Source organism: Podarcis erhardii (genome assembly GCF_964252035.2).
Source record: "Podarcis erhardii genome assembly, chromosome: Z".
NCBI lineage: Eukaryota > Metazoa > Chordata > Lepidosauria > Squamata > Lacertidae > Podarcis > Podarcis erhardii.
The window spans coordinates 21610423-21682277 of record NC_138504.1 but is presented as its reverse complement, the minus strand read 5'-3'; the positions used below and the strand labels follow the sequence as shown (position 1 = coordinate 21682277).

The following is a 71855-nucleotide window of genomic DNA, read 5'->3' as shown; positions in this document are numbered from 1 at the left end:
ACACACTTGTTTCCCACCAAGCGTCTCTTCACAAGTCCCAGCCTTGCCTCTAAAGCGAACTTGGGCGAAAAGGTGAAATTTTCTTTATAGAGGTCGCGACCTCGCCTCGCTGCCTACCGCTCGCAGCTTCATGCTGTATTAAGCACAGTCAAAACTGCACCCTTGGAAGGGGGGGGGGAGAAATCCCCTTCCCCTCCGCCCTCAACAACATCCCGCGCCTCCGCTCTTGGAATTGAGTAGTATCTGGAAAAGTTGCAACTAAATACCACCACCAAATCTCAGCATTTGCAGGGAAGGGGTGTGGCGGGGGGGGGGAGAGACAGAGGCGGCGAGGGTCGTCTGTGCGTGTGTCCCACCTCCTTAGGAAGAGAGAGGGAGAGAGGTTCGAGGGACTCGAGAGAGATGATATCTCCCACAATTGTGTTATAATTATATTGCAATCTGTTACTCTCAGTATCTGTTTCTCTTCCGCAGGAGAGAAAAACACAGCATGAGAGAGAGCGCCTCTGGGGTCATCGATCACACAAGTTCAACGGCTGCAATCCTAAACACACCCTGGGTAAGAGTGTGTAACACAGCAGGCCTTACTCTGGAGTTAAGACGCAGAGGATTGCAGCCTTAAAACTGCGAGGAATTGTTTTTTGCATTATGAACCGCCTCTGGTGATTTGCAGTAAATATATAACTCGCAGACACCCCCCGCAGACACTCGCTCACAGTAGTAACAAGAAGGGATTTCCTATCTGATAAAAATCCGTGGTGCTGGACCGCATGCTAAACCTCCATCCCTGGATACCCATCTACAATATGATCAAGATCCCTTTAGACTGCTCCTTTCAAGTAAATGTGCATAGGATCGCGTTCTAAAAGTCATACACACCTCCAGGAGAGGTGAGGGACGGGAAAGAATGGAAACCTCAGTTTCAGCCTATTCGGATTTACTCAGAAGTACGTCTGAGAAGTAAGCATGCTCAGGACTGCAAGTTTTACGCAGCAATCCTAAAGACACTTAACCTGGGAGTGAGGCCCGCTGAATTCAGTGGAATTGCGCGATCAAGCTTCGTGACCGCCTCGCTCGCTGGCAACTTGTCTTCCAATCCGATATACTCCTTTCCCCACGCAAGAATATTACGCACCTTTAAAAAGCAAGACGGAAGTGTGTGCTTAAAGGGGGGGGGTGTCCCAGCAACAGTGCAAGCTGAGAATTTGTTTGTTTGTTTGTTTGTTTAACTTGGACTGTCAAGTGTGTGTGTGTTTGGAGCGAGCGAGAGGGAGCCAGAAGAGGACTTTATTTTACAGACACCTCTTCACTTTCAACACAAACAAACAAATAATCATATAAACAAACAGAAACCGGCTCTCTCTCTCTATCTCTCGCTGGTTCGCTCTCCTTCTATAGCAACTTCTCTTTTGCCTCCCAACAAGATGGGATATTTCTTTCTTCTTTTTTCCCTAGAGCTATTCTTACTCGGGCTTTATCCCTGCCATGAAGTGACCGAAGCGGGGTTGGGTGTGGGAGGGGGGAAGAGAGATTAGATATGAAAATAAAGTTATTTCTGGTCGGCGGTGGGCCGCGGTGCGGGGGGGGGGGTGTGAGGGAGTCCGAGAAGCCCAACGGGCTTTAAAAAGAAGAAAACGTTCGTATTAACAATTATGATGGCAATAATAATAATAATAATAATAATAATAACAACAACAACAACAACAACAACAACAACAACAACAACAACACAGATTTGATTCCTTTTCATTCCTCCTCTAAAAAAAAAGGTCTCTCTCTCTCTCTCTGGAGTCTGGGGGGGGAGGGAAAAAATAAGTGACAAATTCTTGCAACAGTTACTCTGCGTGTCCTTAAAAAGTAAAACTCTCTCATGTTCAGACGGGGTCGGGTCTATTGAATGAGGTCCTTTTATTCTGCATGGGGCGATGGATTTGCGGCTCCGCTCTCGCCTTTATGCTTCTCTCTATGGAAACCTGGATCATGGGGAGAAATATGCGGAGCTGAATAGAGCCGAGCAGCAGAAAGGAGCGCCTGAGAGCAGCATCTGTTACACTCGGGAAGTTAGACTGACAGGAAAGCGCTAAAGAAACCCTCTCAAGCAGATTAGGAGGCAAAAGCGAGAGGGGAGGGGAGGGTTGCAACTCCAAGCGGATAAAAAACACTCCAAAAAGAGAAAGTGTGGAGGCGGAGGGGGTGTGGGGAGAGAGAGAGAGAGAGAGAAACCAAAGGATATCTTCCCATTAATCTGAGGCAGAACATGATACTGTATGATGCCGGCAAATTTTGATTTTTTAACATTATTTATTATATTGGTCTAAACAAAGCCATTTTCTGAGCTTGATTGCACCAGGCCTGTTTTTTCTCTCCCCACTTTTAAACCTTGGTCAGAAAGTGCGCTCCTAGCCAAGTTCATTTGGAAGTTCTAGTGAGGAGGGAAGAAAAAGATAATCGATCCCTCCTCCTCCTCCCTGCCCCCCCCCCGGCGATCCCCAAACATGTCAAGGAGGTAAAGGCTTCTAGTGGGTTTCCTGGTTGCCTCACTTAGACCTCTCCAGCACCCCTTAAAATGAGTTGGTTTGGGAGTAAGGAGCAGGCACCCCCCTACCCCCGCGCGCCTGCTGTCAAAGGATTGACCTTCCAAGTCAATTGGTATGGGTGGTGGTGGAAGAGAAACTAGTCTACCCTAGGCGCGCTTACTCAGAAGTAAATCCCTGCGGTGTTCAATACTGCTTTTCCTCCCAAGCAAGCTTGCAGCCTAACAGAACAATCACATGTAGTCTCTCTGTCTCTGTCTCTCTATCCGTTCCCTCTATTGTGTTCGGTTACATTTACTCCCTTAGTGTTGCAGCGGACATCATCCTCAGTTTGCAACAGTGCTGCTTAACTGTGTTGGGGATCGGTGTTGGTAATAGCTAACTGCTTTACGATTCCCTCCTCTTCTTGTAAAGGCACCCTCAAACGATGAAAGTTTGATTTTAAAATCGTACAAAAGAGAGGGCGAAGATTGTTTTGTGTTTGGTTAGGTTAGGTTCCAGTTTCACTTATTTAGCTTTCTAAATAGACCATCAGAAATAGAGTGGATCCGATTTTCAATATGGTATTAGGCTGGCTGGGTTTCATTCCTGCCTTGCTAAAGATTCTCTCCCCCCCCCCGCCCCCGCGCGCGCAAAAAATCTGGCCCTTTCTGTCTTTTCAAATTATTCTCCCATCCCAGTGGGGAGAATACTCTTGCCTTTACAGCTACACACACATACACACCCCATTTCTTACATATTATTTTACGGATCCAGCAAGGACCACAGTCTACCACGCGAGGAAATAAGTGGAACCTCAATTGCCAGTAACTGTACTTTTCCCAAAAATTGCTTCCACGCTTCAAAGAAGAAGAAGAAGAAAAGACTGTCAAACGGCAGAGCCTCTTCACCACAGTACTGTCTCCCAGTACCCCCTCCCAGCAATCAGGAAAATGTTTTTTTAAAAATAAAAATAAAAATAAAAATGGAAGTTTCCCAACTTCCTCAATATATTTAAACCTATGCAACTTTTATTTCAAACTTTAACCAAAAAAAGTATAAAAGCGAACAAATCTTCCATTCAGATTTCCTATCCATTGATCTAGACTTGGAAACTGCTGAAAAATGACCAGTAGCTGTTTTATCCTGTATTTTTAAAAAGGAAAAGGAAAAGGTGCAGCTCAAATGAGAGAGAGGGAGGGAGGGAGGGAGAGAAGGATAGGATAGAGAGAGAGAGATGTGGAAGGGGAAAAAAGCTCACCTTGTTTAGGGCGATATTTTCATTTTCTTGAATTTTTCTCCAGATCTGTCTTCCTAGAGAACTTAATGCCTTAATGACTTTCGGGTAGCTGCAAGCCCTTCTTTTATTTCTGCTAAATATATGAAAATGTATGCAAATTTAAATCAAGCTTAACCTAGGAGCTCCTGCAATATATTTAATGGAATTTCAAACCAATAAGGGAACTGTGATGCAGCGTTCTGTAAGTGCAAATATAATTATGCAGCTAGGTTACCTCCGAAATTATGCACGGAAAGGTCATTAAAAAAAAACTTCGGAGATCCTTGTTCTTTTCTTTTCGAATGTATTAGGGTTTAATTTTCTCAGCTGGAGTACTGCAACAAAATCTAAACGCTCCGATTTCTGATCTCCAGCTAAAACATTTGCAGGAGGAACACACAACAGACTGTATTGTTGCTATTGTTGTTGTTATCATTGTTATTATTGACATAATAGACTGAAAAGGAACATTAAGAGGAGAAGGAGCAGCAACCTTCCATCCCCCCCCCTTTATTTCTCATTGTTTCCCCTACTTATGCTTTGACATTCCTCCTTATTACCTAAAGCCACGTTTTCAGGAATAAGCTTATAAAACAGACAGCAATACCTTACAGCTTTATGTCAAAGGTAAGGGAGGGTTAGGGTTAGCAGAAAACAATTCTAATTTATTCAAACCGTTTGCCAGATTTTGCGTGTGTGTGTGTTCTGTATTTTGGAAAGGCGTGGAGAAACGAAGCCACTATAACCTCCTGAATGTATCTAGGAAGGAGGAGAGGGGTTTTCTTGGCACCCGGGGCTGCAAGACGTGCGTCTCTCCTCCTGTCGCGCCACCACAAGTTGTGTGCTTTTCTGTCACAGGCTCCGAGAGGCTTGGAAAGTTGCAGAGCTTGTTGTTAGGGAGCGCGCGGTTTCCCAATTGCTGGGGAGGGGTGGGGGGGTGGAGAGGAGGCAGCCGAAGCGTCGGGATGACCAGGGCGACTGTGGAAGCAAACTTTGCACCACCCAACTTAAGGCGAATGGCAGGCAGGATTTGCATTTCAATCAGGCAGCGGGTTAACTGCTGATTTACCAACCAGTCAGCTCAGTGGAAAGGAAACAAATGAATCTCTGAAAACTAGCTTCTCTCTCTCTCTCTCTCTCTCTCTCTCTCACACACACACACACACACACACACACACAGAGAGAGAGAGAGAGAGAGCTGTTTCATTTCTCTTTCTCTGTGTGTATGAGTATGCAACATACCCAAAAGTATGACAACAGTGTCATGTATGCAATATGTGTCCCAGGTAAGTGTTCGTCTGATATTTCCTCTCTCACACACGAAGTTTCCTAGGCAAGGTGTAACTTTTGAGGCGCCGGGGAGATTGACTTGAGACAGTTTTGTTTATTTTGTTGTTGTCCCCGCTACCCCAACCCCTTAATCTCTCAGTTGCTTTCAGACTGACTTCAAAATGTTAAGAGAGATTTGGGGGTGGTGTGGTATTGTGGGGAGACGTCTATAGATTGTGTTAAGGAGAAGCTGTCCGTCTTGAAGATGGGTATTTAACCTCCCTTCGCCTGCCCCTTCCCAAGTTTTCCAGGAAAGGGGTCTATACCTGGAATTAATCAATACAAATTTAAACCATGCCCTCGCATTCCCTTGCCTCCTCCTTTCCCTTCCTCCCACCTCTTTCCCTTTCTTCTCCTCCTAATAAGATCTAAAAAATGAAGTAGCGGCGGCAGAGGGGCAGATGGGGTGGGTGGGTGGGCTGAAATAAATGATATTGTCCTGCAGCGGCGAAAGGGTTAACCCAGTGAATCGTGGGCAGCCCGCTCGCGGCAACCAATGGAACCTGAAGATTGATTCACTTCCTGCTTCCAGACTCCCTCGTTTTAACCCTTCTCCGCCTGCAAGCTTCTTCGTCTCCCTCTTTCTCTCTCTCTCCATCCCCCCCCCACCCTTTTGGACGGGCTCAGAGCCAGCCTCTTTGGCGAACCCTCATTGGTTGCGGCGCCCACTTCCCGGCGGGAAGAGGCTTTCGGATTGGCCGCCGGGGCTGCCCGTCAGCATGCGGTTGCTGATTTGGCTCCCTTTAGGCTGGGTAGATGTCAAAGGCTGAACGCATCTCCCTTTGCCACATTATAACTAGTAGGGGGAATCCTGAGCATCAAGCATGGCTACTGCGGCGTCGAATCCCTACAGCATCCTCACTTCCAGCTCTTTGGTCCACGCAGATTCGGCGGGGATGCAGCAAGGAAGCCCATTCCGGAACCCCCAGAAACTTCTCCAAAGTGACTACTTGCAAGGGGTCCCCAGCAATGGGCACCCTCTGGGGCACCACTGGGTGACCAGCCTGAGCGACGCAGGGCCTTGGTCGTCCACCTTGACCGCCAGCCCTCTGGACCAGCCCGACGTGAAGCCAGGGCGGGAAGACTTGCAGCTGGGGGCCATCATCCACCACCGCTCGCCTCACGTTAGCCACCACTCGCCCCACCACACCAGCCACCCCAGCGCCTGGGGGGCCAGCCCGGCTCACAATTCCTCGCTCACGTCGAGCGGGCAGCCTCCGCCTCCTCCCTTGAACGTCTACTCTCAAGCGGGCTTCACGGTCAGCGGGATGTTGGACCACGGGGGTCTGACGCCCCCTCCGGCTTCGGTCACGCCGCAGGCCATGCACCAGGTGCTGAGGGACACCCCGGACCACGGCGACCTGGGCTCGCACCACTGCCAGGACCACTCGGACGAGGAGACACCGACGTCGGACGAACTGGAGCAGTTCGCCAAGCAGTTCAAACAAAGGAGGATCAAGCTGGGCTTCACGCAAGCGGACGTGGGTTTGGCGCTGGGCACTTTGTACGGGAACGTCTTCTCTCAGACGACCATCTGCCGGTTCGAGGCTCTGCAGCTGAGCTTCAAGAACATGTGCAAGCTTAAGCCTCTCCTGAACAAGTGGCTGGAGGAGGCCGACTCCTCGACGGGGAGCCCCACCAGCATCGACAAGATCGCGGCTCAGGGCAGGAAGCGGAAGAAGCGGACCTCCATCGAGGTGAGTGTCAAAGGGGTCCTGGAAACGCATTTCTTGAAGTGCCCCAAGCCGGCGGCCCAGGAGATCTCGTCTTTGGCGGACAGCCTCCAGCTGGAGAAGGAGGTGGTGAGGGTTTGGTTTTGCAACAGACGGCAAAAGGAGAAGAGGATGACGCCGCCAGGGGACCCGCCGCAGCCGCACGAGGTTTACTCTCACAGCGTGAAAACAGACGCCTCCTGCCACGATCTTTGACTATGAAGGACCCACTCGGGAACTGGGCAGCGGCGCGGATCCTATGGGTGTGACATTCATCCCCCACTCCTCCTCGCCCTCCTTTTTCTTGCGTTCTTCTTTTTCTTCTTCTTCTCCCGACCCTGCCCAAACCAGGATTTTATTATTATTATTATTATTATTATAATTATTATTATAATTATTATTATTATTATTATCGGTAACTTTACCTTCATCAGCCCTTCAGGACAACATCAACCCGGCCACGACATTAAGAAAATGAAAAGAATAGTTTATAATACATACCTCCTCCCCACCGTGCTTACCCCCCTCCACCCCGCTGCTCATTCCTGGCAGCACATATACTTATTTATATGTCTATACTTATCTTGTTTTTCTTCTGTTTCTCTATCTATCCAACCTTCCCCACCCCCTCGCCGATTTTCTGTGGTAAACATCAAGGCTTTAAAAAAAAAAAAAAAGAAATCTCCGATACGAAGACAACAGAACAAATGCATTGTCTCTCTCTTTCCATATAGATATATACACAAAACGTGCCTATGAATAACCTTTCAGCGCCTTGGTCTGATCCGATGTATTTCAGGTTTTGGGGTATATATTTTTTTGTTTTCGCTTTAGCTTGGCTGGACTTGGCTTTGCTCGTTCCTAAACCAGACTTTCTGTATAGCGGCCTTCCGAAGGCCGGGGGTGTTACACCACAACCTGTAGGTAACATTTGTGACCTAAAATTGGAGGAACCCCATTGATCAGCTCCTCCTCCCCTTTCCCCCTGCAGGTCACTGATTTTCTGTAAGGGGGGGGGGGAGGAGGAGGCGGCAGGGGGAAATGTATTCTAATTTTCCCAGCCCCCATTAGAGGAGGGTGGAATCTGGAACCCCTCTTTTCTAAGCCCCAAAGGCAGAAACAAGAGATGACTAGTCAGAAAATCTGATTTTCTCAACCCTTCTTTGTCCCGCCCTTTCAGATATATTTAAATAACTTTCAGAATTATATAACGTCAACATGGAAATTCTCTAAAAAAAGACTCCTACTCGTCCCCTTCCATATCCCTTCCCATCCATCCCCGTGCCTGATTTTGGCTTGTCTAAACAAAGATCGAACATGGAAACATCACCAGAATAACTTATATATGTTTGAAAGGCCGGCCTTTCCCTGGTCTCTAGCTCTTCGACAATGTTTTATATATATATATATATACACACACACACACACGACTGGATCCATCCTGGTCGGCCCCTGGAGCTACGGTTTGTAGTCAAACCCGTTTCCCGTCCAACGCTTAGCTTCGGAATAAATCGGTTTGCCCGCGTTTCTTATCAAAAGTCAAAAGGAAAACAGCAAGGGTTGAAATTAATAATGGGTATGGGAGGTTGTTGGGTCGAGGTGGGGGGTAAGGCAGTAAGGAATTGGGTTGTGGTTTTTACTGATATGCTGCAGATCTGGTCAAAAGCGTTTTGTTATTAAGTTGTATTTTTTTAAAAGAGTTTCCCCAAAGCAAATAAAATGCTATTTTGCTTGTAGATTCTTCCCTCCCCTTCCATGCCTGTCATTGGATATAGCTCCCCTCCATTTGTGGACGTGTGTGTTTACAAAGGCGCACATTATAGGGGTGTGCAGGCACACACAAACACGCTGTACAAACAGACGCATTGCCCATTGTTTGTCTACGGACACCTAGGCAGGACCACAATGTGTATATTTTACACGTATACACGTCTTAAGCGAATACGCACAGAAACCTGGCACAACGAGGCACCGCAGTTGTTTGTATAGGTGCTTTACAGACATCTAAGTATATATAGATATATATAGTTATACTACTAAAAAAATCCAGAGTATTGTGCTTACCCATCCGTCACTACTCTGTCTGACACACCTATCGATATAATATGAAAGGAGCCCTAGATGCAAATTTGCAGCTCTGGAATGATGCAAAAACAACGCCAGTTTAATTATGGAAAAGGATTCCCTCCCCCCCCCATTTCCCGCCCCCGTTTTCAATCCAAATTCTTTCCAAGCATAAACAATGTTCATTTCCATATTTTCTCTCTGGCAAGCCTGAATATGCGCTTAATATCCCAACAATGAAGACCCCGCTTTCTGCCAACTTTATATTAAGGAAAAAAGAAAAAGAAAATACCTGTACAGTTTTGTATATTCTAAACGTTTTTGGGAAGTTATTAATTTAAAAGGGTGGAAAAGATCATTTAGATTATTCATTTAGTAACTGATGTATAATAAACGCTATTTTCATTAAAGGTTGCTTTTTCAACTATTTTATTCCAAATTGCCTATCGCAGTTGCCGACAATTATTTATTTTCAATAAATTCCTCATTATGTTTAAAAAAAAAAAGTCAGAAAAATAATTATATATATATATATATCTCCTCGAAGCGGCTGTCCAGGGAAGGAAGGCGTAAACATAAAACGATTCGCTTGTGATGTTTGTTTGTCAACCACTTTTAGTCAAGGGGGGGGGGTTTATATTGACGCAATATTTTATTGTTGTACAGACGCACACACACAAAAGGTCTGAATAAAACATTTTTACAGGTTAAAAGAAGTTGCGTTATTTGTGTGGTGATAAAACAAAACAAAAAAAAAGAAAAAAACCCGGGAAATTTTACAGAAAAATAAAAATAAATAAACTTTCTCGGTCCCCGCCCCCCCTTCCAATATGCTTTACGGCCTTGCTCTTTTAAAAATATTTCTTCTTGTTGTTAATTATTATTTAGGGTTAAAGGGTTAGACTTTAATAGAGAAGAGCCAGCTTTTTTGTGTTCAAATTCCCAGATTGAAATTCAATCCTATGTGAAATTTGTTGTTGTTTTGTTTAAGAAATCTGTCAATTTCCTCTCTCAGATAATATTGAGGCTAATATATAGCAAACGCTGGTATCTATACCAGTCAGCTGGCAGGCCCTTCTAAGGCTTCCATCTTTGCTGGAGAAGGGAGAGAAAGGAGAGTCTCACACCCTTTTTCGACAGGGCAATGCCTTCCTGTTAAAGAGGTTGTTGTAGATCTCGGTTTCCTTAGGGTCATCCTAGTGGAGTCTTCCTGGTTTATTTGTTTGCTTTTCTTCTTCCGCCTCCTCTTTTCCTTTCTTTTTTAAAGCATGGGATGCAAATTTCCCTTTCCCAGGCAGGGCTAGTTAAGCTAATACAGTCAATTTCACGTGAGATTGTGCAAAGCGATCCTTTTCTTTCGTTCGGTTTAAAAAATAAATAAATCTTGGGACGACATATGTTTCTTTGAGCACAATCTCTCTCTCTCTCTCTCTCTCTCTCTCTCCCCCTCCTCCCCCGTTTAAGAGGCAGCCTCAGAGATGCTGCTGGCTATGCAGCGACTTTAAGAAGGGTTCAGCTCCTCCTTGGACCAGCCGTTTATAATTGACAACTGGGAAACACACAATGTAACTTTGCCTTGAATTTGAATGCACGAATGTATTCGCTGCCTGCGAATTATAATTTAAAACAGAGAAGCACATTGCAAAAGGGGGGGGGGAAGGGGATGCTAAGTGTCTTTGTGAAGGCAGAGGCAGTGGTTTGTTGGTTTTTATTGGGGTGTGTGTTTGGTTTCGTATGTGTGTGTGTGTCAGTACCTTATGAATTTGAAGCAGGGATGATTGTAGATGCCATCCAGGAAAATGAAGCCAGTATTATTTCCCCAACCCTACTTAATTTTGTAAATTAATATTAAGTTAATATTTATCAGGCAGCCATGCAATTTTTATTATTGTATCTTTTATTCATATTGCACTTTTCAATATGGGGGAAAATCAGTCTTTATTTTGTTTATTCTCAAAGCGACCCAGTTGTGCTCAGCTATCACGATATAAAATTTGCACAGATGGGCAACTTAAAGGCTTGGCAGCTTGGACTGGGTTGCTTTGCATCAGACCCCGCTTTTACTTTAAAGTCATGCCCTATTGATATGCTTCCAAGGACATGTGTTTCAGATCTGGGTGTCTCACCTATTAAAATAAGTATGAAAATGCTGCTTTAAATTTGACCACTCAAACTCATTTGGGAGGAGAGCTGCATAGAATGCATATTGCTTTTGCCATCATGAATTTCCAGTGGGTATGTGGGTAGAGCAACAAACATTTAATTCATGAAGCTCACTGGTCAACCTTGGGCCCATCACTGTCTCTTAGCTGAACCTAACTCACAAGGTTGCTATGAAGATAAAATGAGAACCAGGAGAAACACATGTACCAAACTGAGCTCCTTGCAGGATGTTGTTGTTGTTTTGCTATATTATTATTATTATTATTATTATTATTATTATTATTATTATTTATTATAGTAGTAGTAGTAACAGCATTTTGATGACAGTATCTTCTGCACTACAATTTACATCACCTAAAACTCCATTCTGTTTAAAGTACATCATATCCTGCCAGGATGCAGAAGTGGAGGCTTCTGATGGACCAGTTCAGATGCTTGCCAGAGAAAAAGCGGTTTCTGCTTCTTTTGTTGCATGCTTAGGTCAAAGATTGTAAATCACTTTGAGATGCCTCATGGAAATATAATCTCCCATGGCCTCCAAGGTCTTGGTATCAATAAGTGTCCTTTTCCTGGCTCTAGATCCCCCAAAGCCTTTTAGATATGACCAGAGAGTGATGTTGGGGAGGCAAGGTTTTGTGCGGACTTTCTCAAGGCTGCCCGTTCTTCCTTAGTCACCTGATTTGAGCCATAAGTGTTGTGGGGGGGGAGGGGGTTGAGGCTAGAGAGCAACAAACAGAACCCTAAAACAGGCTACTAATTCATGCACTTTAAAAATTAATCCAGAAAGAACAGGCAGAGTGAATGAGCAGGGGAAACCTATAGAAAATTTCCTTTAAGAGCAGGCTTGATAAATGAGTTTTGGGATTATTGTTGTTTTTTGTATCAAGTTGCAGCATATATATATCACACACTCACACACACACAGCTTTTTTCGGGGGGAGATACGCTGGGGTACACTTATCCCTAAACATTTTGTGAATCAAAGTTTGACCTCATTGAGGGGTAGTATTTCAATATGAGTAAGAAAATGAGAGTACCCCTAAACATATTTTTAGATTTCATATATATATATATAAACATGCACACATATATGAATGACAGAGAGATTTCCATAAAAAAAAACATTCTTTTAATAGTCATTTCTTGCTATCACATAAGGCTACAAGTGAAAACAAAACAAAGCAACAATCTAGCCATTAATTGAGATTGTGAGCCACCAGGCAAGCAGGGCCAGGGGTGAACTTCGGTCTTTCAAATTTCAGCGGCGCCCCGTGCGAGCTCAACATTCGGCAACCCCCACCTATCACCTTCCATTCTGCTCAGTTCGCTATGTCCTAGTTGTGACGCCCTGTGGCGCCCTCTAGGCTTGGCACCCATTGCAGTGGAGCTGGTCACACTGCCCTAAATATTCCTCTGGAAGGGCTTTGTTGCTAATTTTGTACAGCACTTTGCTTTTCTTATTAAGCTACAATGGAGGCTGGTCTTAGGCAATGGATGAAGGCTAAATGTATATATTTTAACTATATCATTGTAAACATTCCCCTCCCATGCCATAACTTTTATTCTACCTGTTTGTAATCTCTCCAGTTAATGGACAATAGGCAGACCTGTATTCTTTATAAATGAGTTCCATGAAGGAACACGGTTGTATATGGGGTGAATGAAGAAGAGCTTCCAGTGCTGGAAGTACAAAGAATGTGCATGTGGAAGGTCCCAGGTCATCTGCCATTAAAAGGTCTCCAGCAGCAGATGATGGAAAAGACCTGGAGACCCTGGGGAGCCACTGCCAGTCAAAGTAGACAATACTGCCCTGGGTTAACTGTTTAATCTGGAACAAGACAGGGATGCAATTCTGCATGCACATAACCATATACATCTTATTTTATCTCCTTACATTTGCATCCCACCTTTCTTCCACGAGGGAACCCAAGATAGTAAACATGTGGTTCCTGCCAAAGTACAGGCTAAGTACCTCTACACGCAGTGGTGTTTAGTGCTTATTGTGACTGGTTGGGAGGAAATCAGGGAGACCAGGAGACCAGCAGTAGGTGTTGGCACTAGAGCCAATGAGAGGCAGAGCCATCCCCTGATTGGTTATAAGTAAGATAAGAAGGCAGGTAGGGAAAGGCTGGGTGAAGGCAGATTGAGGTTGCTGGGGCAGTGTCCCAGTCACTCTAATGGACTAGCGTCTGCAAGGTTTTCTCCTGGGCTCTATCCATAGCTCACAAGTCAAGGGTCCCCCACTCACCAATTTATATGCACTCTATTTCCCACCCACTTTATTCAACTCCCTCATGACCTGGGCTGGACTCACTGAAACTCTCAGGTGGGTGTCACTGACATTCTAAGAGAATGAGGGAGGTGTTCATGGTGAGTTCTGGCACCTCTTTTTCTAGGAAAGTAGCACTGGTCATGACTAAGTATTCACAGAATCGTAGTTTGGGATTTCATCACAGGTCTAATTTTAGACTTTTTGCTGAACTATCACACATATTGTTAAATCCTCCAATAGGACTTCATCCTAATGTAGGTAAGCCTTACTTTAGGGCCACCCAGTTGAATGCAGTTTGGCAGTGCGGTCATGCTTGACACCCTCTCCCTATTTTTTTTTTTTTTTTTGCAGTCCCAAATAGGCAGTAAAAACAGGTTTTGGGGGCTGCTGATGGGGGTACCATACATGACTGTATTTGGACTGGTGAGTCTCACATGGTGCAGACCTGACCCACTATGCACAGGTATTATGTATGGCAGTGGGTGGTGTATGCAGGTAATTTGAAGTATTACATACTACAAAGTAATTGAGCTTTTGCTTATGATTATCCTGCCCTTATGATTTCTGGCAGTGCTCTGTTGATAGTGTTTGATTTTCATACTTGGCAAAATATTAGAATTTGGCATTTATAAAACTGGCATTATTCTCATATATTTAAATAAAGAAACATTCCCCATGTAATTCTCTGCGGGATGTTTTTTTTTTTTAAAAAAAGTCCCCTGAATAGATATTAAATATTGGGGGGGGGGTTATTGCTTTGTTTTTGTTTTGTGTTCTCATTTTGTATTTTTATGTTGTGAACCGCCTTGTGATCTTTGGATGAAAGGCACTATACAAATCATCATCATCATCATAATCTGGTTGTGATTTTCTTTCTTTCTTTCTTTCTTTCTTTCTTTCTTTCTTTCTTTCTTTCTTTCCCCCCCCCCCTCTCTCTCTCTCTCTCTGATATGGGAAGGAGGGTCCGATTTTATAGGATCCCCTCTTTGCAGAGTACTTAGCTTGTAAGTTACCCAAACCTTATACATGTAGTTTTTCTGGCATGATTCACACAAAGAAATTCTATATTGCAGAATTAGTACTATTTTTTTTAAAGAGTACTATTCCTTCCCAAAAGAGGGGGAAAATTCAATCCCTAACCTCACATTCCTTCTTTAAGCATGAGAGAGAGAGAGTTTAAATTGCACAAAAATCTATCAGTGTAATTAAAATATTGTAACTGAACACATGGGAGGTGATATTAAAACCATCTAGATGGTGTCATTTAAGGGCATTTATTTTATATCTATGGTTTTATTATCAAATACCCATACAAAGGATTGAAATATAGATGTTTATTTGTCTTTCTTTGTTTTTGAAAGCTGAAAGTCAAGTCGTTTTCAAATAGTGATTCCTTTTAGTGTAAATTTGATATTCTGTCATTTTTGTTGCTGTGCAACTGAAGGATTTCTTCTGTTTTCACTCCCCACTCTCAAATGCTGAAAGACAAAATGTATACAATAAAAGGCAGATGTAAACAAAGAACTTTTTTTAAAAGAAGAATGAAGCTACAAGGAAATCCATTTAAAGAAATAAAAGTTATTTTGTGCCATTGCATCTCTGAGCAAAAGAAAAATCTTTCCTGCCACCTAATGTTAAGTACAGATTATTGTAATTCTCATTGGGCCAGCTGTTTGTGTGCGCAAACATGTTCATGGCACACTGATTGTAATAGCGCCAATCAATAATTTGTATTTGTAAATGTGATCATGGATGAATTAGCACAGGTGAAACATCCATATCACCTGATGTGAACTATATCTAATTTTGAAATGGAAGTGGTTCACATATTCATTTGAAAACAATCAAATGTTGAAGAACCACGTGATGAATGGTCAACAACTGGTCCGCATGTAAGTGTGAACCAGGATTTTATCTTATTTATTTACTGCACTTATATCCACCTTTTCCCTCCAAGATGCTCAATGTGGCATATATGGCCCTCCAGCTCCTCAATTAATGCTGAATAGCAACCCTACAAAGTAGGTTTGCCTGAGAGGTGGTGAATGGCCCAAGGGCTGGATAGCTCAACAACTTTTGTGTCTGGATTCTCACTTTTTGAAATATGGCAACCCTAATTATGTTAGGAATGGCAGAATCTGTGACCCTTCTGGTTCTGCTGGGCTCTGGTTCCCATAAACCCTGGCCACTGGTTATGGTAGCTGGGACTGATGGAAGTTGGGGTCCAACATCATCAGGAGGGTCACATGCCTCCCATCCCTCTACTAGATGATGTCATCTATACATAAAGTATATATCAAATGAACATATTTTTTACACACATATGTACATGTGCATGCATGCACACACGTGCGCGCACACACACACACTGCAATATTTAATTTATTAATAATAGATTAAGTGGGTAAATGCTATACTGGCTACAGAAGTGCTCTCCCCCAATTTAGGGGATGCTTTATTTGTTTTTAATTACTTTAAAACTAGATTCTTCAACAAACTGCAGATTGGAAACTGCTTCCTAAAGGAGGTGTTCGGTCTTCCCTCACACACAGGAGGAATACCTCTTCTGTTATGGCACCTACCACAGCTCAGCGCTAGAGCACCTGATTTGCATGCAAATTGTCCCAGGTTCAATCCCTCCAGGTAGGGTTCAGTTTGGACAATACTGAGCTGGATGGACCAATGGTTTGACTCAGCAGAAGGCAGCTTCTTGCCATCTAGGTGTGCAGCACCTGAAAACAAAGAAAACCCGAACCTGCTGGTGAAGGAAGGATAATAATAACAATTACTACAGTATCTTTTTGCTCTCTGAAATTTTGTTTTTGCAAATCAATTGCAAATGCAATCAGTGAATCAGTTAAATACCATATGATGAATCAATGAACATTTCTTTAACCAGCTTGCAACTCCAATATGCATATCAGGGATGGATCTGGAAAAAGGCAAATTAAGTTTCCAAGGTCATGGAAGCCCGAATTCTGCAATGGCATGTAATACAGATTGACTGCTTTCAGAAAAGTGCGAGTCCTCTGAATCCCATTCTGATCAGCTAACACCTGCCAAAGCCCAATACTATGCAGGGCCATCTTAAGCATATCTGGTGCCATGATGCAAAGCTCCCTCCTGTGCCCCCCCCCATTCCCCAGAGTTGTCCACCTTTTTTTTAAGGGAGGACAGCGCTGCCGGCGGGGCTGGAGGAGGCGGGCAGCGGCTGGAGGGCGGCTCCTCCTGCAGGGAAGAAGCGGAGGCTGGACACGGTGCCTCCTGGCTCAGCTGGCTGCTTCATGCCATAGTGGCTATGGCAGACAGAGGCTCTGGGCGCAGCACTGCTTCGGCGCTGCATGGCGGAGGTGGGCGAGGGCAGTGAGCTGATGCCGGAAGGCGCCATGCCCAGCTTCCACCTCTTCCCTGGCGCCCTCCAGAACTTGCCACCCTGGCACCCCATGCCACTAGCTTCTATGCATAAGACATCCTTGATACTATGTCCCTTAACTGGACTGAATGGCTCTTCACTGTAATGGTGACCCCAGATGTGAAGTAAGCTTTATGCCTGACATTTTTTCTGTCTGGTGGAGTAACGTTCATTCTCAGCTAGATGTTTTGACTGTTTAGTGCAAAAATGCCCAGTGTCCAGGCTTTCTTATTCTTTTAAAGGTGATCAGCATGGTGGTGCACAGGCCCGCAATTTGCAATAAGGCAAAGTGAGACAAAATAGGTAGGCAAAGTGAGGCAAATAGGTAGAGGATTCTAAGGGCATATTCCTGCCCACCCCAAACCCAGCCACTCCTCCTAGTACAGATGGAGAGAAATTCAATTTAGTTTGCATTCAAGGATTAATCCATTAAATCTCACTTTCTGAAACAATGCCACAAACAATCTCACAAACTAAAACACAAGCAGCCTTTGAAATCCTCTGCAATTTGCACTTCTCTGAATTTTGCAAGGCACTCCTCAAGCCAAAAAATGTGTACAAAAATTCACATACCAGGGTAAAGTGTGCATAAAATGGCCACTTAGGACAATGTAAACTATTTCTACTCTTGGTTTCAGCTGTTTTGTAAACAGGTACATGTCAAGTCATGTGCCACTCCAAGTCTCCCCTGCTCCTATATCCAGAGTGTGAAATTCCTCAGGTGCCAGGCACATATTGAGACTGGCAGGGGTCCAGTTGTGATAGAGTTGCCATATTTTGAAGAGCATTATTTTGAAGAGTTTAAAATAATAATAATAATAATAATAATAATGCCACACATACACTCCACCAACCAAAAAACAATAAGGATCAGAACAGGCAAATATTATAAATATTCAGCCAACTCACAGTGTTTGGTTGCTTTCAAAATGCATAAGATACTGAAAGCAGTTCCACACTTGCAACACTAATTGCATTTGCTATGAGTGCATTGGTGTTACATACATGTATGCAGACCTGAGCATATAAAAGTGCATGTTTTTCATTCCTGCTTCATGTATTTGCTACACGAACAGAGTGAGCCACCCTGACTGGGCTGCTTTAGCCAAAAGTAACTATCCACCAGTCAGTGAACAAACAGAATGGTTCCCCCACCCGCCACTGCTGCTCTTCAGGTTGGAAAAAGGGGCCTTGGATCAACCTTGCTTCCCTCCACCCGCTGAGCTGGTTAGCCACAGGGCGAGGGTGGCAAAGCCCCAGGCATCCCCCACTCCCAGTTACCATGGCTCCTGGGCATATTCCTCTATGGCTCCCAGCCACAGGCTCTACGGACCATGTGACAGGGGAGAAGAACAACACAGTGACCAAATCATGTGACAACCAACTATTGGCCAGCTCCAGTCACGTGAAAGGAGCTGGAGTAGAGTAGAAGAGGAAAGGTGCAGAGCAGCATCTCTTTATATTTCGGAAGCTTTGTGGTATGTGTATTTGCATAAACCCAGACGTTTTGCTATACAGTGGTACCTTGAGTTAAGAACTTCATTTGTTCCAGAGGTCCGTTCTTAACCTGAAACTGTTCTTAACCTGAAGCACCACTTTAGCTAATGGGGCCTCCTGCTGCCACCACACCGCGATTTCTGTTCTCATCCTGAAGCAAAGTTCTTAACCCGAGGTACTATTTCTGGGTTAGCAGAGTCTGTAACCTGAAGTGTCTGTAACCTGAAGCGTATGTAACCCGAGGTACCACTGTATATTGAAAATCCACTCGGAGAGAAATTTTGAGTCTGAAAAAGAGGGTGTGTCCGGGAAAAAGAGGACATATGGCAACCCGGAATTGTGACCACGTGGAGATCTCTGGTTGCCAGGCTGCCAGGTTTGTTGACTGACATCTCCATTTGGCTGGCCCCTCCATCTTTCTTAAGCAGGTAAGCAGAATATTTTATTTATTGCATTTATATCCCACCCTTTTCTTCAAGAAGCCCATGCTTTATAATTGAGACGCCAATCCCCTCCTTCTCGTCCTTTCCCCACGCTCCTGGCTCTCTAACTGCCCCCAAACCAGCATCCGTCCTGCCCTCCTTCCAGAATTACATGTCTCCTCTCCCAAACTTCTCCAAACCTCTCCCCAGCACCACTGGGATGCATGAGTGTACTTCTTAGAGAAGGGGGATGAGGAGGAGGAGTCCGTTTTTCTTCCCTCTCTCTCTGTTTGCTACTCCCCAACAAAACTTGACCACCATTCCAATAGATCGCAAGATTTGAAAGAGATTGGGGGAGAAAGGGTGCCGGTACTGAGTACCACCAGAATAATTAGCACTGATTTGATCATAAAGATTTGATCCAGCAAGAGAGATGTATGTAACTAGCCTCTAAAGTACATTGCCCATGTCAAGACACATTAGAGTTGAACCGACTGGCTGTGTCTAGGGTGGCCTCTTATGCATAAAGCCAGAAAGAGGAACTGTATCACCAAACAAGAGGACAGAAGGAGACATACAAAGCATGAAATCTGCATGTGCTAATTTATATGCATAGATGTAAATTTAGAAATAATTACTATTTTTTAAATAGAAATATGTTGCACCCCACCATAGTAGGAAAGACTGTGGCCAGGTGTCATTTTTATGTTGTGAATCACCCTGAGATCTACAGATGAAGGGCAATATACAAATTTAAATAATAATAATAATTCATATAATAATTCATATAATAATTCATATAATAATAAAATGGTAATCCTGTGTGCGCCTGCTCAGTTTGCTGTCCAGCTGCTCACGGCTGATGGGTATTTTCAAGGCCCTTGTTTGCTCTGCCCCTTTTATAGCTCTTTATTTTTAGACTTGGGCCAGAAAGGCATTCAAAGAGAGGGGTGTCCTCTTTAATGTATGACATCTCACCCCCCTCTAAATGCATTCTTTCAAGCAAATAGGATGTTATGCACATAAGAGCCATTGACTGTTGTGCATGAGTAGTTGCCTGTGACTGTAGCAGCTGGATCAGAGCCACTAATTTGCCTTGTGGGCTCAGCTGGGACTTCAGCTCCATCTTCCGGGTCTAGACTTCACTTTCATGTCTGTGCACTACATCCAACAGGTTCCAGGAAGCCCATTCTTATATTGTCTTTGATTTATTTGGGGATGTTCCTGCAGAAGCAGAGTTTGGGTGTGTGGGAATGAGCCAATGGAAGATGTTATGTTGGAACTCAGCCTGATGCTTCCTCGCTTGAGGATCAGAAACAGAAGCTTTGAAAACGGCATAAAGGAGAGTTTCTCAGAGCTCCCTGGGAGTCTCCAAGGACCTTTCCATCTAGGAGTAAATCCATTTTGGAACATAAAGCAATTGATTTTAAAACAGCAGTGTAGGACTACAAAACTTGATTAAAAACTCCCTGTGCTCAAGAGAACATGCGGGGGGGGGGGCGGACTCAATAAACAATACATAGTAGTTTACCTCACAGTAAAATGCTTTCAGCAAGGGTTATAACACACAGGGCAGATTCATGTTTGGTAAAAAGAGGATGTAGAGTTTCATGGATACCAGGAAGAAATTCTGAATCAATGAAAGGTGGAGTTTCAACCCAAAACTTTGATAACAACACAGGACTAGGATAGATATCAATGTAGCTACCAACATAGACTCAACTAGAGCCTGATTTGAAAACATGCCTATCTTACATGCATCATTAGGGAAGCAATGCTCAGTTTCCAGAACAAGAGTATTTTCTTTTTTCATTCTTCTGCCGATCCACCCAAAAAGACCACAGGCAACCAATCCACAATCGGTCTGATGTATTTTCAGGCTGCAGATGGACTCTCTCTGACTTTCTCTCATGATTCCCACAAACAACTGCATTTAAGTTGGAGTGGTGAAGACATCAGAAAGACCTATGGTGAACAAGTGGGATGAAAAGAGAGAGGAGAATTAAAATTAAATGTGATTCAGTTATGTGTTATTTAAAAGTGTTGCTGATTTCATCTGCATTTTATAGACCTTTACTTTATGTATACTTGGGTTTTCAACAGTTTTGTAGGTTTCAGCTGTGTTTTAATGATAATTTTCTTATGTACAACACTTAGAGACCTTTCTGATTGAGAGGGCTTTGCAACTAAGTATGTACAAAGGAGCATGTAGGGTTGTCTCAAGTGGTGGTAATATCAAGGCTGGGCTTTAGGGCAGATGTCCAGAGTCCCACTTGGCAGAATGAATGTGGGAGAGGGCAAACCATATTGTAAAGAAACTGAAATAATACACATTGCAATTTAAAGGGTGTGTGTGGAGGGGGCGGGGAATAAGACAACCCAGTCCAGAGATTACCTAACTGCAGGGCCCAAGAAACAGGGTGACTCTGTATTCTGCAAGGCCTACCCATGCCCTTCTGCATATTTGAGACTAACTCTTCTATTTCTTCATTTACACCAGATGCTTCCTGTTTTCCTTGTGTATGGTTTCGTTTATCCTTTTTACAAATGGCAATTAAAATAGAAGGGTTCGGGCCATGGAGCAGAGTGTGGTGGTGGCTAACCCTCCCTCCCCCATGCTGTCGTCCTGATGGAAATCTCCCGAACCTCATTCTCCAAGCTGCTATAGGCTTGGGACCACTTTACTGATGAGAGTGCCCGGTCCCACACATGGTTATCTAACTGCTTTGATCCATGGAACTTGCAGTTTTCAATTCCCAGAACTTGCAGTTTTCAGTCCATGGAACTTTGTTTCCCACCCCCAGAGAACATCTGCTTGGCACAATTATCACTGAACAGGACACCTTTGTTTTGGAAATATCTTTTTATTTCATTGCTGCAGAGTAGTTAAATTTAGTATGCACAGTCAGATATTTTAGAATACATTGAAGTGCAATTGCACACAATTTTTGCATCTTATTGTTGTGAAGCCACACACCATTGTTAATAATTGCATATTTCATTGGCCTTGGCTCACAGATTTGGTTTTTTGGTAAAGCTTCTTTTTTTAAAAAAAAATAATTACAGCTGATATAATGTGTAATGCTCATTTAGCATCTTGTCGGTATTTTTCGGCTTCTACTTTTACAAGTGCTACATAATGTTTCTTCCACATTTATATATTTTTTATAATATTTTTATTGAGTTTATGAAATACAGAAAAAAAGAATAGAAGACATAAGAAATAGAATAAAAAAGTTGCAAATTTCCAAGTTCTTTTTTTCAGCAAATCTAATGGACTTCCCCACATCCTCCAAACCCTGCGTTCTCTGTGATACAAAACATCAGCAATTTGTTAACTTATTTCAAAGCTTATTGAATCTTTCATTTTATCATGTTACCTAGTTTCCAAAATGTTGTAACCCAAATCTTATACGTTTTAGCTTAAACACAATAAAGTTATTTCATTATTCCACCTCTGACTTCTTGTACCTTAATTTTCATTTCATTAATTTACAATTGCTGAAGCTAGAATTTCCTAAAAAGTGCATTTTTAAACATTCATACAACTTATAATGTTTTTTCAAATAGTCCTTAAATTTTTTCCAGTCCTCCTCAATTGTTTCTTCTTCCAAGTCTCGGATTCTGCCAGTCATTTCGGCCAGTTCCATATAGTCCATCAACTGCGTCTGCCATTCCTCCAGCGTGGGTAAATCTTGTGTCTTCCAATGCTTTGCAACCAGGATCCTTGCTGCTGTGGTAGCATACATAAAAAAAGTTCTATCTTTCTTAAACACTCTCTGGTCCACAATGCCGAGAAGAAAGGCCTCCGGTTTCTTAGGTAAGGTAAATCTGAGTACCTTTTTTAGTTCATTATGAATCATCTCCCAAAAGGCCTTCACTTTCGGACAAGTCCACCAGAGGTGAAAGAATGTCCCTTCCGCCTCTTTACATTTCCAACATTTATTGTCAGACAAGTGATATATCTTAGCAAGCTTGACTGGGGTCATGTACCACCGGTATACCATTTTCATAATATTTTCCTTCAAGTCACTACATGCCGTAAATTTCATTCCGGTGTTCCATAACCTTTCCCAGTCTTCAAACATAATGTTGTGCCCCAAATCCTGCGCCCATTTTATCATGGCGGATTTGACTGTCTCATCCTGTGTATTCCATTTAAGCAGCAAGTTATACATTCTCGAAAGTAATTTATTTTTTGGCTCTAACAGTTCCGTCTCTAGTTTCGATTTTTCCACCTGGAATCCAACCTTTTTGTCCACTTTAAAAACCTCCTGGATTTGAGCATAGTGCAACCAATCTCGCACCTTGTTTTTTAGTTTTTCCAAGCTCAGCAACCTCCAATTGTCTCCAATTTTTTCAATTATTTCCCAATATTTAGGCCAGTAGGCCTCCATGTTAAGTCTCTTACGTGCCTTAGCCTCCACCGGTGAGAGCCACCTCGGAGTCTTACTCTCCAATAAGTCTTTATATTTTGTCCAGACCATCAAAATTGCTCTTCTGACAATGTGGTTTTTAAACAATTTGTGAACTTTAGCCTTGTCATACCACAAATATGCATGCCACCCAAAAGCATTATCAAACCCTTCCAGATCTAGGACATCAGTGTTCTCCAGTAAGATCCAATCTTTCAGCCAGCAGAAGGCTGCAGATTCATAATATAACCTCAAGTCTGGCAGGGCAAATCCCCCTCTTTCTTTTGCGTCAGTTAGTATTTTAAACTTTATTCGGGGCTTTTTGCCCTGCCAAACAAACTTGGAAATATCCTTCTGCCACTTTCCAAAACATTCCACCTTGTCCACGATTTGTAGGGCCTGAAACAGAAATAGCATTTTCGGCAATACATTCATCTTTATAGCTGCTATTCGGCCCAACAAGGAAAGTTTCAATCTTGACCATATTTCCAAATCTCTTTTGATTTCTGACCAACATTTCTCATAATTATCTCTAAACAAATTCAAATTTTTGGAGGTCAGATACACCCCTAGGTATTTTACTTTTTTAACCACATTTAGTTCTGTTTCTTTCAGGAACTCATCTGTTTCTGTAGTTGTCAAATTTTTTGCTAGAACCTTAGTTTTTTGCTTATTCAGCTTAAATCCCGCCACCCGACCAAAGTCAGAAATTAATTCTAACACCCTTTTAGTACTAGAGACTGGCTCCTGTAATGTTAATACCAAGTCATCTGCAAATGCTTTCAGTTTATATTGTTTCACTCCGACCTCAATTCCTTGTACAGACCGGTCCTTTCTAATCATGTTCAGTAGCACCTCCAGAACTGAAATGAACAATAGGGGGGATAGGGGGCACCCCTGTCGTGTCCCTTTTTCGATTTTAAACCCCTCTGTCACCACATTGTTTACTATCAATTTAGCTTTTTGTTCTGAATAAATTGCTTCTATTCCATTTTCAAACCCCCGCCCCACTCCCATCCCTTCCAGGTTTTTCTTCATGAACATCCAAGAGATGTTGTCAAAGGCTTTCTCCGCATCAATAAAAATTAAAACCGCTCTAGTATTAAGATTTGTTTGTAGAAGTTCCAAAATGTCAATAATGTTTCTTGTATTATCAAACAAATGCCTACCAGGGAGAAAGCCGGCCTGGTCTTTATGGATCACTTCATTAAGTACTTTTTTAAACCTACTTGCCAAAATATCCGCAAAAATTTTGTAATCCACATTTAGGAGTGAGATGGGGCGGTAGTTCTTAAGCTGGGTCTTTTCAGTTTCTTGTTTAGGTATCAATGTGATGAAAGCTTCTTTCCACGTTTCTGGTGCCTTCCTCCCCTCCATAATCTGATTGCAGACCTCCAACAGAGGTTGTATCAAATAGTCCTTCAAAACCTTATAATATTTGGAGGTAAGTCCATCGGGGCCTGGAGATTTGCCTAATTGAAGATTCTGAATGGCACTTTCAATTTCTTGCTGTGTGATATTACTATTCAGGGTTGTTCTCATTTCCTGAGGTATTTTTTGTAATCCATTAGTTTTAAGGAATTGATCCACCTCGGAATCTTTCTGTGGCCCTTGTGAATAAAGTTCTTTGAAATATCTCTGGAAACACTTTCTAATTTCCTCGGGTTTCTGAACCATTCTCCCTTCAATCTCTAGATTTGTAACTGTATTAAGTTTTTGTCTCTTTTTCAACTGCCATGCTAGCAGTTTCCCACACTTGTTTGCTGATTCAAAGGATCTTTGTTTCATTTGTTTAATTTTCCATTCCACCTCTTGATTTATCAATTTCGAATATTGTGCTTGGAAAAATTTCACTTCTCTCAGCACTTCCTTCGACTTGGGCCTAGATCTTAATTTTTTCTCTCCTTCTCTTATTTTCTCCAATATCTTCTCCTTCTTTTCATTCCAGAACCTTTTCTTAATCGTGTTTTGTTGTATTAGAAACCCTCTCATAACTGCTTTACTTGCGTCCCAGATTGTTCTTTTTTCCACAGTGGTATTTAAATTTATCTCAAAATAGTCCTTTAAAGTTTTTTGGGCCTTCTTAACAATCTCCTGATCCCTTAATAGGGTGTCATTCATTTTCCATCTAAAGGATCCGGTTATGTTTAGTCTCAGTTCCACTTTCAGTGCATTATGGTCGGAGCAGGTTTTTGGGCAGATTTCCACTTTTCTAGTCTTAGGTGCCAGTCCTCTAGTTATCCATATTTGGTCGATTCGTGTCCATGTCAGATGAGCTTCAGAAAAGAAAGTTCCTTCTTTTCCTAGGGGGTTCTTAACCCTCCATATGTCAATTAAGTCCATATTGTCAGTCATTTCAAAAAAAGTTTTAGGTAGTCTGCCATCTTTCGTTATGTTAGCACTTTGCGACTTATCCATATTTACAGATACAACCCCATTCATATCGCCCAACATAATGATGTTGTTATAGTCTAAGTAGTCCAGCATAATCTCATGCAGCTTCCTAAAAAATTCCGATTTTCCTTCATTTGGGGCATATATTCCTAATATCAAAATTTTTTCTCCTTGTGTCTGAATTTCAATAGCCAAAATTCTGCCATGTTCATCTTTAAATAAAAATTTCGGTGACAGGCTCTCCTTTGCATATATCACCACTCCTCTTTTCTTGACTTTATCCGAAGAAATGAATTCTTGGCCTAATCTTTTGTTAATTAACACTTTTCTGTGGAGCCTTGTCACATGTGTTTCTTGCAAACAAATAATGTCCAATTGTTCTTTTTTCAAAATATGAAATACTTTTCTTCTTTTTTCCGGAGAATTTCCGCCATTTATATTCCAGCTGAGAAGCTGCAGAGACATCCTGGTTTAATTAGTGGGTCTTACAGTGGGGTGTCTAGGTTTCCCTCCGATCCCGGAGGTGGTAATTCTGGTCGAGATCCAGACGGTGTAGGTTTTGGTGGTGGTCCCGGTGGTGGTGGCCAAGAAGCTGCAGCTCCTTTTTGGAGGTCCTCCTCGTGGTCGTATAGGAACTTCTGCTGATCCTCAGGTGTTTTGATTCTTACTTTCCTTCCTTTATAGGTAAATGATAGTCCTTGCGGAAACTCCCACCTATAAGGAATTGCGTTGTGTCTCAACAATTTGGTCAGGTCTGTGTAGGTGGTCCTAAGATCCAATAGATGTTTGGGTATATCTCTGTAAATTTCAGCCTTTTTACCTTCTATCTCCAAAGATTTTTTAAAATGTAGGCCTAATATCTTGTCTCTTTCCTCTCTTGATCTCAAAATAACCAAACAGTCTCTGGCCTTATCTTTCTTTACCGATCTTCCCAGTCTAAAAGCCGTCACGATTTTGAAATCTTTGTCTTCCTCAATTCCCCAGAATTTGGAAAATAAAAGTGTCAAAAATCCCTCTAGATTACCTACCTCCAATTCTGGGATGGCCCTTAACCTGAGATTATTTTCCTTACTTTTCAGTTCAACCAATGACAGGTAGGCTTGTTGTTCCCCTACCTGTCTTTTCAGAGGCCTTACTTCCCCCTTAATCTCATCAACCTTTTTATTCACCTGCTCTGCTTTTTGATTGGCTTCCACAGCTAGTTTATAATTTTCAGCCGTAGCTCCTTGCAAATTCTCAATTGCCTGAGTATGCTGGGAAACCTGATCAGATAGTTTACCAATAGAGGATGTAGCTTGGTCGATTTTTGATGATTGATTGTCCACCATTTGGTTTAAAATTGCCAGTTGTTCCAAAATTTGTTTCAGAACTGTTTCAGATCCTCCAGTTGCCATGTCTTCTGCAGCAGGCTGCTCAACTTCCACCTCCTGTGCTGTCAGCACAGTTGGGACAGATGATCTACGTTGATGAGTTAAAGTTGTTTGAACAAGTTGCGCAGATTTCTTTTCTTTTTCTTTTTCTTTAGCTTTGGCTGCTCTTGTTTTCCCTGAGCCGCTCATTCCACACCTGCCTCTGTTCAAGGTCAAATTGTCTTTTATTCCATGAGGGAGACAAATCCAAAATGTAAACAATTAAACCACAGAAAATCTCAATAAAGTACAGTTCCCAGGCCTCTATATCTCCACGATCCTCTAGGGGGAGTATTTCAGAGTTTCAAGGAAGGAGAGAACTCTTTTCCGCCATTGAAGTTCCTATATTCCCCATATTAAATCTTTGTAATTCCAGAGTACAAAAGGAAGGTTCCCAAGACTTTCTATTTCTTGAATAAGGGCCACAAGGTGTCAAGAAAGGTCCCAGCAACAATGTTTAAGCGTTAGTGTCTCAGTCTATGTAACAGTTTAAACTCCAACAACAGTATCAGCAGTTTGACAGTTCTCTATTGCGCGCTGACAGCCCGACGACTAGGTTGTCCCTTTTAACTCCGCATAGCTCGAAAATAGGAAGAAAGTTCCAAGAATAAAATCCACAAGTTTAGCAAAGATTTCCCTTTTATCTTCTAAATACAAAGTCTATCAATGCACCTTTATTCTGCTTTTACGATCCCTTTTGAACGCTACAGCACTCTTCAGAGCCCTTGCTTTGATCTAGTTAGCAAGATCGGGAGACGGACTTCCTGTTACTCGCCTCCCGTTTTCAGCCAAAATCCACAAATTTAGTCCAATATTTAATACCCCTTACTCACGGGTATATAACTGCCAATTCCGGTGTTTTCAAGAAGAAAGGTCAGCGCTCATCGGCAGCAGCAGCGCGGCTTTGCTTCCACGAAAAGAGCGATGAACTCACAGCGCCGCTCCCCCTTTCACGTTCCGGAGCCCCCTACGAGGTTCCTTCTTCGTTTCTGGGGGGGCTTTTGGCGCCCGCCGAGTCCCACAGCCCCAGGCTCGCTCTGCCTGTGGTTTTTCTTGGTGGGTCTCCGCTTTGCCGCAGCGGACAACCCTTTTTCGCGGAGCCCCTCTTCACAAAGTAAAGAGGACCGCCATTGCCATTTTGCGCCGCCTCCGGAAGTCCTGTTTCTTCCACATTTATAAAAGGTCGATCCTTTAGTGTGGCAGCACTACCCAGCCACAGAACTGAATTACATATACATGTTTAAAAAGTTACTGTTTCTACCTGTGTTTTAATGAATTAAGGTTTTGTGTATATTTGCTTTTTAATTGCTTTGCAGATTTCTGGCTGTGCCTGATCCGCAATGTTATTTGTATGCTGCTTAAGTGGTTGATGAATTGCCGAAAGAAGTGTAATAAATGAAATATTTGCTTAAGAGGGGAACTACTATAGCAGCAAGAGGCTGCTTGAGCAAAATGATTTCCATTGGTGGAATGGTCAACCCCCACTCCACAGGCTATGGTCATGGTTCCCCACCCTCCACAGCTGCCATTTTATGAACCAGGCATGTTATATGGAATAGTACATTTCATGTAGCATGCATTGGCCCTTTCTCTAGTGGTAAAGTCAGGTGTAGGATTCATCCTGGAAATGTTTTGACCTTGGATAACAAATAGAAAATGCATGAACCTAGCAATGGAATACCCTTCAAGTAGCTCCATTACTCTCTTGCTCTGTGTGGTCAATGCAGCTGTATCAGAATGCAGAAAAAACTGACAGGCTGCACACAGATCAAAGACGGGGGACAAATTCAGTTAGTATCTAAAAGCAAACCTACCAACTGAATGCATTCCAAAATAATACATGAACCGAAACACTGCCACACCCTTTTGAAAGTTACACTTGTTCAAATTTTTCAATGAAGTTCTACAGCCAAATATCAGGTATCAAAATGAATTACATTGGGGAACATGGCTTTGCAAAATGTGTGTATTAGGCAAATTGCAAAAAAATAATAATGTGTAAATGAGAAAAAGTCTGTATTAAAATGTTGATAAATGTTCGTAATGACTTTAAGCAAGATTCAGAAAGTGATCTGGAAATCTGGAGGACAAATTGACAGAACTGAGGTACTGAGGTACATAATTTTAGTGGTGAGGCTGCTACGAAAGCTCACACACTGCATTTTTGGCACACACAAACCATTTTTGTCCCTGGATCATGCTCAGAGGAATGCTGCTCTGATTTTTCAGCAGAAGCTAGATTTGCTCAGCGTTGATTGGCCCGCTCTTGCATCAGTCACCAAACCATCACGCTCTTTGAAGCGCCATACTGATTGGTTGACCTTTGTGTTTGTCACAAGGGGGTCACATTCAGCTCTTCTGGGACCAGGTTTTAATTAGTAAAAAAAAAGAAGTGTGAAGATGCAAAAGTTTTAAAGAAGTGCAAAATAAATAAACTGCAAGTGTTGGAAGAAGAAAACCCACAAACTGGACAACTCAAGGATAAGAAGAGAGCTTGTCCTTTGGGAAGCAAAGATGCATGTGAGTTTGCAGCAGAAAAAATCACAGTTGCTTTCTCTGAAGGGATGTCTGCAGATGGCCATAGTTTCTCTCTCTCTCTTTCTTTCTTTCTTTCTTTCTTTCTTTCTTTCTTTCTTGATAATATTATGGAAAAGAAAAAGATTACAAACTGAGCATTCCACTGTCCCTCCTATCCTGAAAGTATAGCTCAGTTATAAGCAATAATAGCGAAATTCATACAATCACTGGACATTCTAGAAGTTCCTGGTCTCAATATGAAGGAGAATGTTAGCATAAACACATATTATGGAATATGGCAGGTACAGCCAGTCCTACAGAGTCTTGATCATGTGCTGAATGAATGGTCACTAATTCCCCATAAAGGACTCATGGATGTTTTTGCCCTCTTGTCACTCAAAGTTGAGTATATTCAGAAAAGAGTTTGGTATGTTCAGTGGAGACAAGGAATGGTTATTATATAAACATTTAATTGGTTACTTATTAATGGCAGCAAGAATGGCGGCTAGAAATGGGAAGGAAAGAAAGGGTTAAAATGTACAAAACGAGTACAAGGATGGTGCTTCAAAGGGATGAGGTGAAGCAATTTGCCTCAGCTGGCAGATCTAACCACTGCCCCACCCCTACCATTGCAGCACTAACATGTGCATGTGCAGAAACGCTAAATTGTGCTTTGTGCTTGCATAGAAGCGCCGAACTGCAACCCATGTGTGCACTGATGCGCAGCTGCGGGTTGTGAACGTGCATCCTGCACAGATCATGTTCGCAACCCAAGTGTTCACTGTACAGTAGTACCTCGAGTTAAGTACTTAATTCATTCCGGAGGTCCGTTCTTAACATGAAACTGTTCATAACCTGAAGCACCACTTTAGCTAATGGGGCCTCCTGCTGCTGCCACGCCTCCAAAGCACGATTTCTGTTCTCATCCTGAACCCATTTCTGGGTTAGCAGAGTCTGTAACCTGAAACGTATATAACCTGAAGCATATGTAACCCGAGGTACCACTGTATTTGCCCACAATCCAAAGAGCAGTGCTTGGAAAGAGATACAGTTTCTCCTTTCTCTTTGATGTCGCACTACACTCTTTGGTGCCAGCTGGTGTGAAGAGAGATGACTCCAGCTTGATTTGGGTGTGAAAGATGTGGGAATGTTCTGGGGTGCAGGAGAGGATATATTGACTAATTATATCCTTATCCAACTTGTACTAACAAGTTCCCAAAATATCAGCAGAGTTTATAGACATTCCCCTTTAAGTTCGCAACGGTAACGCTTGCACAGGTTCGCTAGAACCTCTATAATAATTACTCTGGTAATTTCCCCTTTGTTCCCTCTTAAAATACAAGACACGACACAGTCTTTATAAAAGTATAAAAGAGTTTACTCACGTTCTGTTCACAATATGATCCCAGAAGGTAGGCAGGCTTAAAAAGGTTACATGCACTTAGAATCTATCTTGTAGCAAGATAGTACTGTCCTCTCTTGGCTGGGAGCCAAGAGGGCATCCTTAGATGTTTCCTCATCGAAGGAAGATGGCAGAGAGAGAGGCAAGAGAGACAAGAGGCAAGAGGCAAGAGAGAGAGTGGCTGCCTGCCCTGTGCTTTTATCATTACCTGCACAGGTGAGGCCACACCCACCTCTGGTCACATGCGGAGGAAGTCCGTCCCCAGGAAGTTTACCTGCTTGCTGGACAGACATCCCTCCCCATGTTCTAACATGTACACTCTAGGAATGTTGTCATTGACTGCTCCTGTGTTTACATCCCACATACCCCTTCTCAGGCAATACAACATACACAAAAAATAAACAACTTTATTCAACCACCCAGAGTCCCAGCTTGACACGTAGATTCTGGAAACTCTCTCTTGGTAGGGGTTTTGTCAGGATGTCAGCAGTCATCTCTTGGGTGCTGCAGTAGGATAGTTCCACAAGTCCATCCTGGATCATCTGGCGTATGTAGTGGTATTTAACCCCAATGTGTTTTGTTCTGGCCAGGAACTTCTCACTCTGCGTCAGCTTCAGGCAACTTTGATTGTCCTCTAGCAAGCTGACAGGCCCTTTTCTCACCAACCCAAAGTCCTTTATGAGTTGATCAAGCCAGGCGATCTCTCTGCAGGCTTCTGTTGCTGCAACGTATTCTGATTCTGTGGAAGATAATGCTACACAGCTCTGTTTATAACTGCCCCATGAAACAGGTCCATCACCAAACATGAAAACATGACCACTTGTTGATTTATAATCAGCATTATCCCCAGCCCAATCCGCATCAGTATACCCAACCAACTTAGGGTCTCTGATGGCTGGTAACCTTAATTTACAATTCATGGTACCCTTCAAATATCGCACCACCCTCTTTACACCTGCCCAATCATGCTCAGTGGGAGAATTCACTTTTCTGCTAAGAATCCCCACAGCATTTGCTAAGTCAGGTCTACATGTGGTAACTAAATACAAAAGTTTACCAATCGCCGACCTGTAGTCATTGTTGTCTGGCAACTGCTTCGAATCCTGCTGATTCTTCAGGAAGTCAGTAGCCATCGGTGTAGCAACTGGATGTGCGTCTTGCATCTGCATGTGCTCAATCAGCTCATGGATCTTCTGTCTTTGGCTGAGAAGAAATGAGCCGTCCTCTTCTCTTTCCACCTGGATCCCGAGGTAGTACTGGACATCTCCTAGCTCCTTGACCTCCACCTCTTTGCTAAGGTGTTTTACTATTTGTGTATAGTCTTTCTCACTTGCTGTGGCAATAATCAGGTCATCAACAAAAGCTAAGATATATGAGAATTGTCCATTATTTGACTTACTGTACAAGCACTTATCAGCGTCGCCTTGCTTGTACCCAAGTTGCGTCAGCATTTTATGCAACTTCTGGTTCCAGGCTCTAGCAGCCTGTTTAAGTCCATAAAGTCCTTTCTGCAGTTTGCACACTAAATGTGCCTCATGTGGTTTCACAAAACCTTTGGGCTGTTTCATATAGATTTCTTCAGAAATCTGCCCGTGTAGAAAAGCGGTAGCAATGTCTATGTGTTTCACTCTCATTTTCTTGGAGGCTGCAATGCTTAAAAGCATTCTTACGCTGCTGTACCTCACGGTTGGTGCAAAAACTTCATCATAGTCTTCACCAAAACGCTGTGAAAATCCCTGTGCTACAAGTCTAGCTTTGTAGCGCTGCACTTCTCCTTCTGACCCCTTCTTAACCTTGAAAACCCATTTACTGCCAATGGCCTTCTTACCGGGAGGCAGCTCAGTGAGTGTCCAGGTCTTGTTCTGATGCAGTGCATCCATCTCCTCCTGCGCGGCCTTCCTCCAGAGACTGGCTTCTGCAGCTGGCATCTCCTGTATCTCTTCCCAAGTGGAAGGTTCTTGTGGAAACGCCGACCCTGCAAAGTAGGACAACCGTAATGGTGGGACACCTTTGTTGGTTCTGGACGAGCGCCTGACCTCTGGTTCTGCGACCGCATCAGCTTCCTCATCCTCCTCCAACGCAGGCATGTCCCCATCTGAGTCCTCATCTTCGTCTCTGGTGCCGCCAGGGTTCTGGTCCTCTGCGTCTTCTGGTGTGTCGCCTGTAGGGGGCGCTGTAACACTTGAAGGCAGATTATTACTTTGTGGGGTCTCAAAAGGGAAATATACAAATTCTTGAGTCCTTTCTGACTCATCAGAAGAATCCACAACAGTGTTCTTAGTGTCTACTTTTCCATATTCATCAAAATAAACCGCATGGTATGCATTTGTCTTACCAGTTTGTAAGTCCATAATTCTATATCCTTTGCCTCCAGAGGCGTATCCCACAAGGATACCTGCTTTTGCCCTGGAGTCAAGCTTGTGTCTGTGTTCCTTGGGCACGTGGAAGTAACACGGACTTCCAAACACACGTATGTGCGACAGATTGGGAGCTTTCCCATGCCAAAGTTCAAATGGTGTGCGCTCTGCACCTTTAGTTGGCAGTCTATTCTGCAAATAGACCGATGTGTACACTCCTTCGGCCCACAGCTTCTGTGGCAAACATGCGTCCTTTAGCATGCACCTTGTCATGTCCATAATGGACCTAAACTTTCTCTCAGCAATGGCATTCTGCTGTGGTGTGTAAGGAATTGTGGTTACGTGTGCAATTCCTTCCTTGGCCAGGAGAGCCTGCATTTCATTTGAGCAGTACTCACCTCCATTGTCGCTCATTAGCACAGCTGGAGCTCTTTGGAATTTATTCTTGACCATGGCAATGTATTCCTGGAGCTTGTCCACTGTCTCACTCTTCTCTTTGAGGAAATACACAACACAAAATCTTGAAAAGTCATCCAGAAATATTAAAATGTATCTATTCTTTCCCAGTGAGGGAACATTCATGGGTCCACATATGTCAGTGTGCACTATGTCAAGCACTTTGTTGCTTCTTTGTTCTACACAACGTGGAAATGAAGGTTTTACAGCCTTCTCAGTAATACAGCTTATGCACTTTGCTGGAGCTTTGTTGCTCTGCTTTACCTGCAAACCTCTTACAAGATCTCTTTTCTGTAGATCCAGAATGACGTTGGTGTCTCTATGTCCAAGCCTTCTGTGCCACAGGTCCAGATCTGCTTCATCCTTCTGGCTGGAATGTGCCACTTTTGCAGACTGATTCTCTGAAAGATCAAGCTCATATACACCATTGATTAGCTCTGCTTGAGCAAACACTTTGCCATTTCTAGTCACCTTGCATTCTCCATTTCCAAATGTGATCTGGAAACCTTTCTTGTCCAGTGTGGACACGCTGATTAAATTGCAGCTCAGCTCTGGTACATACAAAACTCTAGAGATTGTGTTCTCAATGCATTCATTGTTTATATTGCATTTCAGACTCATGGAACCTGCACCTTTTGCTTTAACAATGTTCCCATCTGCAATTTCAATTTCAGATCCTTCTTCATCATTTATCTCATTAAAATAGTCCTTTTTATATGAAAAATGTGAGCTGGCACCTGAATCAATTATCCATTTATTACGTCTATTCTCACGATTCTGGACAGTTAAATTCCTTTCTTGCAGTAGCCATGTGCATTCACATTTCCCCTTCTTTTCCCCTTTTGGCTGAAAGGGGTGGGGTTTCTTGGCTTTAGGAGCCTTGCAATTCTTTGCAATGTGTCCTTCTTTGTTACAATTGAAACAAATCACTTTCTTAGGCATCTCTTTGGACTTTGTACATTGCCTAGATGCATAACTGCTGTCCTTGCTTCTAGCATTTCTCACTGGAGATTCAGCTCTATCTCTGCATTCTTCTTTTAAATAACCAATCAAGTCTTTAAAAGTCAGACCTTGTCTATGATCCATCAAACTTACAAATGCGCTAAAGCGTGGTCCAAGTGATGATAACAAAAATGCTATCTTTGTATCTTCATCAAAAGCTTTGGGAGTCAAATCAATTCTCTGAATAATCTCAGTGAACTTGTTGATGTGCTCTGTGAATTCCTCTTTTGAATTCATCCTCACTCTGGTTAATTTACACACCAAGTTTCTGAAGCAGTTTATGCTAGATTCTCCATACACGCGCTCAATATCTCTTAAGATTTGAGATGCATCATCTGTACTATTTATTAATGATAGCTGCTCATCACGAAGTCCACTCAAAATTATGTGTCTAGCTTCGCTGTTCATGCGTTTCCAAGCACTTATCTTGGCTAAAGCTTCCTCAGACGATCCCGTAGGTTGAGGGTTTAAAGCTTCCAAAATGTGCTTATAATCTAAACATGCTATCAAGCGCTGCTTCCAGTGTATGAAATTGTGTTCATTCAGCACAGGCATTCCTAGCTTTGCATCACTATCAAAAGCTGCTCTAGCCATCTTAAAATCCAAAAATTTGAAAATTCTTCAAAATTTCAAAATTTCTCAAAATTTTAAAATCAAAATCTCAAAAAATGCAAAACAATTCTTCACTGCCTTGGGTCACTGTGAACTCTGAGGGAAGGGGGGGTTGCTTAATCCCCACTGCACAATGGAACAAAGGACCATGTGCTTACCAGGAAGTTAACTCAGAAAAATACTACTCAACTCAAAATCACAATCCAACGCAATCCTTCAAAAATACGCAGAAATATGCAATACTGGGGCCAATAACCCTTTGTGGGAATGTTCTGGGGTGCAGGAGAGGATATATTGACTAATTATATCCTTATCCAACTTGTACTAACAAGTTCCCAAAATATCAGCAGAGTTTATAGACATTCCCCTTTAAGTTCGCAACGGTAACGCTTGCACAGGTTCGCTAGAACCTCTATAATAATTACTCTGGTAATTTCCCCTTTGTTCCCTCTTAAAATACAAGACACGACACAGTCTTTATAAAAGTATAAAAGAGTTTACTCACGTTCTGTTCACAATATGATCCCAGAAGGTAGGCAGGCTTAAAAAGGTTACATGCACTTAGAATCTATCTTGTAGCAAGATAGTACTGTCCTCTCTTGGCTGGGAGCCAAGAGGGCATGCTTAGATGTTTCCTCATCGAAGGAAGATGGCAGAGAGAGAGGCAAGAGAGACAAGAGGCAAGAGGCAAGAGAGAGAGTGGCTGCCTGCCCTGTGCTTTTATCATTACCTGCACAGGTGAGGCCACACCCACCTCTGGTCACATGCGGAGGAAGTCCGTCCCCAGGAAGTTTACCTGCTTGCTGGACAGACATCCCTCCCCATGTTCTAACATGTACACTCTAGGAATGTTGTCATTGACTGCTCCTGTGTTTACATCCCACAAAAGAGAGGTCCCTGCAGCAGTGGCGTAGCGTGGGTTGTCAGCACCCGGGGCAAGGCAAGTAATTTGCACCCCCTGACCCATGGATTTGCGCCCCCTAACCCGTGGATTTGCGCCCCCTAACCCTAACCCCAGATGTTGCGCCCGGTGCGGCCGGCCCCCCCTTCACCCCCCACGCTACGCCACTGCCCTGCAGGGAACTTTCTTGTGCACCTGAATGTGCTAGGTTGTTTGGGCTTTGGAACCCCTCTCAGGCAGCAACACACTGGAAAAAGGAAAATGAAAACCTTGAAGGAGTAGATTCACGACATCAAAGTGCCATGTTATGAGTTGAGGTGGCAGACCCCCCCCCCAACCTCTACATTCAGTGAAGTGTTAGGATTTGAGCAAACTCATACAGTACATTCATAGGACTCAGCTCCTAGGGGCTGAGGGGGTGTTTGCACCCTCCAATAAAATATTTGAGGAGGTTGCCCCTCTAAAGTTGATGGGCATTACCATTCAAATGATGTACATGCACTGTGTCATGTGATCAATTATGCAGGGTGGGGCTTATCTGCCCCCCCAATATTTGATTCAAGTTGGCACCCCTGCATATATTTATGAATTTGTAGTGTTACTTGGACCTTAAGAAGCTGGACCATAAAGAAGGCTGATCGCCGAAGAAACGATGATTTTGAATTCTGGTGCTGGAGGAGACTCTTGAGAGTCCCATGGACTGCAAGAAGATCAAACCTCTCCATTCTTAAGGAAATCAGCCCTGAGTGCTCACTGGAAGGACAGATCCTGAAGCTGAGACTCCAATACTTTGGCCACCTCATGAGAAGAGAAGACTCCCTGGAAAAGACCCTGATGTTGGGAAGGATGGAGGGCACAAGGAGAAGGGGACGACAGAGGACGAGATGGTTGGACAGTGTTCTCGAAGCTACCAGCATGAGTTTGACCAAACTGCAGGAAGCAGTGGAAGACAGGAGTGCCTGGCGTGCTCTGGTCCATGGGGTCACGAAGAATCGGACACGACTAAACAACTAAACAACAACAAGTGTCACTTGATTGACAGGTGGGTGGCCTTGCTAGGGACCTGGCTCATGGAACCAAAAAGCTTCTTCACCCCTGCTTCAGAGGGAAGTAGCAGAATGCTTGAAGGTTGCAGGAAGCCCAAGATAAGAGAAGAACAAAACATTTTGCGGTGTGGGGAGACATAATGCGGCAAAAGAAACAAACTCCGCAAGAGTCTAATGAGGACCGAGCATGTGTTGTCAGTGCAGGAGGCTGGCTAAGTGCTGCCATGTGGTGGGGAGCAGGGAGAAATCACAGGTGGGAGGGTTAAATGAATGGAATGATTGGAATCCTGAATAGAAGCACCCCACACTGCCGCATTTTGCTGCAGGGCTTGCTTCTTTGAATGCATTTGTATGATTTTGAATATATTAATTTGCCTTGGATATGTTTGCAGAAGGGGTGGAATGAGAACAGCAACAGCAGCAGCAACAACAACAGGTTACAGTGTAATCCTAGCCATGTTTACTCAGAATAAAGTCCTATTGAATTCAGTGGTGCTTACTCCCAGCTAAGTTGGCTTAGGATATATATATATATAAACATTTATAGACAACCCCTCAAAAAAAGTAATAAGGTATCACAGCTTCATTTACAAACACAAAAGGATAAAATACAATGAAAGCAATGCAGAATGCAATCTTTCTTATGCTTAGAGTAGTCTCATTCAAATGAATAAGACATAAGGTATGCATCAGACATAAGATAGCTCTCAAGTCCTTTCATCTGCTCCAAGCACAAAGTCTTGATGTGATGAGGATGAGAATTACATATCCTCCAACATTTCTCGGAAGAAAATAGGGACATCCTATTCTATAATAATGATAATGATGATGATGATGATGATGATAATAATAATAATAATAATAATAATAATAATAATAATAATACTACTACTACTCTGGGCGGCTTCCAACACATATAAAAACAGAATAAAACTATATAGGGCTGCCCTCATATGTTTTCTAAAGGTTGTAGGGTTACTTATCTCCTTGGCTCAGGGATCACATAACTCCATATGCTCCAACATTTCTCCAATGAAAATAGAGATGTCCTACCATACCCTCGAACATTTCTCCAATAAAAATAGGGACGTCCTAAGGAAAAGTGGGAACTTCTGGGATCAAATAAAAAACTGGGATGGCTTCTGTAAATTCAGGATGTCCCTGAAAAATAGGGACACTTGAAGGGTCTGTGATTACAACAACAATAAATTGATAAAATACTCTCATTTCTTTCTGAGCATTGGACCTGAGAGTGGAAGTGTATGATGCTGCAGCCTAAACTTATTCTCCCAAGAGCAGTCACAATGTTATTCAATCTTAAGAATCTTTGCAGGATCGGGGTCTTCACCCACCCACAGTCATTACACAAGCATTCTCCAGCCAATAGACCAGAAAGTCTCTACAGTAATTGCACTTTTAGGATATATGATAGCCACAGCAGATCCTTATGAGTGATTGTAGGATAAAAAAATATAGTGAATGTTCAGCAGCCAATTTTAAAAAACCACACACACAGAGAGAGAACCACAGTCGCTCAGCTGTTTTTAATTTTATTTATTTTTAAATATCAAAAGCAATTATATGTAAAACGAGTTGCAAAATCATGTCTGTATTAAAGCCATGCCTTAAGCAGGGTGCCTCTACTTCTGAAAGGAAAAGAAGGGAATCAATGCACATTGTTAACATCTCAGAACAGATTTCAACCTAAAAATAGGACTTGATCCAAAAATGACGAGTGGGTTGGATTTTGATGGATGCTTTATGGTGTGGATGGAAGGAGGCCTTCTGCTGCACTTTGCTGACATTTTTCTGAGTCTTCAGTCTTCTGTTTTAAGCAGTGATGGCTAACCTTTACCCACCCCAGATGTTGCTGGACTACAATTCCCATCAGTCCTTGCCAATATGGCCAATATTCAGGGATGGTGGGAATTGTTGTCCAGGACCATCTGGAGAGCTGTAGGTTTCTTCATACTTCCTTTAAAGTACTGTGGGTGGTATCCAGAGAAGTGCTTCTACTAGCCAAAGGACAGGTTGTGCAACAAAACTTCCCCTTTCTCTCTCCTCTCCCCCCCACCCCTGTTTTTTTTTTTAAAAAGAGTAATATATATCAGAGTTAAAATGCTTTGAAGCTGAAGCCACCACCCGTTCTGTCTGATCCCCACATCACTAGCATTGCTTAAACAAGTAAATGCAAAAGTCCCATTGGTAAAGAGGGGAGAATGTTATTTACTTACAGTTTCTTCCTATGTTATATACTGAGTTGAATAGGATCCAAAATGCAGCAGTCCGATTGGTCCTAGAACAATAGGATCCAAAATGCAGCAGTCTGATTGGTCTTAAAACAATAGGATTCAGAGTGCAGTAGTCTGATTGGTCCTAGAACAATGCAGCAGTATGATTGGTCTGCAGGAGCCACCCAATCCAGCTCCAGATGGAAGTGAATCCACAACCTGATTGGCCTACAGGAGAATTCCGGAATTAGCCAATCATGTGCAGCCCATTGTGTAAATAATGTATATAAAGCAGATACTTTGGGAAAGCTTTCATTCCTCCTCACCACTATGAGCTGAATAAAGAGCATGAAATAAAGAGCATGAAATCCTATTTCCAAGGATGGCTTCAGATTCTAAGCTTAGATGGTGGGAGCTACTTCTCATGGCTGCCTCATGCAAGGGAGAAGGAAGAAAGGGAGAGCGGGGAAGAGGAAGGAGCGGAACATATGAGTTTAGCAAGAAACCACAAAGTATAGTTTTCCCTGACTGTCTGTTACTCTCAACCTTACCCTCTGCTGACTGAAGGAAGGCAAGGTAGTTTGTACCCAATAGGTTTTCCCCCAACCCTCCAGAGCAGATTTGGTAGGGTGTGGGGGCACACAGGAAGAGTATGGAGGAGGGGGGTTATTCCATTGCAGAAGCAGAGATCTTTGTGCCAGTAGAAGCACTTAGCCGAAAACCAGAGCCATAGCTAGGTGATCTTGCAACCCTGGCAGAACGGTCCAGATTGCGCCCTCTAACGATGGACAAATTAGCTCTTCTTTCCACCTCTCCTCCAACCCCCCCCCCTCCACCCATTCAATTCACCCTCTATTTAAAACCTTTTCTAAGAGGCAATAATCGATATTTTTATTTATAGACATATTTTAAAGCCCATTTTGCACCCCCCCTCACCTGCACCCCTGGCTGGGGCCACCTCATCACCCCCTAGTTATGGCACTGCTGAAAACCTCCTTAGATTTTAGGATAGACCCTGTGTATTGATGAGAGCAACCATTCTGGCATTTGTTTTCTAAGCAACGTCTCTGGAGGGGGAAATTAACTGGACTACAACCCCCATCATCCCTGGTCATTGGCCATGCTGGCTGGGACTGGTGGAAGTTGATGTCTAGCAACATCCAGAGGAACACAGGTCCCCCAACCCTGATGTAATGCCATGCCTTCCTCTTTGGAGGAAGGATAAAATAAGATGAAAGAAAAAGGGCATTTTCATGCTACTGGCTTAAACTGCTTTAACAGTTGTGGGGCACTTCCACACTGTACATTTAAAGCAGAAATAGACCATTTTACACAGGTATGATTTCCCCAAAGAATCCCAGGAACTGTCATTAGTTAAGGGTGCTGAGAGTTGTTAGGAGGCCCCTAATCCTGCAGTTATCGGTCTGTCTTCTGAATGAGAGACTGATTGTTAAACCACCCTGTGAACTGCAGAGCTACAATTCCCAGGGTGGTTTAACAATCGGTTCCTGTTCAGGGGGGGGGGGGACTCCATAGCTGTAGCACTGTGAGGGCAATGGGAGTCTCCTAGCAACTCTCAGAATCCTTAAAAAACAACAGCTCCCAGAATTCTTTTGGGGGAAGCCATGACTGTTTAAAGTGATATCATAGTACTCCAGATTAAACTTCCCCTATATAATCTTCAGAATCATAGACACATAGAATTGTAGAGTTGGAAGGGACCACAAGGGTCATTTAGTGTAACCCCCTGCAATGCCCCCAACCTGGGGCTTGACCTTAATAGTCTCAGACTCTGCAGACTGACCTGTTCCAGCCATAAAGGGACAGTGGTGGGAATAAGAGTTGGCATTTCCATGTTGTGTGGAATAGTTGCTGCAAAAAGCTTGCATACACGGGAAGCACCAATTCCACAGTAAGCACCCATCAAGTACCCTTCATCCCCTATATCAGGTATGGGGAACCTGTGGCACTGAAGATGTTGCTGCACTATAACACCCATCCATCCTAAGAAGCATGGCCAATGACTAGGAATGATGGGAATCCTCTGAAGGATTAAAGTTTCTAAACACTTGTCCTGAAGAAACCTGTGCCTCATCATCAGATCTCAAGTTATGGGGTATGAGAGAAGGTGTCCCCCTCTAGATCCAGGTCGATTGGTAAACATCCCTGGTGAACTGGAGGCTGCCAACCTCAGTCTGCCCTCAACCAGCCCCAACCTGTTTGCCTTCTCACTAGCAACTAGCCTAGGACATGGCCACAGCTGGCTTCCTCATCCTTTGTCTCAGCCTTCCCCTTTTAGTTCTTAGCAGGGAGGAAGATGGGGACAAAACAAGCAATAGTTGGGTCTACTTGTCATTGGTTCTGGCTCCACCTGCCTTTGATTTATTCTGTCTTCTGCCACACCAATTCCAAAGGGCACCAGCCACCATCACCTTGATGAGCCAAGGAAGGAACATTTCTCAATATTTAGGACCTGTCAGAAATATAAGCTGGTGTTGCTGGTAAATTCTAATTACCCTTTTGGCTCTATTCTTTATTTCTAAACTCATTCCTGGCTTGGTATGATCCCTCATCAAATGTTATAAAAGATGGAAGGTTGAAAATTGCACAGAAATAGTTGATTGCCATGGAAAAAAAAAAGTAACGTGCAATCTCTATTACTTCCCATCTTCACTCCCCCGTAATTGCTGGATGTTGAATCTCAATAATTACCCCCATTGCTTTAGGGTTCTTTAAAGGTATAAGAAATAAATACTTGTTCTCCAAAATAATCATTAGTAGCGTAGGACACAAAGTCAGTGCATTAGTCTGTCTTCAGCTTGTTTTCTTAATGATGTAGGAGTTGAACTCCTGCACTCAGGAGTACAAATAATATTTATCTACTTTGCAAGTTCTGCTATTTTAGATCTAGCAGGTTTATTTATTTATTGCCCCCTCCCTTCTCTCCTATATATAAAGTGGGGGAATAGTGATTTCGTTTCTTAGTTCTGTTTATAATGTTTAAATAAATAAATAAATAAATAAATAAATAAATAAATAAATAGACACGATGATGAATTAAATGCCTCCTAATTGCTTCTCTTGTGGCTTCTTCCCACCTACCTGCCTATCAAGAATGTCATTAGGACTTGTTTGTAGTTTAGCTTACTCTGGAGCAGGGGTGAGGAATCTTTCGCAGTCGGAGAGGTCCATATTACTTTATAGACGACCATCCAGGGGCCACATTCTAATGAAGGGGAGGGGAAGAACACTGAATGTGACTCTTAGCCTTTGCAGAGTAAGCTATATTCCAGTCAGTGGATTCGACACACACAGTCACCTCTACATTCTTTATCCAGTTAAGCAAGAGGCATTATACTAATTCGAGGACACATCTTAGCTAGAAATACTTGTGGAGGGTGCAAAGCAGTGGTGTGACCTGGGGTCGGTTGGATAGGTTTCTAAGCTAAATCTAGAGGGCTGGAATACTACATCCAGCCTTCAGCACTGAGGTCCCCACCAATGCCATTGTGATTTTGAGGAGTTTTAGGTAGTATGTTTTTGACATGCCCGGAGATTTGGATTCTAGGGCCTTTAAGTGGTTAATTCTGTTTCTATCTTCCCCTCCCCCTTAAAATATGATTCTCCCACAGTTAGTTATACGCCAGAGTGGTACTATGTGGGAATTTATATCTCTAGAAATGCCTTAGCAGTGTCCTATGGTGGCACCCGTTATAGGAAGTATCTGCTGTGTTGTCTACCTGCCATTTAAACACCCATGTTTGTCAGCTCCTCGAAGCAGGCTAAGTCTGGAAAGGGCTGCATCACAGCCAAGTTCCAGAGGTCATGTCGTTTGCTGAGAGGGTTCCCATCAGTTAAAGTGAGGGATGTAAGATGATTGTAATGCTTTGTAGTTTTGAAAATAAAATCGATAGCCTTCAGCTCAGCTGCACGTTACACTCCAAATCCAAAAATAACCTCTGCCCCCTGACAGAGCCAGTTTGCTAGTCACAAGGGCTCCACTGAATGGCCTGAACTGCCCTTCGGTTGGGTTTAGGATACAGTTCAAAGTGCCAGTTTTGCTCAAGGCCTAAATAGACTCCTGGGTTAAACCACAGAGCCTAGGACTTGCTGATCAGAAGGTCAGCAGTTCGAACCCCCACAACGGGGTGAGCTCCCATTGCTCGGTCCCTGCTCCTGCCAACCTAGCAGTTTGAAAGCACATCAAAGTGCAAGTAGATAAATAGGTACCGCTCTGGCGGGAAGGTAAATGGCGTTTCCGTGTGCTGCTCTGGTTTGCCAGAAGCGGCTTAGTCATGCTGGCCACATGACCCGGAAGCTGTACGCTGGCTCCCTCGGCCAATAAAGCGAGATGAGCGCCACAACCCCAGAGTCATCCACAACTGGACCTAATGGTCAGGGGTCCCTTTACCTTTACCTTTTACCAAGGTGCCTTCCTCCCCATGAACCTGCCTGTCCGTGCATGCTCTAGGTTTAAGAGGACACAAGAGCAAGACGATTGTGTCTACTTCTTGCTCGTCACTGTCGCCACATTGCCCACTCACCTGACCTGTCCTTTCCTCTGGGTTCAATGTGTATTTCTGCCAAGGAAGAGTTAGGCAGACAAACCAAGGCTGCTGCCACTTCTCCTTGCTTCTTCTTCTGCTGATGCTTGCTTGCTTGCATACTTAGATCATGCAAAGAGGCAATGGCTGTGAGGAAGAGGAGCTCCAAATAGATCTCAGCATGGATGCTGGAACTGCTGTCTGTTCAAGATCAAAGCCAGCTAGCCTGCCTCCCACCCTGCCCAATTTGCAGGACTAGTCTATCAACCTTGACAACTGAGCATACTGGCTGGGGCTGATGGGAGTTGGAGTCCAGCAACATCTGGAGAGTCCACAGGATCCCCACCCCTGACTTAGGTCTTCATCAGAAGTTCTCTTGGAAGGATTCTCACCCTCAGGGGGTAGGCAGGCAGCTATAGGTGGATAGGGCCATTTTTGTGGTGCCCTCCTGCATCCCTGGAACACCCACTGCAGAAATATCTTCTTGGCTATTAATGCCGTCATCAGCTAGGTACTAGGCAAAGACCATTTTATTTTCCTGGGACCTTTGCTTAAATGATTTTTGGCATCTTGCTTCTTGGAATGTTCTTTCTGAAATGGTGATTATCTGTTTTTAAATTTTGCTTCATAATTTTGCTTCATTGCCTTGATCACAAAGGGTGGAAAGGTGGGCTATAGAGAAATAAAATCAACCTTACAGCAGCTTCTTGAAAAATGGATCGCACTAAGACCAGGTCTTTTTTTCTGCCATTATTACAAGCTGAGGAGTAAGGGCCTCAAAATCGCAATGCTTCATATATTCTGAGGAAGATTATAGTGAACTGTACTACTTTGACCTTTTCAGGGTTTTTATATATATATATATATCCTCTCTCTCTCTCTCTCTCTCTCTCTCTCTCTCTCTCTCTCTTTTGGCCTTTTGATTTGTTCAGCACTTTCAACTTTCCTGTTTATTAGTCTTGATAACCTGTAGGGAAGAAGACAGCCACATAGCCAATCAAAATGTAGAATACTTAAAAGGTTAAAATCTATGTTTATGGGTCCATTAAATGTTTATAGTCCTTTATGGTCTATGCTGGGCATTAAAATTACAGTCACTTCTTCTCACAGAAAACACAGTAACCAAAGCAGAAGATGACAAGATATTAATCCCCCCCGAAAGCTGCATTTGAAATTAAGAGTGGCCCAAATAGACAATATTAATTCATGTCTTTGATGATACTAAAAAAAGGAGATGATGGTGTAGAACTGAACCACTCACAAATGTACAAATTGCCAAGGAACTGCTGTGTTAAACATGGCAGTACAGTAGACTGTCTCTCGCACTATCAGTTTTGTGACAGTAAGAAACTGGAGATGTCTCAAAAGATACAGAACATATCCTTAGCAATCCCAGTCAAGCTGATTTCCACTTTGCATATTTCTGTATCTCCATCTCACATTACCATCCAGCAAATCTGCATCTCTCTACTTGTGCTGGCTGCTGATCTATTGATTTGGAGAAGCTCTGATTCCCTCAGCTCATTGACTGCAGATAGAGAAGATATGAAGCAACTGGGAAATCAGGGAAGCAGCAAGCCGAGCAAGACAAATTGGCAAAAATTATTTAACACTGGGAAACCGATCTCCCTACCCTTGATAATACCAGCTATTAAATGGATGGAATTAATATTAATTACCAATAACGAATTGTTTGTGGGTTCAGTAATGAATGTAGAAATATCAGGAAAGACATAGCCTGCATTTTATAGTACATGTAGCTCATTTTCCTAGAGCATCGAAAAGAAAAATGGTGTGCAGTTTCCAATAACTATTTCTGATTTCTTCTTACAGGTCACAGACATTTGTGCACTACATGCTCAGACATCCAAGACTGTTACAGCAGGCTTTTGTACTTTCCAAAAACGGGGGAACAAACATTCTTGTTTGTCTGTCCCAGTAGCCCTAAATTAATTTTTCATAGCATCTAAGATAACACTTAAATGATATTCACATAATACTGTTGTACTCAGGTCCTGCTTGTGGGCTTCCCATAGGCCACTGGATTGACCACTGTGAGAACAGGATGCTGGACTAGATGGGTCACTGGCCTGATCCAACAGGCTCTTCTTATATTCTTATGTTCTCAAGAACAAAAGAAGAGCCCTAGTCTAGCATCCTGTTCTCACAGTGGTTAGCCTGATGCCTTTGGGAAGCCTCAAAACAGGACATGAGCACAACAGGACTTTTCCCACTTGTGATTCACAGCAATTGGTATTCAAGGATATACTGCCTCCAGTACTTTGCTCCTCTGCAGTCTTTTTTAAAATTTCATTTCTGCAACATGCTGCTTTGCAGGTCATCTAGACCTGGGCTCGAGGTTAAGCTAACTATGAGCTGTAGCCAACGCTTGTTCTGTAAGAGAGTGGATAAGATACAAGCCATGAAGTATAAGGTTCAACAACTTGGAACCCAAATGCTGCAAACCCAGAAGTAAGTGTTCTGGTTTACAAACATTTTTTCCAGAAGCCGAACATGCTCTTTTTAAATGTTTCACTTCAGATTAGAGTGTTCCGCTTTGGATTTGAGTGTTGCACTTCCATTCTGAGTGCCACGCTTCTGTTTTGAGTATTTCGCTTCAGATTTGAGTGTTACACTTCCGTTCTGAGTGCCACACTTTGAATTTGAGTGTTCTGCTTCGGATTTGAGTGCCACGCTTCTGTTCTGAGTGCTACGCTGAGGGCTGTCGTCTGTTGAGTCCTGAGCACAAATGCAACAAAGAGGTAATATATGGAACTTATATTTGGTGCTTTTGTTTTTGCTATTGTTTGCGTTTTTCTTTTTATGACTTTTTGGTTTATTTCTTTTTGTGACTGTGTGGAACCCAGTTCAGCTACTGATTGATTGATTGATTGATTGATTGATTGATTGATTGTGTGACTGCGGAAATGGATAAAAGCTGCAAAGCCAAGAGGACCATAAACAGAACTACAATAGAGGTAAAGAAGCAAATTATTTCCAAGCATGAAAGTGGGGTCCGTGTAAGTGATCTGGCAATGCAGTTTGGTATGGCCAAATCTACAATTTGTACCATCTTAAGAAATAAGGATGCCATTAAAGGAGCCAGTGTTGCAAAAGGTGTTAAAACACTCACAAAGCAGCGAACACAGACAATTGAAGAAGTGGAAAAAATTCTTTTAATATGGATAACTGAAAAACAGTTAAAACAAAACAAATTCCTTCCAGTAGCACCTTAAAGACCAACTAAGAAAAACAGTTGGCAGGTGACAGCATTTCTGAGAGCATAATTTGTGAAAAAGCTTTACATTTGCAAGCCGACCTCATCAGAAACACCCCTGGAGCAAGTGCTGAGGGTGAGAGTTTCAAGGCAAGTAGAGGGTGGTTTGATAATTTTAAGAGGAAAAGTGGCACACACAGTGTGATGAGAAATGGTGAAGCTGCCAGTGCCAACAAATTAGATGCTGACCGATTCGTTTTGGAATTTAAAGATTATGTTGAGTCTCAGGGCTTCGTTCCCCAACAAGTTTTCAACAGGCCTCTTTTGGAAGAAAATGCCATGGAGGATCTACATAACAAAGGAGGAGAAAGCATTGCCATGAAAGAAAGGCTGACACTTTTATTTTGTGCAAATGCAAGTGGAGATTTTAAGTTGAAGCTTTTGCTAGTCTACCATTCTGAGAACCCCAGGGTATTTAAGAAAAACAATGTCATAAAAAGCAAATTGCATGTGATGTGGAGAACAAACAGCAGAGCTTGGGTAGCAAGGCAATTTTTTATTGAGTGGGTTCATGAAGTGTTTGGGCCAAGTATGAAAAAATACCTCCAAGACAAAAATCTCCCAATGAAGTGCCTGCTTCTTATGACTAATGTTCCAGGTCACCCTCCAGGATTGGAGGAAGAGTTGTTGGAAGAGTTTGGCTTCATCACTGTAAAGTTCTTGCCCCCCAACATGACTTCTTTCATCCAGCCCATGGCCAGCAGGTCATATCTAATTTTAAGAAGCTTTACACTAAAGCATTGTTCCAAAGGTGTTTTGAGGTGACCTCGGACACCGAGCTAACCCTCAGAGAGTTCTGGAAGAATCATTTCAATATCCTACATTGCTTACATATCATAGACAAAACATGGAGGGATGTGACTCAGAGAACACTGAAGTCAGCATGGAAGACACTGTGGCCAGAAACTGTCCCAGAACGTGTATGTGAGTTTGTTGAAGAGGATTCACCTATTGTTGGTGAAATTGTGCCTATGGGAAAGTCCATGGGCTTGGAAGTGAGTAGTGATGATGCGGAGTTAGTGGAGGACCGCAAAACTGAGCTCACCACAGAAGAACTTCGAAACAATCTGAAGGAGCAGCAACAGGGGGCAACTGAGGAAATATATTTGGAGGAGGAGAGCAGAGAACGTGTATCTATTGCAGTGATCAAAGAAATGTTTGCAAAATGGACTGAAGTGCAAACTTTTGTTGAAAAATATCACCCTGATAAAGCTGCTGTAAGTCATGCCACTAACACTTTCAATGATAATGCTATGTCTTACTTTAGGCAAATTTTAAAACATTGGCAAAAGCAAGTCTCAATTGAAAGTTTTTGGGTGAGGAAAAGAATCAGCGGGTCTGAACCAGGTTTCAGTGGTGTAAAAAAAAGCAAGGGAAGGAATGGCAGGAGAGGACTCACCAATTGTGATTCTGGAAGGGAACCCTGACACCCCCCCCCCCAATCTAAACAATGGCTATTATCAGTGCAGGTAAGAAAAAATTACATTTTCATTTTTATCATCTTCAATAGTGTTTTATTGATTTTACAGTACAGTACATTGTTTATTGCTTTCATTTTATGGATCAATGGTCTCATTAGATAGTAAAATTCATGTTAAATTTCTGTTTTAGGGGTTGTTTTTAAAGGTCTGGAATGGATTAATTCATTTTGCATTACTTTCCATGAGAAAGTGTGGTTGATATTTTAACAATTAAAAAATCAAACCTTGAGGGGGAACGATGGACATATGAGGACCTACTAACTAAAACAGAATCCGGGTGGAGGATTAGACCATATGAAGAAATAAAAAATAAGTTGACTGGTTGGATTCAATATCATCAAATAAATTCAATGTGGACGGAAGATAAAAAGATTGGAATAAGTGAGAAAAAATCCAGATTCCAGACTGAAATAATAGAAAGTAAAACAAAATTACTATCAAAAATGTACAACCAGTTACTTGAGTGGGACACCAAGGACGAGGAAGTAAAGGAGGTGATGGTGAAGTGGGCGGTAGATCTAGGGTACAATATAGAATTTGATAAATGGAAGGCTTTATGGCGTACAGATATGAATTATTCAGCATGCACGACACTCAAGGAAAATATGTATAAGATGATGTACAGATGGTACATAACGCCGATAAAATTGCATAAAATTTATAGAACAGGTGATAAATTGTGTTGGAAATGTAAGAACAAGGAGGGCGAATTCTTCCACATGTGGTGGACGTGCGAGATTCTCAAGAAATTCTGGGAATCTATTTATAATGAATTAAAAAAAATTCTTAAATATACGTTCGTCAAAAAGCCTGAAGCCTTCCTGCTGGGGATAATTGGCAAGGATATTAAAGAAGAAGATAGGACCTTTTTTCAATATGCAACAGCGGCCGCTAGAACCCTCATAGCACAGTACTGGAAAACATCAAAAATCCCAACATTAAAGGAGTGGCAATTTAAATTATTGGATTATTTAGAATTGGCAAAATTGACACAGAAAATAAGAAATCAAAAACGTACAAAATTTAGTAATGAATGGGATAAATTTAGAACATATATGGAAACAGAGACAAGGGGAAAATCAAAATGTTAATCAGAAATATATATGTATCAAAAAAAAAAATCACAGTAGGCATGAGATAACACTTACTACGTTATAAATTTCATTTTGGAATAGATACAGCAGATAGATAACTAAGATAACATTATCCGAAATCGAGATAAAGGGAAGTCGATCAATGTTGTTGTAAAATTAATGTTAAGTTGTGTTGTTTATGTTGTATGTATTGTATGTTTTTTCTTTTTTTATGTTTGTTTCATTTATTTTTGTCTTTTGTACGTCTGCGAAATATATTTATGCAAAACTTAATAAAAATATATAAAAAAAAAAAGAGAGAAAGTGTGGTTTGGTTTTGGAACGCTTTGGTTTTGGAATGTACCTCCGGAACGGATTAAGTTTGAGAAGCAAGATACCACTGTATTATGTCTCCTATTCAGCAAGGATTTCATAGAATCTTAGAGCTGGAAGGGACCATGAGGGCCATCTAGCCCTTCTGTACAATATGGGGGGGGGGATCTTAGTGCAAATTTCTCCTAATATACATTTGTAATATACCTAAAATATACCTAAAATAATGGTATATTCTTTTCACCAATATGTTCATTTTGAAGGACGCTTTAACCAATGTATACTGATCACTTGACTGGAGAAGTGCATTGCACAATTCATGAATGTGCAAATTTTGAAGGATGGCTGTGTTTTGATTCACAAATTGTTTTGGAAACACAAAATCAGTTAGGTTTGCCATGAAATATGAAGTGAAATTAAATTCTCCCACATCCCTATGTTTATTCAAAGACAGACTGAATGTACTCAGTGGAGCTTATTACCTTGAAAGTGTGTTTAGGGTGCAGCCTCAGATTAACTCCTTCTTTCACCTGGAGTACTGTATTGTGTCCAGTTCTGGGCACCACAATTTAAGACAGATATTGTCAAGTTGGAAAATGTTCAGAGGATGACCAGGATGATCAAGGGTCTGGAAACCAAGCCTTATGAGGAATAGTTGAAGGATTTGGTTATGTTTAGCCTGGTACAGAGGAGACTGAGAGGAGGTGTGATTGCCAGCTTCACGTACCTGAAGGGTTGTCACATGGAAAATGGAGCAAGCTGGTTTTCACCTGTTCCAGAGGGTAGGACCTAAACCAATGATTTCAAAAATGGAGATTCCAACTAAACATCAGGAAGAACTTCATAAAAGTAAGAGCTGTTAGACAGTAGAAGGGACTCCCTCAGGAGGCTGTGGGCTCCTTCACTGGAGGTTTTCAAGCAGAGGATGGATGACCATTTTTTAATTACATGCCATTGAAGTGAATGGGGAAAGCCTGCATACATAGGAGCTCAACAAATGCACTGAAATAGACATGAAGATTTGAATCAGTATTGAGGATTAATTGTGCCTGATTGTTTCTTACCAACAGTCAGGTTATTTCCCCCACCCTCCTCCAGGAATTTTAAAAGTACACAAGCTGTGGCCCATTCTAAATTGCACTCATTCCATGTATAGTGAGCAAGCATTATAGCTTCTTGCCTCTCCATAATCTTCCTTCACTGACTGGCCATACAAGTATCAGCGCATCAAAAAGCTGGACATTTCAGGCCTCTGCATAGTTTGGAAAGCAATCAAGTTTAAGGGGAGAAATTCTAACTGGCATTAAATTAGCCGCCACCATTGCCATAGCAGCGCTGGTGTTTTATTAAAAAGTTGCGTAAGCACCTTGCTGTGCCATGCACACAGGAAAACAATTTAATTTCCTCTGCCTTATCACAAGCTGCAGAGACAGCACTTCTACACGTAAGGAAGGATTAACGCAAAACTCGGCACTCCAGTGTTGTGATTTATGGGAGGCACGCCTCGAGTGCATTGCATGCCATGACCCCTCCCCAAGACCCAACTGGTCTCATACTCAAAAAGGGCAACTCCATTTCCCAACACATTCAGTTCCAGTTGCTCAATTTTCAAAAGCAACATGCTACATAATTAATTGGTTCCTTCACACTGAAGTGCAAGAATACCACTCTGCAAATGTGTGTGTGTGTGTGTGTGTGTGTGTGTGTATGCCACAGTTGTTCTTGCATATCATAGAATCATAGAATCATAGATTTGGAAGAGACCACAAGGACCATCGAGTCCAACCCCCTGCCAAGCAGGAAACACCATCAGAGCACTCCTGACATATGGTTGTCAAGCCTCTGCTTAAAGACCTCCAAAGAAGGAGACTCCACCACACTCCTTGGCAGCAAATTCCACTGTCAAACAGCTCTTACTGTCAGGAAGTTCTTCCTAATGTTTAGGTGGAATCTTCTTTCTTGTAGTTTGGAACCATTGCTCCGTGTCCGCTTCTCTGGAGCAGCAGAAAACAACCTTTCTCCCTCCTCTATGTGACATCCTTTTATATATTTGAACATGGCTATCATATCACCCCTTAACCTCCTCTTCTCCAGGCTAAACATGCCCAGCTCCCTTAGCCGTTCCTCATAAGGCATCGTTTCCAGGCCTTTGACCATTTTGGTTGCCCTCCTCTGGACACGTTCCAGTTTGTCAGTGTCCTTCTTGAACTGTGGTGCCCAGAACTGGACACAGTACTCCAGGTGAGGTCTGACCAGAGCAGAATACAGTGGCACTATTACTTCCCTTGATCTAGATGCTATACTCCTATTGATGCAGCCCAGAATTGCATTGGCTTTTTTAGCTGCCGCGTCACACTGTTGGCTCATGTCAAGTTTGTGGTCAACCAATATATAGATCTTTGTGTCTGAGACCATAGAGAAGTAATGCCAAGCAGAGTAGAGACTTCTGGGCTGGGTGGGCATTCCTTCATGAGGAAGGACAGAACACTTTCTTTGCATGCAAAGGGTTCTAGATTCCTGGGCATCTTCAAGTATGACCTGCCTGAAACCCCAGAGAGACGGTGCCAGTCAATGTAGACAATACTGATGATGGGCCATTGGTCTGCCTAAAAACAAGGCTTTTTTCTATGTTCAGAGGAATGAGCATAGTTTCTTCTTTTCATGCAAAAGGATCTCCAAGTAGGGCTGGAAAAAAACTGCTGTTTCTAAGCCTGGAGAACCAATGCCAGTCAGCATAGATATTGCTGAGCTGTATGGGCCCTTAGTCTGACTCAGAATAAGGCAGCTTCATGTGTTCATCACAATTCCATTAAAAAGGGGACGTATCTCTTTGGTAGAGCATCGGCTTTGCATGCAGAACATCCGAGGTTCAATCTCTGGCATATCCAGGTAGGGCTGGAAAAGACTCCTTTCTAAAGCCCCAGAGAACCATTGTCCACCAGTGCAGGCCAGAGATAAGGTCCTTTTGGATATGGTTGGATTATAACTCCCCTCATACCTGACCGGTGGCCATGGTGGCTGAGGCTGCTGGAAGTTGGAGTCCAGCAACATCTGTTAGACAATGGTGAGCTTGATGGACCACAGTTGAAATTGGGGCAATGCTATAGCTCATGCTTTGCATTCAGGAAGTCCCAGGATCAGATCCTGGCATCTTCAGTTGAGTTTCCCAGATGGGAGGTGTCAGGGGTTCAGGGAGAGAGGCGCAGATGAGGGAGGAGACAGAGAGTGAGGGGGAAGGATTCCAGAGTGACGAGGAAGAGGATGACAATGACCCAAGATTGTCCATGAGTCCGTCCAGTGAATCGGAGGACTCCCAAAAGGGAGCCCCTCTGGCCAAGCCAAGGGAAGCTAGAGGGGGAAGCAGTCAGGAGCAGGGAAACGAAGGGGGAACCCCCAGTGGGAGTTGGAGAGCGAGACCGGCTGCTCCGCTGGAACGGAGTGAGGGGGGAGGAGTGACCAGTGTGTCAGAAGGAGCAGAACAGGAAGCAGAGAGGGAAAGGAGATCAGGGCAAAACGTCCTGCCGGAAGGGGAGGAAAGTAGTATCGAGGGCAGTGTAACTGTCGAAGGGAAGGTCAGGAGCAACGTACGTGCGCCAAGTTCAAAATGGGAGGCGCGCAGAAATGAAGAGAGTCCTGGGGAGGAGCCTGGTCCCAAAGCCCGAAGGAGGGGGGAGGAGGCGGCAGAGGATTCAGCCTCTGGGGAGTCCCGAAGGGAGAGAACACAGGGGGGCAGAAAGACCCTGCGGAAAAGGAAAGAGAGAAAGAGGTGGACCAGTACAAGCCTCTTAAACTGGTGTAGAGGGGGGACCGACTCAGAGGGGACTTCAGCGGTCTAAGGGTAACAGACGTAGAGTCACGGAGCTCGGATGCAAAGCTAATAATGTTCTTCAATAAAAGCTTTTGTACATAAGCTGGAGTGGACTTTGGTCTCTTGTGAGCTGGGACCACGGGTGACTCTGACAGGAGATAATTGAAAACACCTCTCTCTGGCTGAAATCCTGTGGAGTCACAACTACTCATAGTAGTAGAGAATATTGGGCTAAAATCTATCTTCCCCCTTAGGTGAACAAATAGACTGAGTCAATGTAAGGCAGATCCCTACACCCACACACAGAGAAGTGGCTTTATTTTAGAGCCTGACCACTCTGGAAGAGATGTGGTTCTGCAGCAAAATACACAACCAGTTCCTGCAGCATTAGCTACTAGATCACTGGACTCCAGGAATACAATAGCTGACCACCTCTTAAGAGTAAGAGGGGAAATCAAAGAACTTAAGAGAGAAACAAAATATCCTTCCTGAACCTACTGGCCTACAAGCATGTTCCAGAATAAAATTAATAACACTAGAAGCTGTCAGCACGTGACAGTGGCCACATACCCTGGAAGCGGCTTTGAGTAGCTAGCTAAACCAGGTGTGGGTAGTCAATGGGTCTCAAATCCTCAGTGAGTTAGCAACTTCCCCTGCATGCAAAGACAGGCTCTGGTGGATTGAGTGGACGAAACCGATAGTGGGTCCAGTGGTCAAGAAGGTGGTTTCTGCACATGCTATGGAGGGGCAGATACGGCTTGTCAACCTGGGAAGGAAGCCCATCTAGGAGAACTCTGCTCCTAAACCTCCTCTGCCTTGCAGCTATACTCATCATGAAAAAGGCTTTGGGAGTAAACCCCAAGGAAAGAATCTGTACCTGCTGCCTCATGGGACATCATCGGGAGAAGAAAAGGCTAAGGAGTAAAGGTAAAGGGACCCCTGACCATTAGGTCCAGTCGTGACCTACTATGGGTTTGCGGTGCTCATCTCGCTTTATTGGCCGAGGGAGCCAGCGTACAGCTTCTGGGTCATGTGGCCAGCATGACTAAGCTGCTTCTGGAGAACCAGAGCAGTGCACGGAAATGCCGTTTACCTTCCCCCGGGGTGGTACCTATTTATCTACTTGCACTTTGACATGCTTTCGAACTGCTAGGTTGGCAGGAGCAGGGACCGAGCAACGGGAGCTCACCCCGTCGCGGGGATTCGAACTGCTGACCTTCTGATCGGCAAGTCCTAGGCTCTGTGGTTTAACACACAGCACCACCCGCGTCTGAAGTGGAGTCCCTAAGACTGTTGGGTGGCACCTTGTATATCTCCTTCTGGCAACTCCTGCAGCCAAGCTGGTGCCAAACATATAGCTCTGCTTTTCTTTGGGCCATATTAGTGAGACCAGGCCAGGGTGTGTGTGTCTTGTTGTCTGGCCAGCCCAGGACTTCCATACATACTCCCTAGGCTTGCAAACCAGAGAAGTCACTTTGGTGCTGCTAATGGGGCACAAGCAACATGGGAGGCAGCAATTACGAGTTACTGGTCTCTGCACCCATAGCAGGTGCTGTGATTCGCCTGCAGTTTGACTTCTCCCCCCAAGACACATTCCATTGTCTCTCAAGACAGACGGATGCCAACAACTAATACTAATAGAACATAAATTATCTTTCATAAACTCAAAACTTTGAATCGTTTATTACTGCTTATTAAAAAAAAAAAGCAGCCAAACACCATAAATTCACATTTGCAATGCAGCTGTCGCCATCCCCTTCTCAAGTCACAAAATTTAATTGTGAGTATAAAAATTACAAGGTAACTTAAAAAGAAAAGGAACTGACTTAGCAGAAAATCCAGGCACATGGCATTCCAATAGCACCCCCTCCTGGCCGCTGAAGTGAAGCTGGAGATAACTGGAAAACAACAAAAAGAAAGCTGCAAAATATGTGTTACATGAAAATGCATGTAACTGTAACCCAATGGCCCTTTTGAAAGAAGAAGAAAGCACATTTTGAGGGGGGTTATGAGGAGGGACACGTGTGGCACTGTGGGTAAAACCTCAGTGCCTAGGACTTGCCGATCGTATGGTCGGCGGTTCGAATCCCCGCGGCGGGGTGAGCTCCCGTCTTTCGGTCCCAGCTCCTGCCCACCTAGCAGTTCGAAAGCACTCTTAAGTGCAAGTAGATAAATAGGGACTGCTTTATAGCGGGAAGGTAAACGGCGTTCCGTGTGCTGCGCTGGTGCCGGTTTGCCGGAGCAGCTTCGTCACACTGGCCACGTGACCCGGAAGTGTCTGCGGACAGCGCTGGCTCCTGGTCTGTAGAGTGAGATGAGCGCACAACCCTAGAGTCGGACAGAACTGGCCCGTACAGGCAGGGGTACCTTTACCTTTATGAGGAGCAAAAAGTTGTGGGCAGGGAAGAGGTGCTTAAGCCATCCTTCCATCCTCTGCCTTCCTGTTTTGAATCATCCCAGTGGCCTTTTCTCTTTCTTTCACATTTGCCTTTAGAAACACATATTTTGAGCCTTATAGGGAAGGTGTGATTTGGAGCAAGAAAACGGCAGGTGAGGAACAGTTGAGCATTTTCTTCCTTTGTGCATCTGTGCTCCAAATCACCCAAATTCAGAAGCCAGTTTTTCCTTCCTTTAAAAAACAAAAAGAACCAGTAGCAGCAAGCAATGGGTGAACCTCAGTTTCAGCAGTAGCTTGTGGATAGTGGACTAGGGCTAGTCCCCTAGTTGGTGGCTAATTCCCTAAATGATCCTCTGGCACCTCCTTTCCAAAGCCCAGGAAGCTTCTGCCTGGCTTAGGGAGAGAGGTGCAATGCTCATGCACGACCCCAATCGCCCTCACAAACCTATGAAAATTTTCACTGCACGCCACTGAGTTTCAGATTTGTTCAGCTTCTCATTTTCTTGACTTCAACTGATATGTAGAAATGACTTTATGATCTGAAAATCATAGAGAGGATGTATGTACTTTTGTCTGGGACGTGGGTGGCGCTGTGGTCTGAACCACAGAGCTAAGGCTTGCCGATCAGAAGGTCGGCGGTTCGAATACCTGCAACAGGGTGAGCTCCCATTGCTTGGTCCCTGCTCCTGCCAACCTAGCAGTTTGAAAGCACATCAAAGTGCAAGTAGATAAATAGGTACTGCTCCGGCGGGAATGGAAACGGAAGTGAGGTGAGGGATAACAAAGAAGCAAATTTCTTTATTATTTATGGGGAAATTCTGAATCTTGAGAGGAGTTGTTGAGGGAGAAGAGGGGATCGTTACTGTTCCATAGTGAGAACAGGAATTTCTTTTTTAGATTTGAATTCAGTAGAAATCACATTTCCTCAAAGATGAGGATGAAATAATAATAATAATAAATAATAAAATTTTATTTGTACCCTGCCTTCCCCAGCCAGACTCAGGGTGGCTAACATCATAAAACTAACACAGTATACAAGAACATAAGAACATAAAAACAGCCAATCAATTAATTAAAATACATCTTAAAATTAGTTCAGAGCAAATTAAAATCTGGACAGATGGCAGTCCATGGGTAAAATAAAAGAGATCCCAGCACCAAAAATCTCCCTGGAGTGGCGACTCTTACACTTCTTTGCTCCTGAGAAAATATAACCTCTCTAATTCAACACCAGATTGGTGTGATGATGACTGCATTGTTTAAATTCTTTAATTTATGAGATGTAATGACACTCGTTGATTTTGGAAAATGTGAAAACAGGATTTCTTTTTTATTTTGTCTTTTAAAAATCCTTTAAAAAAAGATTCCTCTTGTGAATCTATGACTCTGGAAGGAGACAAAGCTTCATTATGCTGGAATGCCCATTATTTTCATAGCAGAGAGCCCCAGAAACCTACGTGAAAGCAGGATATCTTCAGGAGAAAAAGGCTACGGACTAAACCCTACACAAATCTGGAGTGGAGTCCTTAAGATGGTTGGATGGTATCTTGTATGCCTCCTTCCAGCAACTCCTGCAGCCAAGCTGGTGCCAGACTCTGCTTTCCTTTGGATCACAACAGTGAGAGGGAGGTATTGTCATCTGGGCAGCCCAGGATCTCCATACACACTACCCAGGCTTGGGCCCCAGAGAGGTCACTTTGGTGCTGTCATTGCAGCAAAAACAACACAGAAGGCAGCAGCTGCGAGTTACTAGTCTCTGTAGCCACAGTGGGTGCTGTGATTCTCCAGCAGTTTGACTTCATCCCCAGAGGTACACTCCCTTATCTCTTAAGACAGACGGGTGCCAACAATTCCCTTCACATCAGCTCTCAGGACGACCAGCTCATGACCAGCAGCATGTACACCATGTCTTGGGCTGATTGCACACACTCATAGGTGCCTGCAGCCAATGGCACTGAGAGTCAAATCTACACCAGGGAGATCAGGGAAGGAAATGTGGCTCTGTGGTAGAGCATCTGTTTTGCATGCAGAAGGCTGCAGGTTCAAACCCCAGCATCTCCAGGAAGGTCTGGGAAAAGACTCCCTGCAATCATGATATAAGGGTCAAAAGGAGGAAATATACTTACTATGCTTTGTACCATTGCAAAGACAATAATGTCCTCTTGAATGTGTGCGAGTAGCATTGTTCAATTCCCACCCACTCTCTTGGTTTTTGGTGTTGTTGAGTTTTGCTTTTGTTTTTTTAAGAATACTGTAGCTACTTCTCTGACATCTTTATTTTGAGAATGCCATTGATCAGTCCCCTCGTCTATACTGTATGTTCCACATTAAGTCATTATCTCTGCTGTTCACTCCATTAATTCTGCTAGTTTTATTAGCAAAGTTCTGCTGCCTAGTCCTGTAACGGTGACAAGCATTTCGAAAAGCTAATCTGACAGATAATGACTCCATTAAGGGTTGAATACTAATTGGTTTACATTAGGGGCCTGGAATTAATTGATGCAAATAAATTAGCACCTGAGCATGCATCACCCCAGCTTTGGATTTTCCTAAATACCAAGGTGTTTGGGTTTTTTTTTTTAAATAAAACTTTGCATCTTCAGAAAAATGTAACTGAATATAAACAAACAGGACAGGTAATTAAAATGTGGCAAGAAAATCTTCCAAGAAAGGTTTAATATTGCCTCCCAATTGATCTGACGGGGAGAGGGTGCTTTGCTTGCACATTTTTATTAGGTATTTATGGCTTATATAAAAAAATGCTTTTTTCTTCACTTCCAAGACCCACAATTATCATTATGTTTGTTATTATGGCAAATTATTGCTGCTAATAACAGCTGTTAATCTAATCTATCAAAATGGCACTTTATTACAATTTTAAATGGAGAGTGCAATTTGTGAGGTTTGGGGGCTGTGCACATGCGCACACGCTGATGCGACCTCAGTTCATCCAGTGGCAAACCATATGCAAAAACTCTGTCCTCCAATTTGGGAAAGCCTGTTTGTAATCATCACACCAAATTGGGCAAAGTCTTACCAAAGACACATTTTGATTCAACATCTTAATTAAAAATGGTGTCTGGTGTCCAAAATACAGATGAAGACCATCTTCGGAACATTGTGTTGAGCAATACCTTAAGAGTCACCCAAATCAGTGAGTGCAGTTTGGATCTGTGACAACAAACAGAGTGAAATCACACAAAACTGGAATATGATGTCCATACAGATGTATTCACATCAGACCCTCCAGGTGTCCCTATTTTCCAGGAACGTCCCTGATTTAGAGAAGCCATCCCTGTTTCTGATTTGATCCCAGAATGTCTTTCTTTTCCTTAGGATGTCCCTTTTTTCCTTGGAGAAATGTTGGAGGGGATGGAGTTATCCCACCCCCGAGCTGTCTGAAGGCAATCCTGTATAATGAATGTTTTTTTATGTTTAAAGTTTTATTGTGTTTTTATGTATGATGGAAGTTGTTCAGAGTTCTGGGGCAACCCAATAAGATGTATGGGGTATAAATAGTAAAATTATCATTATGGAATGGCCCATCCCTATTTTCATCAGTGAAATGTTGGAGGGTATGTCACACCAGTGCAGTTTATTGTTTGTTAGTTTGTTAGTTTGTTGGTGTGTGTGTGTATCTCCAAACAATAAAATCATAAAAAGTAATTTTAAAAAAAAGAGTTAAAAGCAAAAAAGAAACTAAAAACAAACCTCCATAAGCCTGGCAGAATAGAAAAGTTTTCAACATGCTTTTAAAAGTTGGCACAGAAAGTGGCCACTGAATCTCCATTGGTAGGGTGTTCCACAGGACTGGGCCAATGGCACTGCAGCCTCAATTTCTTGTTGCGTGTTGAGGTCCCCAATACACCCCAAAGGAAAACACAATTGACACTTAATTTTTGTTTAATTTTTTTGGCATATTTTTGGCCACAACTTTATTCAAATACAGCAATGTGAGTGGTTGCTTAGGCATTGGTAGCACTAACTGCCCCTGCACGGGGACAGCTCTGACATTCGCACCCCCCACAAAGTCAGGAAGGGTAAGTCACCTGGGGAGAGAGACGGGACAGGGAACCATGCCTCACCTCTCCCCAGCATGCTCCCAGGGGCTTGCATGGCCCTAGCCCCTTGCCAGGGGGTTTCGGACAAAAGCATGGGGGAGCCCCTGGGTTCCTTTAACGGTAAAACCCTTCAGCAGCAGAAGCAGCATCTTGGAGGGGCAGGCACAGCCGAATCCATACCCCTCCACCAGCAGCAGCATTTTGGGGGGCAGGCACAGCCAAATCCATACCCCTCCAGCAACCAATTCCAGACCAATGCCTAACCGCAAACTTTACAAGTTGTGACGATTTGCTACGCGGTAGGTGAAAACCAAGTGGCACACACTAATCAGCCAAATGGCAAAATTCCTACCGGGCCCCTGCCCCAAAGCAGACGACCCCATGACAGGCAATAGCAAGGTCAAGCAAACAGCCTAACATTAGGGAAGGGAGGGCGGGTGATCCGAAGCGAAAGAGGACGTCTGTTGCTGCGTGCCTTGTATTTAACAAATAGGGCTGTCAATCACTAAATGGCAACATCTAAATTTCCCCAGTAACAGCCCGCCCCTGCTTACGAGTTGGCCAAACCATCTGCCCAGAAACAGCAAGGTGTCTTGGAATCCCCAAACGCAAGATGTGCTCTCCGTGATGGAGAACACACTTTGTCAAACAAGCCCCAGCTACTCAGGGAATGACCAAAAACATTCCTGCAAGTGATCTCAGAGAATGAGCTGGAAAATAAGGGTTGCGGCAATCCTGGGGGTACCCTGGGCCCATGTTCTCCAGGGCTTGAAAATAAACACAAGGAGAAAGCTTGATGGGGGATATCAGGCACAAGCATCTATCACCACCCGATTTTCAATCTGTTGCACCAAAAAATAGGCAAAGTCACACCAATGTCATATTTTAGTCTGCCACCTTGATTCAAAATGGTGCCCAGCATCCAAACATAGGTGTAGGCTACTGCCTGCATCTGATATGACATGAGGCAGATTCCCATGTACATATCCTCCACTCCTGCAACACTCCAGGTGGGATTGGCCACACACACACCAGGCCAAAGCTCTGCCAAACCTCCTTCTTTTGAGGAGATGTGTGTGGTGCTTGGAGGAGTTTAATAACAATGGCTGGCAGGCCATAGAGCTTTTTGGTCCTCATGCACACTGTTGCTACTGTATGGAAAGAGCTCTCCTAGCTTTGGGGAAAGCTGTTGTTCCTTGCAGTGACAATGACACTGCCTCTTTAATGAGGCTGTTTCTTTTCCAAGGTGCTAATCAAGTGAGATCAAGGCATTCTTTGCCACAGCTCCGTTGCTAAGTGATGATCACACTTTTGGGGCTCACCTTGCAAGACTTTGGAATTCAAACTATCATATTCTAACAACTGTGCCCAGGAAGAGGTACTCTGCACACAGTGTAAATTCCTTTGTGAATTTATCACATATGTTAACATTTCTCTTAATTTTTGCATCCTTGCTTCCTCTTCTTTTTCCTTTCCTTTCTAATGTTTCCACTCTGTGGATTTGGGGGGAGGTGGGGTGAGGGTGATTAAGTCACAATGCATTTAAAGAATGGTATAAATTAACTGAGGAGCTATGTTCAGGGTTGGCTCCAGCTTTGAATGGGTCCACACTCAGCAAAGTGCCTACTGATAAGGCCCTTACTTCACCATTTCCCCCTCCCCGCACCAGTCTATTTGGCACAGTGTTCCACAATGAGGGATGTGGGCAGCGGTGTGGTCTAAACAACTGAGCCTTTTGGGCTTGCCAATCGCAAGGTCAGCAAATCTGCATGACGGGGTGAGCTCCTGTTGCTCTTTCCCAGCTCCTGCCTAACTAGCAGTTCGAAAGCACACCAGCGTGAGTACATAAATAGGTACCACTGCGGCAGGAAGCTAAATGGCATTTCTGTGCGCTCTGGTTTCCATCACAGTCCTCCGTGTGCCAGAAACAGTTTAGTCATGTTGGCCACATGACCTAGAAAGCTGTCTGTGGACAAACGCTGGCTCCCTTGTCTTGAAAGTATAGATGAACACCACACCCCATAGTCACCTTTGACTAGACTTAACCATCCAGGGGTCCTTTACCTTTACCCACAATGAGGGTTCCTACATCAAGTGAATTGTGGAGAATTCATATAGATTATCCTGACTAATATCATACATATAATTAACTAGTGCATAATCTGACTGTCACAAGTTTATGAGTCTTCAAGGGCAGCCCCACACAGACCAAATTGCCGGGAAATTACCAGAGCATGGAGTACCATGGCCAAGTCATCTCTGTCCCAAAGGGGCCTCCAAACACTTGTCTAGCCAGTTTGAGAGAGATTCAAGTGATAGGCTGAAAAGAAACACTGAAATCATTGCATCATAATGTCCTAACAGCTGATGTGACAATATAATGTACCAGATAAACTGATGACTTGTACTTTGCAACTTCCTGACCAAAACAACCAGCTGAAGGGGAAAAAAATCAATGGAGCATCTAGATTGGCAAGTACTCACCAAGAACTCTTCATACCCAAGTAGCTCCCATAAGCATTCCTAACAAGTGACTATTAGATTTATTTATTTGATTTATTTACCGCCCTTCACCATAAGATCTTGCAGCAGTTCACAATATAAAAATACATGGTAAAAGCAAAAATAAATAGTTAAAACAACAAAACAATAACATACCCCTTCCACAAACACATTTAAAAGACAGTAGAATATTATTCAGACAATGGTCTGGATGAAAAGGAATGTTTTTGCATGATGCCTAAAGATATAATAATCATAATCATAATCATAATTTATTATTTATACCCAGCCCATCTGGCTGGGTTTCCCCAGCCACTCTGGGCGGCTTCCAACAAAACACTAAAATACAATAATCTATTAAACATTAAAAGCTTCCCTAAACAGGGCTGCCTTTAGATGTCTTCTAAAAGTTTGGTAGTTATTTTTCTCTTTGACATCTGATGGGAGGGCATTCCACAGGCGGGTGCCACTACTGAGAAGGCCCTCTGCCTGGTTCCCTGTAACTTGGCTTCTCACAGCGAGGGAACCGTCAGAAGGCCCTCGACGCTGGACCTCAGTGTCCGGGCAGAACGATGGAGGTGGAGACACTTCTTCAGGTATACTGGACCGAGGCCGTTTAGGCTTTAAAGGTCAGCACCAACACTTTGAATTGTGCCATATATATCAAAGGTGCCAGATGAACCTCCCTGGGGAGAACATTGGGAGCCACTGCAGAAAAGGCCCGTTCCTGTGTTGCCACCCTCCAGACCGCTTGTGGAGGAGGCACACGAAGAAGGACCTCAGATTATGAATGTAGAGTCTGAGTTGGTTCATATCCTCTCTCTTGATTTTCACTTATTGCTAAGTATCGATTCTCAGAACAATTCAGCTAATCATTCACCACCTCACAACTTATGGCCAATGTAGGATTAAACCTTCTGGAGGCCCCCAGGCAGTCAAAATCTCAGGGACCCCCTGACAGTGATGTAGGTTTCTGAGTCAATGGGGGTTTCTCTTCCAAATTCTTTCAAGATCAAGTCAATATTATTTGGATCCGTTGTCACAGGAACCCTAAAAGGCGTGGGGGCCCATAGGTCAGTGGCTACTTTGCCTATTTGTTAATCTGGCACTGGCTATGGCTTGCCACCTGCTTCCAAAGTTTCACATAAAAATTTGGCTTCAGCTCATGCTAGGAAGCAAGTTTCCCCAAAGCATTTTTAAAGACTACTGAACATAGAGATTGCTGTGCATATGGGACCCAATCCAGCACTTTTCAGTCTCATTGATTCTAATGAAAATATTTAAGCACATGATTAACTCTTCCATTCAAACCCATGCTTTTTTAGAAGTGCTTAACTTTAAAGGCAGCATTACCTCAGAGAAATAATTTTGCTTCCCCATCCATTACAAGCTTGCTCCTAGAGATAGCTCAGTCTCTTTTGCATGTCAAAAGTCCCAGTTTCAATGCATCTCCAGGCCAAATGATCTGGTAGCAGGTGATGGGAAGATTATCTGCCTGAGATGCTGGGCAACCGCTGCCAGTCAGAGTACACAACACTGAACTACAAAAGGCAATAGTCTAGCTTGGTTAAAGGTACATTCTAAGAGTATGCCTGGGACGTGGGTGGCGCTGTGGGTTAAACCACAGAGCCTAGGACTTGCCAATCAGATGGTCGGCGGTTCAAATCCTCGTGATGGGGTGAGCTCCCGTTGCTCAGTCCCTGCTCCTGCCCACCTAGCAGTTCAAAAGCCCATCAAAGTGCAAGTAGATAAATAGGTACCACTCCAGCGGGAAGGTAAACAGTGTTTCCATGCGCTGCTCTGGTTCGCCAGAAGCGGCTTAGTCATACTGGCCACATGACCCGGAAGCTGTATGCCGGCTCCCTCAGCCAATAAAGTGAGAAGAGCACCACAACCCCAGAGTCAGTCACGACTGGACCTAATGGTCAGGGGTCCCTTTACCTTTACCTTTAAGAGTATGTTTGTCCTTTTCAGGAGAGAATTGTTTGTCTGAAGTAAACAAGCAACTACCCCACATGTGCCTACTCAACTGCTTCAGTGAACAGAACTGGCACTACAGTGGTACCTTGGTTCTTAAACTTAATCCATTCCAGAAGTCCGTTCCAAAACCAAAGAGTTCCAAAACGAAGGTGCACTTTGCCATAGAAAGTAATTGAAAATGGAACAGTCCGTTCCAGACTTTTAAAAACAACCCCTAAAACAGCAATTTAACATGAATTTTACTATATAATGAGGCCATTGATCCATAAAATGAAAGCAATAATCAATGTACTGTACTACAAAATAAATAAGACAGTATTGTAGATGATAAAAATTAAGATTTTTCCCCCCTCACCTGCACTGATGATAGTCATTGTTTGGATGGGGGGCTTTTATCCATTTCCGCAGTCACACAATCAATCAATCAGTAGCTGAGCTGGGTTCCACACAGTCAAAAAAACAAATTAACCGAAAAAGCCTCAAAAACAAAAATGCAAAATAAATAGCAAAAACAAAAGTGCCAGACTTAATCCATTCCAGAAATCCATTTGACTTCCGAAATGTTTGAAAACCAAGGTGCAGCTTCTGATTGGTGCAGGAGCTCCGGAAACAATAGCCGACAGCTGAATCAGATGTTCATCTTCTGAAAAACTGTCTTCGAAGGATTTAACTTCAACCAGCTCCCACAGAGCCATCTAGCCACAGCTTCCAAACATCTGGTCAATGTGTCTGGGGCTGATGACAGCCAGCCCAAAACTCTGAACAAGCTGGGCAAGAGGGCACATAAAGATGTTAAATTTAATTTACCATCCTCCAGTCCTTATGCTTTAAGGGAAGTGCTTACAACTCTGGAGATAAGCAAGCAAGGAAAAGAGAAGTTCCATATTACTGTGGTGCTTCTGTTTCCTTATATATATATCCATAAAGCTATGTGTGTGTTTGGAAATTCAGGTAATATATTCATTGCCAGTCTTGCTTCATTCAGATATTAAAGATAAACTATGCATTAAACTGATTTGTGAAAGTAGTATAAATGTTATTGTGGAGATGAGCTCATATGGCCTTTGTTATAATTTCATGATGGTTCAAGGAGGGGAAATGGGGAGAGAGGAGAAAGAGAGAAAATAAAGTGCCAAACCCACTATTGGCTCAGTTCCCACCCACCCCTGGCATGTGCCATCTAATAGGTTACCCCCAAGAAAGGACAGGAGAGAAATTTAAGACTGCATTTCCCCTAATTCATCCTTTTTGAAATAATAACCAACCAAAACTCATCCATCCTTCAAAATCAGCACTACTCCAAATTTTACAATATGGTTCTCCAGCTGACTACAGTGGTAACTTGGGATGCGAATGGGATCCATCCTGGAGCCCCATTCGCATCCTGAACAGAACGTAAGACGCAACTGCGCGTCTGCACTTGCGGCGTTTTGCCGCTTCCGCGCATGACGTCATTTTGACCGTCTGCACATGCGTGAGCGGCAAAACCCAGAAGTAACACGCTCCGTTACTTCCAGGTCGCTGTGGAGAGCAACCCGAAAATGCTTATCCTGAAGCGTATTTATCCCGAGGTATGACTGTAATGTGTAAAAGAAAGAAAAGCATATACTATGGTGAAGGGTGCACAGAGATGTATATATTGGTGATAATGACACAGTGTTGTGTTGAGGAACATTGTTTTGTAAAAGTGTATATGTTAGGCAAAACAGGATAGAAAAGAATGTGTATATTAGGAGAAATCCACACTAAAATGATCAATTTTCATGAGGACTTTAAAAAAACAACATTGCAAACTTATGAAGAGCTGACCTTAAAACTGGGAAAATAAGAAACTGAGAGAAACCAAAACTGACAGATTTGGTCATACCTTCTCCCAAGGCAAAAGTGAAACACAGCATTAGTGCTGGCCACATGCAAGAATTTCTAAATAGTGCATATGTCGCATTTCTAGATCTAGATTTCCTTTTTCTGGATCCCATTATTCTACCAATAATTATCATATTTACATTGGGAAAAAAAATATTCAGCAATATTTTCTTGACTAGAAAAGATGTTGGCTATTCATAGGCAGAAATGTATTGTCATATTTCCACATTTTGGGATTCCCCCCCCCTTTCTTCTGTCCCCAGCAATGATGATGAATTCTATGAAACCAAACCAGAAGAGTTTGTGGGTGATGTAGTAGAGACACAAAAGAATGAAGACCCGGAAGGTGGTGAAAAAGAGGAGTATGTTGATGATGAAATGGACTCTGGCTCAGAACATCCCAATGGAAATGATGAGGAACAGCCTGCCACCGAAGAATACACATCCAAGGAAGCTGATAGTCCACAACAAATGACCCAGAAAGCATGTATGTTCCACAATCCCACCCGTTCATCAATAGACAGACTTGGGGGCCTGCAAGAAGCACTTTGCATAGTTCCCTTCTCACTTGGTGGTGAAGCTGGGTAGCACAACACCTCCCCTCTCACCAAGTTCGTGAGAGGAGAAGCATTCCACAGAGCTGTGCCACCAGTACCTCTCAGCTCATAGGCAGCGGCGTAGCATGGGTTGTCAGCAACCGGGGCAAGGCAAGTAATTTGCGCCCCCTAACCCGGGGCAAGGCAAGTAATTTGCGCCCCCTAACCCGGGGCAAGGCAAGTAATTTGCACCCCCTAACCCGGGGCAAGGCAAGTAATTTGCGCCCCTAATCCCTAACCCCTAACCTGCCGCCGCTGCCAGCTTCTTCTTGCTGCTGCCTGGGCTGGGGTACTTACGGTAAGGTAGCCACAACGGCGGCGGCGGGTCCGTGTCAGGTGATCTGAGGCGAGTTGCCGCTGGCGCTGCCGCCTAAACGACGCCGCTTGCCCGGAGGAGGAGGAGGGCAGAGAGGCGAGGAAAATGCAACATGGCCCAGCAGCTGCAGCGGCGGCGGCAGAGGCGGGGCTGTGAGGAGGGGCTGCCTGGCGCACCCTCCGCGGCCCTGACACGCGGGGACCGCAGTGAGCGCTGAGAGCCGCTGCCTGCCGGACGCCTTCAGCCCGGACGCTCGCACAGCTCGTCGGTTCCGCGAGACATGGGGCTCTGCTACAGCCTGCGCCCGAGGCTCTTCGGCGACTCCGGAGGCAGCGAGCGCGCCCCCCCCAGATGTTGCGCCCGGTGCAGCCGGCCCCCCCCTTGCACCCCCCACGCTACGCCACTGCTCATAGGGACAAGGGAAACTTGTAGTAAAGCTGGGCAGCAGAACGCTGTGCCGCTCTGCCACCACAGAAGCCTCCCTTACCTGGGTTGCTTCTGTGGCAGTGGTGGGGCAGGATGCTGGCAGGAGTGCTGCTGCTTCCATTTCTGCCACCTGAGGCAGCTGCCTCACCTCGTCGCATGGGTGGGCTGGCTTGGGCCCACTCCATGCCAAAAGATTCTCAGTCTGCTACATTCATAGCAGGGCACATTTCAGCCGTCTCAGAGTCAGAGGTTTCTACACTACCACCCACAGATCTCCCTCTATTCTGCATCCATGGCAAGCAAGAGGCATTACGACAGTTCAGCCAGGCAAAGGCACTCAGTGTGGATCAACGAGGGTGGATCAATGAAGTGTTTGACCTAGGGGATCTCATGGGCCTGATAGAGAGGCTTGGAGGGGCCTGAGTTTCTCTACCTTTGTTTTAGATGCTCAAGCAAGCCATTTTCACTCAACCTCATTTTCCTCCTGCCCCCAATCTTCAACATGTTCTAAACCGGTGGTCCCCAATTACCTAAGTACTGTGGACCCCCTGTTTTTCAAAAGCCAAGCCATGGACCTCTACTTTTGAAAATGTTGATATCTATGTGCTGGTCTTCCAGGCCACGTTGCCATGCAAATCACATGATCTGTGTGACAGCACAGCACCCAAAATTGTGTGTGGGTTGCATGGACCCCCAGGGTCTATGGACCACCAATTGGGAACCACTGCTTACAACATTCCACACATCATGTAGGGAAATTTATGTTCAATCCTGGTTGTGTCAGTTCAAATAAATATGTTTCTGCAGGCTTGCAGACTCCTCTCCAGGTATTCATTAATCACTACATTGACTGACCACATATCTTTGCTCTGCTGATAGGAGGGACCACCAAGATGGCTGTTATACAAAACAGGCGTAAGATGCAGCTAAATGTTGCAGTGTTTTCCAAAAGAAGTATGTTCCTGTTCAGAGCTTCTGCAAGCCTGAACCAACAGCCTTCTGATGACATTCAGGCTTCTTTGAAGTGGGAGGGGAGTTTCTCCAGCAAGGCACAGCCTCATAGAGCTCACCTATCTGTAAAGACTTATTTCCCTAGTCATGTTCCTATGATTTCTTAGTCCTAGATTCCATTTTTGGTGAGCTGCCTCCAAAGTCCTTGATCAAGATCAAACTTCTGTTTCCAAAGCCCCCACATCCTCTACAAAGACCACAAACAAAGCCATTGTTTTTCACTGAAGTAAGTGAACAATGATATACGTTCAAGATTTGTGTGGTGAATTTGTGGGATCAGAGATTTGCAAAGGATCAAGGTAAAGGGACCCCTGGCCATTAGGTCCAATCATGGCCGACTCTGGGGTTGCGACGCTCATCTCGCTTTATTGGCCGAGGACGCCGGCGTACAGCTTCCGAGTCATGTGGCCAGCATGACTAAGCCGCTTCTGGCGAACCAGAGCAGTGCACGGAAACGCCGTTTACCTTCCCACTGGAACAGTACCTATTTATCTACTTGCACTTTGACGTGCTTTCGAACTGCTAGGTTGGCAGGAGCAGGGACTGAGCAATGGGAGCTCACCCCGTCATGGGGATTCAAACTGCTGACCTTCTGATCTGCAAGCCCTAGGCTCTGTGGTTTAGACCACAGCACCACCCTCAAAGGGTACATAAGTACAATTTTCAAACCCTTGGAGTTGCCCCTGTTTCAGAGTTTTAGCATCCTTGTATGAGATCTGCAAGGGGACACAGATAAATAAGAAACTAGAAGCAAGGAAGAAAGCTGTTTTATTTTCAGATGTGAGATGAAATTTTGCATTAGATTACATATTTGTTTTAAACAAGTTAAAAAATTATGTTATGTATGTGTTATAATTTATTGCAACAGTGGGGCACCCAGGGCCAATTTTGGCTTGCCAGGGGTTCCAGTTTTTGCAAACTACATCTTCTTGTCAACCAACTGACACCTGATCGGTAATGACAGCTAATGAGCAGGAAGGTGTGGTTCAATTCTTTGTTGGCTGACAACAATAGTTCCATGTGCTGCATGCAGCCAACACAGCAGGATTTAACCCTAACACTCATGAGCTAATGATTGGGCCCAGAGTGGCTTACAAATCAATAAAAATAACATACAGTGCTACCTCGGGTTACAGATGCTTCAGGTTACAGGCTCTGCTAACCCAGAAATAGTACCTCGGGTTAAGAACTTTGCTTCCGGATGAGAACAGAAATCACACGACGGTGGCACGGTGCGATTAGCTAAAGTGGTGCCTCAGGTTAAGAACAGTTTCAGGTTAAGAATGGACCTCCAGAACGAATTAAGTTCTTAACCTGAGGTACCACTGTAGTCACAAAAGGAAAAGGAGATGGGGAGGGCAGGAGTAGGAAGGTCCGCTGGCTTTTGTTTTCTGTAAGTAAATCTTGGTGTAAGAATGTATCGCAGCCTCTTTTCTTCTGTTGTTAATTTTAAGGTTTCCATCGCTGTTGATGAAAGAAGACAGGATACCACCATGGATGCTCTTATAAAGGATGAGAAACAAGAAATTTTGAAAAAACATTATGTTCGCATTGGGGGCATGCTGGTTATGCCTGTACCTGTAGATGGTCCACTCTTCACTGATGAGGAAAAGTGATTGGGAGTCAAGTGACCACCTAGAAAAGCAAGAGCTGCACAACTACATCTTAGATAATAAAGTCAAAAAAGACCCAAAATGTTGTCCTCCAGCAAGCAGTATGGCAACACTCATAATTATTTGCTGAAAAATGTGACCACAAATCAGAAATAGTCCAGCCAACTTCACACGTATTGGGACATCATGGTTTCCTTGTATAGGAACAAGCCATCGTGAACTTTGGGCTCATATACTACATGCCCCTCTTTTCTTTCACGTGCCAGAAAAGGGGTTTGAAAGCTTCCACTTCTGGTTTTAAGCTAAACATATCTAACCTCAAGGAACTGTGATTTGTTCAAGCAGTGATATAAGGACAAGACAGGATCTATAGTCACAGTGTGAACCTGGCTTATTGCCATTAGCCATAGTGCTATACTCGCCCTCCTTCTTTGAGCAGTTAGAACTTCCAGCAGCAGTGCTTGCCCATGTTTGGCTTCCTTATAAAGAAAAGATCAATGGTTTTGTAACATTTGGGTTTGTGTACAAATACACATGTAGAGTATAGATGGAGGCAGACAGCATAGGTGTCATGACCCTGGAGTCCAGAAGTGGCAGTACACTTAGTCAGAGGCCACAGTGTCACCCAGTAAGGAGTCAAGCTGGTGGTCTGGGGCCCACTGAACCTGAGGTTAGCAAGGAGAAGCCCACTGAACCAGATGCTACACCCCCAATAATTAAAGCCAAGACATCCATTGGTACCTTCCCCTGATCTCTGGGAACTGAGTACCACCCACACAACCTTTCCAGGAGGTCATCAAATACTGCTATTTTTAGGCCAATGAGATGGCCTTTTAAGAGGCTCTAGGGGCCCAAAAGAGGGATGGAGATGATGAGAGGTGACCGGAAGTTAGAAGCTCAAAAGCCAGCCCCAGGTTCAGTGGTCCTCTAATCACCAACATCAGAACCAGAAACCTGGTCTGGCTCTGTAACCAGTGACACTATAGGCAGTGTTTGCTGGTGCCTGGTGGGGCGGAAGGCAGAGAGGCCAATGGAAGGTAGAGGCAATGGCGGACTGAGCCAGCTAATTCTCATTTTGCCCTCATTCTCCTTCCTACAAAGGTATGCAAGAACCACACTGAGACTAAGGAGGCAAAAATGAAAGTCAGACCCACTCTTTTGGCTA

The 71855-nt window shown here is 43.5% G+C and overlaps 2 protein-coding genes and 2 long non-coding RNA genes across 4 annotated transcripts in view; 3 read left to right on the top strand and 1 right to left on the bottom strand.

The window, feature by feature from the left end:
• LOC309334133 overlaps window positions 1-649 on the top strand; it is a 4938-nt gene extending 4289 nt beyond the window's left edge. Inside the window, exon 2 of the long non-coding RNA XR_014152909.1 lies at window positions 475-649. This is a non-coding gene — a long non-coding RNA (uncharacterized lncRNA). The remainder of the gene's footprint in view (window positions 1-474) is intronic.
• LOC309334064 overlaps window positions 1-4749 on the bottom strand; it is a 90598-nt gene extending 85849 nt beyond the window's left edge. Inside the window, exons 1-2 of the long non-coding RNA XR_014152825.1 lie at window positions 4468-4749; window positions 3775-3886 (exon numbers count right to left, since the gene is read on the bottom strand). This is a non-coding gene — a long non-coding RNA (uncharacterized lncRNA). The remainder of the gene's footprint in view (window positions 1-3774; window positions 3887-4467) is intronic.
• A 1143-nt stretch (window positions 4750-5892) lies between these two features.
• On the top strand, window positions 5893-11337 carry POU3F4 (POU class 3 homeobox 4). The gene has a single exon (XM_081848124.1). The coding sequence runs from the start codon at window positions 5946-5948 to the stop codon at window positions 7047-7049; it is 1104 nt and encodes a 367-aa protein (XP_081704250.1). The 5' UTR covers window positions 5893-5945; the 3' UTR covers window positions 7050-11337.
• Window positions 11338-62750: 51413 nt separating this feature from the next.
• LOC309334032 (uncharacterized protein) lies at window positions 62751-70772 on the top strand. The gene is made up of 4 exons (XM_081848214.1): window positions 62751-62852; window positions 66992-67215; window positions 69185-69303; window positions 70532-70772. The coding sequence occupies exons 1-4, from the start codon at window positions 62836-62838 to the stop codon at window positions 70691-70693; spliced, it is 522 nt and encodes a 173-aa protein (XP_081704340.1). The 5' UTR covers window positions 62751-62835; the 3' UTR covers window positions 70694-70772.
• The last annotated feature ends 1083 nt before the right edge of the window (window positions 70773-71855 follow it).

Coding starts and splice junctions, on each gene's coding strand:
- POU3F4 (XM_081848124.1), top strand. CDS start 5,946: ATGGCTACTGCGGCGTCGAATCCCTACAGCATCCTCACTTCCAGCTCT.
- LOC309334032 (XM_081848214.1), top strand. Junction 67,216..69,184: donor ACAAATGACCCAGAAAGCAT/GTATGTTCCACA, acceptor ATGATTTCTTAG/TCCTAGATTCCATTTTTGGT. Junction 69,304..70,531: donor AGCCATTGTTTTTCACTGAA/GTAAGTGAACAA, acceptor GTTAATTTTAAG/GTTTCCATCGCTGTTGATGA.